The sequence below is a fragment of the Prionailurus viverrinus genome, chromosome B3, assembly GCF_022837055.1.
Source record: "Prionailurus viverrinus isolate Anna chromosome B3, UM_Priviv_1.0, whole genome shotgun sequence".
In the NCBI taxonomy this organism is placed as follows: domain Eukaryota; kingdom Metazoa; phylum Chordata; class Mammalia; order Carnivora; family Felidae; genus Prionailurus; species Prionailurus viverrinus.
This window is the reverse complement of record NC_062566.1, coordinates 7,657,714-7,729,379: the sequence shown is the minus strand read 5'-3', so window position 1 is coordinate 7,729,379 and position 71,666 is coordinate 7,657,714. Positions and strand designations below refer to the sequence as shown.

The following is a 71,666-nucleotide window of genomic DNA, read 5'->3' as shown; positions in this document are numbered from 1 at the left end:
CATGTTGGTCTCCCTCAGTCATCAAAACCTTACTGGACCCCCAGTATCTGCCAGCACCTGAGCTGGGTTGCTGATATTCCAGGGGCTTGTGACTCCATAGATCACGCTAAGAACATCCATTGATCTAAAACCCTGGGTAAGCCCTTAGGTTTGGTCCAAGAGCAAGTCTATCAACAAGCAAAGAGCTACTTCCTTTTGCGTAGGGAATTCAACGCTGCACGCTTTCAGGATGGGCTGAATTCTGAGTGGATATGGAAACATCTGCTCTCTAGGGACACACCCAGCATCACTATCGTGCCGTACTTAAGGTTCCTTTGTCATTCTTTGTCATTCCTATGCCTTTATTTGGCAGCTTTAGTTCGGTCCCTGCAGGATGCCAGGCACTGTGTTAGAGCCTCAGAGTATAAATCATGATGAAAAGGGACACAGGAGGCTTTGATAGAAGAGTCAGGAGGCCAGACAATACAACAAGTGTGGTGGCAGAGAAGCTCCGTAACAGACACTCTACACCTGGCCTGGGAAAATGGGGTCTACACCCTAGAAATGAGTTGCCTCCTGCTATCACATCCGGCAAGCCCACTTATATGAGGTCCAAGCAAACCCAATCGCCAACCTTCCACGAAGCAGGTCTCATCACCCGGAGTTGCTATGCCTCTTGTAGATGCGCTTTTCCATCTGAATGCACATTGACAGCAAGGGATGCGAGGCTGCGTGTGACAGAACTAATTCCAGAGTCACCGTTTTCTCTGTCAGTCTTGAGCCACCCTTGCATCTTGTTCGTAAAACTCTAATTGGAAAGGAAAACAAATGTGTTTCATTGAAAGGCTGTGACTGACTCCATCATTTCTGTCAGTAGACAGGAAACCTAAGTGCAACTTCTGTATATAATTACCCATCATGTCTTGAATACAAAATTACTGCTTTCTCGGGGCAGACACATTCCACATACAAATATTGCAATAACACAAAGGCATAATTGGACAATAGATTCCATAAATGAAACAGACGAGTCATAGGATTTTTCTGCTATTGTATTTTATGCCTTCCGATGATATACACACTCTAAACGTGTAATCGCCTCTAGAGTAGGATTTACAGATCGGATTTCTTTTCCTATGATCACAAACTCTCTCCTGCCTTCCCTGATTCCCCCTCAAGGCTTTTGGGGCACCTGGAGAAAACACCGGACTAGGAGTCAGGAAGAGTGGCTTCTTAGGCACTGTCACAAGCTACCTTTTGCGGGCAAAGTTATTTAATTCTGCTCAGCATTTTCCTCTCCACGTGAACAGTGGCACCTAGCCCACTGAACGCCCAACCTGCTGGAGAAAGGACTGGATTTAGAGGTAAGAGGTTAACGTTGGTGTTTGGTTTTGCTGCGGACCGGCATAGCCCTTTGGGTAAATCACATCACTTCCCTGAGACCCAGTTAATTCACCTGCAGAAGGGGATCAAATTCCACCTGCCTCATAAATTTGTCTTACATAAAGAAAATCCAAAGTGTTTTATAACGACAGCTCCTTCTGGTAGCATAAGGTACTATTAATTAGGATCAAATAAGATCAGGAATAAGATCTTATAACTACAGTGCTCCAAAGAGCACACAGCATGTGTAACACAGAATTTCTTATGCAGCCAAACCATGCTGTCCGCATTTTCCATAATCAACCTTGAAGTGCTAGGATGTGTTAGGACCACCTCCTTGTATCACCAGCGGGGGAAAGACTGGAGGATCTTTCTAGGATCCTCCTAGGAAGATCAGATGACTCTAAGGCTCGGCAACTGAGGAAGGATGATGCTACCCCTGGACTGGGGAAGGAGGGATAGAAGAATGAGTAGCTCCCTTCTGCCCCCGGGAATTCTAAGGTTCAGTGGCAAGGGGGGGGGTTCCTCATGTAATCTTACCCTCACTCTGGTCAAGCCAGTTCGATGCTCAGGCCAAGACTTACTCAAGAAGAGCCAGGTGAGGGGTGCCTGGGTGGTGGCTCAGTTGGTTAAGCAGCTGACTTCAGCTCAGGTCACGATCTCATGGTTCATGGGTTTGAACCCCGTGTTGGGCTCTGTGCTGACAGCTCAGAGCCTGGAGCCTGCTTTGGATTCTGTGTCTCCCTCTCTCTGCCCCTTCTCTACTCTCTCTTTCTCTCTCTCTCCCTCTCTCGCTCTCAAAAATAAATAAACATTTTTTTAAAAATTTTTTAAATAAAAGAACCAGGTGAAATCTTTTTAGGCTAATGACCCATGAGACTGAACTTGAAAGTGGCTTGTGTTGAAGTCTCTGCTTCGAAACCCCAATACATTCACTTCACTGCCTCCCTCAATCTGTCAGACATTCTAGAAGCACTCAGCCTTCTCCAAACTGACCCAAAGATCCACAGCACACTCAGCCAAAAAGAGAGAGAACATGCCGTCCACATATCCCCAAGTGTCCCCAGCATGTGGGACATCTTGACCAGGAGCGGTAGAAATAGCACAGGCACCTCCCAGCTTTGGCCTTGGTTTACAGCTCTGGGTGCTCAGGATCTAGGACGCCCGTGCCAAGCCAGAGCACGAGGACGTGGGCATGAATTGTGCAGCCTAAGTTCCCCAGGGTAACTTTGATAGTTCTGCTATAGTAGTTACTTTTTTAAAGGTCAAGATTTACATGTTTATTTTGACTGGTGTTTCTTGGCCTAATCCAGATGGGGGTTCAAAAAACAAAAAAGAGGAAGAAAAAGAAGAAGAAATTGACACAAATGGATGAAGGGTTTGCAAGTGAAATCGACAGCACATTTTAGGAACTCTCCCAGGAGAGCTTTGCTTTATTTCATTGAAAAGGTCAAGAAAGAGTGACATTTCTGCGCAGCTCAGGGTGCCCAGGGGGGCAAAAGGCAAGTCCCAGAGAAGAACATCTGGTTGGCGAATTCAAAGAACATAGCACCTGCCCACTCCTCCCGTGTTTACTCTGTGACTGGTTGTCCATTATCCACACAGAATAGGTTTCGGGGCTGGAAACAGTCTGTCCGAGCCAAGAAAGTCTGGAATGATAAGGCAGCCTGTTTAGTTTGGAATTCTCCCCATCCCAGCATGGGCGGGCCGCGCTGAGCCAAAACAGCTTTGGAACATTTTTTTGTGCCTCGCGCCTCTTTGCTGAAACCCCAGCAAGTTTGGAGCTGGAGAGCAGAGGAGGGGCGTTGCGGGGAGCGGTGGCGAGAGCGTGGAGAACGACTGGGGCCTCAGGATGCGGTTAGGATATTATTTATTCCTCTGTGATGATTTTCTGGCGGGGCTTTTCATGTCTTAGCCTCTGGAAGGAGTTGCACGTATCAAAAACAACACCAAAACAAACCACTTTAACACCCACACTTACAGGAAACTTTACCCCAGGGGCCTAGAGTGCTTCTAAAGGAACAAGGAAGGCTGCCGTCCGCAGCTCTGTCCTTGGCAGCCACGGCTGACAGCCCCGAGCGTCATTTGTCCTGTCCTTCTTTAAAGCAAGTTTGGTCTAGAAAGAAGCATTCCCTGCCCAGACCCCACTGGAAGCAGCCATTGGTGTCCGTGCGGAAGAGGTGAACCCCCTCACTGCCAGAGGACCCCAAAGCCAGCATCCTGACCTATTCAGGATTTTGATTCAGATTATTTTGATTCAGATTATTTGATTCAGATTATTTTGATTCAGATTATTACTCTGAATCAAAACTGCAGCAGGAATCTTGGGGACCATTTGAAGCCTAGAATGGAGACGTGGGAAACACGTGAAAAAACAGCACAACTCCTATTTATTGGCGTCTCAGCTGAAGACCAGTCGGGACACTTCGCACCTTGCATGCTTCTCATATGTTCTCCTGACAACGCTATTCTCCTTATTTCATCAGCTAGGGAAAGGATGCTTTGGGAGATTAGGCAATTCCCCCAAGGTCATGTTACTCAGCCAAATGGAAACACCTGGGGTTTCGATCCGGGGCTATCTGGATTTTTCTCACCACATCACGTGGCCTGCAAAAGGTTGCCATGCAGGGATATGTTCCTTTTGCCTCCAGATTTATTCCAAAAGACCCAGCGTGGGGCTGGGTTGCTTGCCTGTTTCTAACGGCGGAGCCTGGTCTCCGTTCTTTCCCTCAAACCTTCTCATCCCAATCTGAGAACAAGAAGAAGGTTCTAGAACAGTGGAGGGGGCGCTAGACTAAAAGAGTGAGGAGGGCTCTGTCCTCTCCCTCTCTGCCCAGGCCTGTTTCACACAAGAACCGCAGTGCGTGATGTATGTTTGCCGGATTGTCTAAGGATGTTCAGTTTGACTCTAGAAAATAAGAGAAACAGACCAATGAGGACAGAGGAGATACAGTAGAGACACAAGGACCTGGGGAGACACACTAAACACAGAGGAAGTAAGTGGGGCATGCTGGTGCATACTGGGGGTACATGGGCAGGATGGAATACTTAAAATGGCACTGAGTATATTTGAGGCACTCAAAATTCACCAGGCCTTAAATAGGCCGTTCATGGGGGCGCCTGGGTGGCTCAGTCAGTTAAGCAACTGACTTCAGCTCAGGTCATGATCTCACAGTTTGTGGGTTCTTGCCCCACGTTGGGCTCCACATTGGCAGTTCAGAGCCAGCTTGGGATTCTCTCTCCCTCTCTCTCTGCCTCTCTTCCTCTCTCTCTCTCTCTCTCTCTGTCTCTCTCTCAAAATAAACTTTAAAAAAATTTTTAAAGGAAAAAAAATATGTTGGTGGGTGTTGGGGTTTCGAGAGGAAGAGTGGAGAAGAGAGCCTGGAAGGGAATGGTCTGGAATGAGAGTGTTGGGGATACCTAAAAAGACAGGGAATTGGGGCGCCTGGGTGGCTTAGTCGGTTAAGCGGCCGACTTCGGCTCAGGTCACGATCTCGCCGTGTGTGAGTTCGAGCCCCGCGTCGGGCTCTGTGCTGACAGCTCAGAGCCTGGAGCCTGTTTCAGATTCTGTGTATCCCTCTCTCTGACCCTCCCCCGTTCATACTCTGTCTCTCTCTGTCTCAAAAATAAATAAACGTTAAAAAAATTTTTTTTAAAAAAGACAGGGAAGGGGCGCCTGGGTGGCGCAGTCGGTTGAGCGTCCGACTTCAGCCAGGTCACGATCTCACGGTCCGTGAGTTCGAGCCCCGCGTCGGGCTCTGGGCTGATGGCTCAGAGCCTGGAGCCTGCTTTGGATTCTGTGTCTCCCCCTCTCTCTGCCCCTCGCCCGTTCATGCTCTGTCTCTCTCTGTCCCAAAAATAAATAAACGTTGAAAAAAAAAAAAAAATTTAAAAAAAAAAAGACAGGGAAAAAATGATAATGCCAAGAAATGAACCCCTTGGGATAATGGGGCTTCGTCTGGGGTCGTTATGTATGCATGTGGTACTGTGACTTCAAATAAGAAATATATATTTTGTCTTCATCCCTATTCTTAGCACAGAGCTCCTAAAACCCTCGAAATTTATGTTAACGAGGTGACTTTGGAAAGCTCCCTGATAACCTGAAGATGAGAGCTGGTTACCAGGGTAACCAACCATGTGATGAGAGGGTTGAAACTTTCAGCCCCACCCCCCCCCCAACTTTGGCAGGTGGAGGGCTGGAGATTGGGTTCAATCACCGATGGCCAATGGTTTCATCAAGTGAGCTTTGTAAGGAAGCCATTGTAAAAAGCAAAAGGACAGGCTTCCGAGAACTTTCAGGCTGAGGAATGCCTGGAAGTCCTGGGAGAGTAGCATGCTCAGGAAAGCTCAGGAAGAACATGGAAGTTCCACACCCTTTCCCCATATCCGACCCTCTTCCATCTGGTTGTTCCTGAGTTATACCTTTTATAATAACCTGGTTATCTAGTAAGTAAGATGTTTCTCCGAGTTTTGTGAGCCTCTCTAGCAAATCGGTCAAACCCAAGAGGAGGGTTATGGGACGCTCCTATCTATAGCTGGTTGGTCAGAAACCCAGGTGAAAACTTGAACTTGAGATTGGCATCTGAAGAGAGGGGATAGCCTTGTAGGGACTGAGCCCTTAACCTGTAGGATCTGATGCTATCTCCAGGTAGACTGTATCAGAGTCAAGTTGAATTGTAGGACATCCGGCTTGTGTCAGAGAATTGCTTAGTGGTATGGAAAACACACACACACACACACACACACACACACACCACAATGCATCATCTCATTAAACTTTATCATCACAGATTCCATGAAGTATATGTAATTGTGTCCAAATGACAGGTAAGAACACTGAGGCCCAGAGAGCTAAAGACCTTTCCTTACTGTCCCATGGGGCCCTGAATCACAAAGGGGTGCTGATGGGTGGGGAGGAAAATGGAAAAGCCTATCAGGCAGGGATGTAATGGATCTTCCATAAAACACCAAGTGTTTGCATTAATCTTCATTTGACCAAGACACAAAAATCAAAGATTTAGATAATTAAAACTGAATGCAGTCGCTTGAAAAAGGGAACCCAAAGGTGAATGAAAACATAAAGGGGAGTCACAAATGAGAGGGCCCAAAAGGTACTTTGCAAAGTTTCTAAACTCGCGTCACCCTCCACCTCACTGCAATTATCCCTAAGATCTTGCCCCACAACTGCATGCAGTTTGCACCCAGAAATTGCATCGCACTGGAGGAGTTTGGTTATGAACTCGCAACTGCTTATAGGAAGGGCGCTGGGGTGGGGTGGGGTGGGGAGGGCGGATGTGGAGAAGCGAGCTGGAAAAGAAAAGATAATTTAATCAGGCAAGGCTGAGCCCCTGAGGTATGGTCTTTGAAGAAGATGCCAACCCAAAATGCTGCTGCCCTGGAACTGTGGCATCTGATTGAGGCAGCCGTCAAGTCATGTGCAAAATGGCCTCTTAATCGGGAAGGGGGGGGGGGGGCATTTCCCTGCTTTTGTATCCAGTTCGCGCATACTCCTTGAGCCAGATGAAGCGATCTGCGCCGAAGCTCCTTGTGTTAAGTTGTCAGTGAATGTGGTTAACATCCCATCTGCCACAACTATGGAGTTTCCAGAAACTGTGTAACTTAAAAAAATAATAATAAGGTCGGGTTTATGTTTGGCTGAGCCCTTTGCTCACTGTGTGGCCTTGGGCCAGTCAGGTGACCTGCTTGTGTCCTGATAAGTCAAACCAGCTGGGAAATTGAGTAAGAAACAGGGGCCTCGCTGGGAAACAGATGCTACAGCTGAGCTGAACATTTTTTTTAGTAAATAAATTGGGGGCCAGCCCAAGGAGGGAGGAGGGAGTGGTGAGTTGTTTGAAATACTCAAGGGCAGCTCCGAGCTGAGAAATGGAGAGTAGTTATTAGAACCTCTTTCCAGCAAGGTTACCAGGGGTAGGTCTTGTTTAGCCAACATGGCGGCCCACTCTGGAGACAGAAAGCAGAACTTTCTGGCACCATTAGGGTCCCAAGATTCTCTACAAACACTATTGGATCACAGGTGGCCTCCCCTTAGACAACTTAACCCTTGAAGTGAAGATCTCAGGGATCATATTTGTTAAAATTATCACCTCATTGAAGCTGTTCTGATGCCTCTTGAAATTGCAAGCCCTGGGATGCCTGGGTGGCTCAGTTAGTTAAGTGGGAGACTTCAGCTCAGGTCATGATCTCGCGGTTTGTGGGTCTGAGCCGAACGTCGGGCTCTGTGCTGACAGCTCAGAGCCTGGAGCCTGCTTCAGATTCTGTGTCTCCCTCGCTCTCTGTCCCTTCCCTGCTCATGCTCGGTGTGTCTCTCTCTCTCTCTCAAAAATGAATAAACATGGGAAGAAAGAAAGAAAGAAAGAAAGAAAGAAAGAAAGAAAGAAAGAGGGAGGAAGAAAGAAAGAAGGAAGGAAGGAAGGAAGGAAGGAAGAAGGAAAGAAAGAAATTGTAAGCCCCCTTCATCCTGGGACTTCCTTGCTACCTAGTCTAATGTGGATTACTTATGTTCCTGCACCACCCCAGTAGTATGTAAGCTCTTCCAGGGAAGTGACTTTAGTCCAATTCACTCACTGCTGTGTCCCCATCGCCAGGGATGATCCCCGTGACCAGTCTGTTTTTTTTTTTTTTTAATTTTTTTTTTCAATGTTTATTTATTTTTGGGACAGAGAGAGACAGAGCATGAACGGGGGAGGGGCAGAGAGAGAGGGAGACACAGAATCCGAAACAGGCTCCAGGCTCTGAGCCATCAGCCCAGAGCCCGACGCGGGGCTCGAACTCACGGACCGTGAGATCGTGACCTGGCTGAAGTCGGACGCTTAACCGACTGCGCCACCCAGGCGCCCCGACCAGTCTGTTTTCTGTGGGCTATGAAACCAGAATATTGAGTGTCACAGTTAAGATACACAGGAAAGCCACTAGTATGCTTATTGAACCACTGGTCCGGTCAATCTGGAATTAAGTCGAGTGTGTCCTATCAGAGGTGGTCAAGGTGACAGGGCGAATGCTCCTGACATGACAATAAGAGACTTACCTGAGGTCACATTGCCCACACCTGAATCCATGAATCACTGGGACCTTCACGGCCTTGTTCCTACCCCCCTCCCCCCAGGCTCCCTGAGCTCCAATCTATCTCCAACGTGCTATCAACAGGCTCTCCCTGAAACACGAACCTGACCCTGTGTTCCTCCCGTGTGGCTCATCAACTGTATGGTAAAGTTCCGGTCCACACAAGGCTCCTTCTGGTCTCTGCCCAGTCTACCCTTCCTGCCCTCATTCCTGCCCCTACCTCGCTCATCATATTCTCCCTACCGGCCACCCTGCCCCCACCCCTTCCACTTTGCAGGACATGCCATGTTCTCCAGGTCGTTAAGCATCTTTTTTTCTGCTCTTCTATCCCCAGGCCCCATACAGGTGCCCCTGGCATCTTGGGGGCGGCTCTATGACACTGTACTGCATTGTCTTTTAGCCGCTTGGATTTTCTCTTCCCTGCTAAATGGTTAAGGTCCCGAACTGGGCACATGTACGGGCTCTCTGCAGTGATCAAATGACTGAAAGTTCAAGTCAGCCTCCTTCCTCAGGTTTAAGGGTTCTCTGGCTTCCTTTGCCTTTCTAGATCATTCTGAGATACCAAGTAGGTAGTGGAAAGCTGCTACAATACAGAAAGAAAAAGGAAAAAAAAGAGCTCTTTGGTTGGAGCGTCCATCAGGTGTGACAGTTCTGTTGTTCTCGAATTCCCAGGTAGAAAGTTCAGATCGGGGGTGTTAAAAGAGAAACTGAGACATATTGAAAATGTTTTCCGAAGAGTTTGGTTGAGCAAAAATCGATCACAATCAGGCAGCACCGAACCAGAAGTGGTCAGGGAGCACTCCCCAGACAGGAGCTAGAGGAAAGATTTATAAAGTTCGGAAACAAAGAAAGGAAATTATTTGATTGGCTGTAGCTGAAAGCCTCGTTGGCTGTCCGGGATTGATCGTCATTAGGGTTTGGATTTCAGAACACTGGGGCATTCACTGGCTTAGCTTGTGGTTGGCTTACCTGGGCCACCGTGGCATTAGAGCCACCTCGGTCTGTGAGCCACCTTGTTTAATTTAACAGGAGTCTTGAAGGGCTAAGTCCAACAGATGCTTACAACCACGGTGCCTTGCTAGAAAGCACAAATGTGTGGGTAGCAGAGGAAGGGAAAGGGAGAGGCAGGAAGGAGAGGACTCAGACCAGGTACCTAACAGCCCGGGGGAAATCAAGGCCTGTCTTGGGGTTGGGATTCAGCTCCTCCCAGCTTCATGCCTTCCAGAAGTTCCTGAGCACTGTTGGGCCTCCTGGTGGCCTCGGAAGATTTTCCCAACAACCCCCCAGCGGGGTAAAAGCTCCCTGTGACAGAGCCATAGAAATCTGAGAAATCTGAAACCATAGACATGCTTAGGCCGTACCTGCACTGTGCTCTGTGGGCTCTCCATTGAGACTTGGCCCCTTCTGGCTTTTGTAGAGTATGAGGTAATGCTGGGCCAGGGTTTCCTGAAGCTCACAAGTATCTACAAGATTCTTCAAGACTCCATTTTCATGCCTGAAAGTGTACCTATTGCAACACCTGTTTAAAGGCTCGCCTTTGTTTCTAGATAAAAAGCTGCTTGGCAGAAGAGGGGAAAAAAAACACTTTCAGAAATGAATTTTCTTTAAGGTGGGAGGAAAGAACAATCTAGAAACAAACGGATACATTTTACTTTTCAAATGAAATAGAATAGAATCAGAGAAATCAGAGAAATCAGAGAATCAGAGAAATCAATAGAATCAGAGAAAACTTGCTTCTCCCCCAGTCTCGGGGCTCACGCCTTTCCTTCTCACGCACAGGGAAGACAGCAATGGGGGCACAGACATTGCTATTCCAAGCCCATTCCTCTCTTCCAGAACTCACAATTCCCCTGAAGACGAGGCCAGTTTCCTACAGAGGGAAGCTAACCACGGAAGCTCGTGGATTCGGAAGAGCCTGAGCTGACTCAAGGGCAGGGATTGAGGGCCCTTATCTGACCAGCCCTCCAAACATTCCCCATTTCTTGCCCTCACCATTTTCTCCCCAGCCAGCCATCACTCAAAGTACTAAAACGTTGTCTTTTCTTGCCTCTTGAATCTGAACTCCCCCCCACCTGTGCTGCTCAGGTCCAAGCTTGCTTCGGAAATAATAGATCTAAGTGCCATGTGAGCAGGGGGCTCTACAGTTTTTACTCAGCCACGCGTTGGCCCCCAGATCCAGCCAGCTCTTGCAACAGAACAGGCACCCTGGAAATGTCTGTTGAAGAATAAAAGCTGGGCTGTGTGGATTTTCTTTACGATTCCTGATCCCTTTGCTGCCTCTCTAGCCCATGAAAAGGTAGCCCTAGATATACCCTGATGGGCATTCTTCAAAATGCCTTTGCAGCTGCTATTTCCCAAAGGACGGTGGGAAAAAAAAATAAACTCCAGGAACCAGAAAGAAAGTAAGGGAGAACTTGCCTACATGGCCCCAGGCTCAGCAAACCCACTGGTGCGATTGGAGCAGCACCCAAAATGCCCAACCCAAGAGGAGGGGTTGCTCTCACCTTAGTCATTCTCTTTCTACAAAGTGGTAGTTTGGCTTGGGCTGGTCTTGAGTCATGGATCTGCCCTACAGATCATATCTCGTATTTTAAAAACCATCTGTGTTTTCAAACTTCTTTATTCTACTCACCTCTTTCTTTTTTCTCAAATTTCTTTTAATGCTTATTTATTTTTGAGAGACAGAGAGAGACAGAGCACGAGCAAGGGAGGGGCAGAGAGAGAGGGAGACACAGAAACGGAAGCGGGCTCCAGGCTCCAAGCTGTCAGCACAGAGCCCCTTCCCGTCTGAACATCATCTTCCTTCTATGCATCTCTGTGTCCACATTTCCCATTTACGTAAGGACACCAGTCATTGGCATTAGGACCTCCCCTAAAGACCTTATCTTAGTATGATTACCTGTATAAATAGCTTATCTCCAAATAAGGTCACATTCAGAGATATTAAGGGTGAGGACTCCAACATATTTTGGGAGGATACGATTTAACTTATAACAGTCTTTCTGCACTATTTGAAGCACTTGATTGAGAATTAGACAACATAAAGAAGCTGTTTTTAAAAATCTCCACAATGCTGGAAATTAACTTATCGTACAGATCACCAATTCCTTCATCTCCAACCCCAAACTAAGAGAGAAAGAAAGAAACAAGAAAGAAAGAAAGAAAGAAAGAAAGAAAGAAACTGAAAAGGAGGAAGGAAGGAAGGAAGGAAGGAAGGAAGGAAGGAAGGAAGGAAAAAAGAAAGGAAGGAAGGGGGAAAGGGGGAAAGGAAGAAAGAAAGACTACGTCCCCAGGTGCTTAACTGCCCTTTAAAGCAATCCAAGCTTGCCTGCTGAACTTCTCCATTCCCGATGGATCAATAACCCTTTCTCCTTGCTTCTACATTATTAGAACCCATTTCTCTACATCAGGCCCGTCAGCTTAAAGTAAACCAGTGGGCTTGACTATTATTAGGTAAATCCAACCAAAGAGGAGTGTTTCCCTGACCAAGGTCAGTAATTAGGCATGAATTGCTGAATGCAGCCCCATGAAGCCAGAAAGAAAAAAAGCAGGCCCACCCCCAAGAGTTCACACAGAGAGTAGCCAGCACAGCACATCTGGACTGAGAGGCAAGAGCCAAGCTGAGGGGGTGAGCTAAGTTCAGTGGTCATAGAAAGACAGTAACAATCGATACGCAGCATTCCCAAAGTCAGAGTCGAGTTCAACCTTTGCATGGAGAGAGGTTTGAAGAGTTGCTATGGGGACCTCCAACTCCATCCTGCTAGATGGAGTTCTGCCGTTTGGGGCTATTTTTCTTTTCAATGTTTTATTTATTTTTGAGAGAGAGAGAGACTGTGGGGGGGGGAGGGGCAGAGAGAGAGAAGTCAGAGGATCTGAAGCGGGCTCTGCGCTGACAGCAGTGAGCCTGATGTGGGGCTCCAACTCACAAACTGTGGGATCGTGACCTGAGCAGAAGTAAGACGTTCAACAGACCGAGCCACCCAGGTGCCCCCATCTTGGGCTATTTTAAAAGGCCATTGGGATGTGCCAAATATTTCTCAGATGTCTTTCTGTTTCAGCAGTACTTGGCCATTTAGCCGCTGACCACAAGTAAGTTACACACCTTTGTTAATATCACAGTCCCATGGAGGAAGTGCCAGGGAAACAGTAACAATACTCCTGGATCTCTCTGGCAAACCTATTTTCCTGTCTATTACAATATCAAATAAAAGATAAAAAGCAAGACTGAACCTGCTGGTCTAAATATCTTTGCTGAGCCCTTAAAGATTGCTCGGAAGATACTTGAAGACATCACAAATGGCTATGCTTCCCAAATACTGAAGTTTCTTATAAAATTTTAGGACAGCAGTAGAACACATTTCACAGTGTGTTCCTTAACAGTATGAAGATTAATAACAGACAAAAGAAAACACTGACTATAGTCTAACACTTTTTAAATGTTACCCTTTGCTCTTCAAAATGGCATTTTGAATTGAGCAGGGCTGGTATTATTATTATTATCAAACTGCATTCTCCAAAAGGGCTGTTTCCTGATAAAAATACATTCTATGATAGAAGATGCAGATTTTATATAATATTGAACTGTCTGCAAAAAAGGGGGGGTGGTGCCTGGGTTTCGCAGTAGGTTAAGCCCCAGCTTCAGCTCCAGTCATAAATTCAGGGTTTGTGAATTTGAGCCCCACATCAGAAACCCTGTTCCTCTCTCTCTGCCCCTACCCCACTCATTCACTCTCTCTCTCAAAAATGAATAAACACATAATAAAATAAAATACAATAAAATAAAATAAAATAAAATAAAATAAGATAAAATAGAAATGTCTCCATTATTAAGAAAAATTCTAGATGCTGATTTTTTTTAATTGATTTTTAAAATCTGAATAAAAGGGGCACCTGGGTGGCTTAGTCGGTTAAGTGCCCAACTTCGGCTCAGGTCATGATCTCACAGTTCATGAGTTCGAGTCCCGCATCGGGCCCTGTGCTGACAGCTCAGAGCCTGGAGCCTGCCACGAATTCTAGGCCTCCCTCTCTCCCTGCCTGTCCCCTGCTCATGCTCTGTCTCTCTCTGTCAAAAATAAGCACTAAAAAAATTTTTTAAATAAATAAAATCTGAATGAGAGATTGACAAGGGAATGTGAGCACACAGGTTTTCTTGCAAAGGGGCAATAATAAGAATACTTTGAAATTTTACAAAGTCTTTCCAGAAATTCAAGATTTTGACCTTAGATTGGGCCAATAACCAATGACCACAAGTCTAATCTCAAAGAGAGAGTCTTCTGACCTTTTAGAGAGGTGGAAAATTCTGCACTGTTTCTACATCCCTTGAACAGAGCCATTTTGCTTTGACAAGAGCTGTTTTTCCAGAAGAATTCATTTTAAAACACTGTCTGGCTTTCAAAATCTACATTTCTATTTTGAGACCAGGAAAGGTACCTTTATCAAAATTTTCAAGTGTTTCAATGTGGGTTCAAGTTCAGGTAAAGAATCAGTAAAAGGGACAGAACAGCCTCTGCTTTCTCTCCATTAGAAGGAATTACAGGCAGGCAATGTCTGAGTCTCCTGCAAGATGTGTGTGGGTTTCCTTAGCTGGCAAAAAAGGGTCTCACTGTGTGGGTGTCCTCGACTGGCCTTAAAGGGTCTCTCCCACTCGGCTTATTGGCTTACGTTATGGAAATATCTACAGCTTTGGGCTCTATAGCAGTCTTCTCATTAGAATTATTTACTGCTGGGAAATCAGCACAGATTATGTCACCAGGACCCCAATTCAATCACTGAATACAAATAGGCAGGCATCTGCCCAAGGGCCAGAGCGGAAGCTCTCATCCCCATTTATAGACGTGCAGAGTCACAGACAGTCTGAAGTTTCCATGCTCGGCTTTGATTTATGTCTCGTGATTCAGGGAAATGGACTGACCTAAGAATCCTGGCCTCATTCAGTTGACCACCAATGCCAAATGGATTTGGAAGAAAGGGCGATCTATAATGACCACCCCCCCTGTATTAAAGAAAAAAAAAAAGTTCATCTTTCTCTGCAGGGGTCAACTCAGGCCCATTCCACTATTATTTCCTCATTATTGCCCTACATCTAACAGTAACCTTGTGGCTAAACAAAACCAGCGGGGCAATTACATTTCAAACTTCTCTCGGAATCTAGACTCCATGGTAACCCTACACCTCGTGCTACTGACCTCCTGGGGAGGAAATTGGCGTCCTCTGCTTTTGGAGGAAGTGAATTACACCCCCCTTCCCCCCTCAGAGGCCCCGGGTCACAAGCTGACATTCCATTCTGTTTGTGGGCAAAAGGGTTTCTTTTTTCATTATTTTGCTATTGACACCAGTCAGTAGGCAGTGATTTCGTTGACCTAAGAGTGAAATCACCAGAATTTAAGAGAAATCGACTGTTCGAGATACGTTTAAATTCTGGCCGGTAAAGAGATGCCAGGCATATTGCCGATTGCCTACAACTCCTTTTTTTCAGCCTGTGGCCTAACTTTCTATTAAAAATTTCATCAAGACGTTTGCTAGAATATGCCCCATGTGTCTGAAACGTACAACCTTTCAGAGGTTAAAAAAAAAAAAAATCTTTAACTCCCCAGTACGAGCAAAATGGAAGTAAAGGGCTGATCCTTTTAAACCAAGAACAATGGCATCAGATTCAGAGGGTTGACTTTTGTTCCCGTGTCGGACAACAGATTTTCTGGAATGTTCTGAGGTCACTCACACTCCATATTTGTAATCAGATCACAAAAAGACAGAAAAACTGTTTCAGGTACCCATTAAAAAAAAAGGTATTTGTTACAATTTCTTTTTAAAACAAAGGAATTGGGGCGCCTGGGTGGCGCAGTCGGTTAAGCGTCCGACTTCAGCCAGGTCACGATCTCGCGGTCCGTGAGTTCGAGCCCCGCGTCAGGCTCTGGGCTGATGGCTCAGAGCCTGGAGCCTGTTTCTGATGCTGTGTCTCCCTCTCTCTCTGCCCCTCCCCCGTTCATGCTCTGTCTCTCTCTGTCCCAAAAATAAATAAACGTTGAAAAAAAAAATTTTTTTTTAAATAAAAAATAAAAAAAAAAATAAATAAATAAAACAAAGGAATTAAGTCACACTGCAGATGGGTACTGGGTTTCTTTTTAGGGTAATGAAAATGATCTGTTATTGTGTGTCTACAATTCTGTGCATGTGCTAAAAAAATGAATTGTATGATATGTGAATTGCAACTCAATGGAGCTGTGACATTAACAGAAAGAACTAAAAGTTGCAATGATAGTTTCCTCATCAAACAATTATTTTTAAGAACTAAGCAAACAGCCCTTTTCATAACGACTAGAGTTTGGGAAGGAGATATTTAAAAACTATATTAGCAGCAGTATGACTACCTCAGCAATACATTTTTTAAGATTTTCCACTGAAGGGATCCTGGCTGATTCAGTCTGTAGAGCATGCGACTCTTGATCCTGGGGTTGTAAGTTTTGAGCCCCATGCAGGCTGTAGAGATTACTTAAAAATAAAATCTTTAGGGGCGCCTGGGTGGCGCAGTCGGTTAAGCGTCCGACTTCAGCCAGGTCACGATCTCGCGGTCCGGGAGTTCGAGCCCCGCGTCAGGCTCTGGGCTGATGGCTCGGAGCCTGGAGCCTGTTTCCAATTCTGTGTCTTCCTCTCTCTCTGCCCATCCCCCGTTCATGCTCTGTCTCTCTCTGTCCCAAAAATAAATTTAAAAAACGTTGAAAAAAAATTAAAAAAAAATAAAATAAAATCTTTAAAAACGTAATAACGAAAATAAAATAAATAAATAAAATTTTCCAGTGAAATGAAGAATAAATTTTCTGTCTGTACACGGAGGTAACACTATATTGTTGCATTATGGTTACAATTTTATTTAGCCAAACCTATCTGCTTATTATAAATCTGAGTGTCAGTATCTGCCTATGTGACCCAGGATGAGCAGTCAGGGCTCTTGGAGGGCAAAGGAGTCATTGCGCGAAGTGGATATGTCACTGCAAGATTTGCAACATGATTTTTAACTGCTACCGCAGATCTGTTACATGGCAGGTGGGAGTATAAACTGGCCCAAGCCCTTAAGAAAGGTAAATAGCGGGGCACCCAGGAGGCTCAGTCAGTTAAGCGTCGGACTTCGGCTCAGGTCACGATCTCATGGTTTGTGAGTTCGAGCCCTGCATCGGGCTCTCGGCTCTCCGCTCAGAGCCTGCTTCAGATCCTCTGTCCCCCTCTCTCTCTACCCCTCCCCCCTCATACACACACACACACACACACACACACACACTAACACACACACACTCTCTCTCTCTTTCTTTCTCTCTGTCTCAAAAATAAACATTTTTTTAAACAAAGAAGGGGAAATAGCAAGAAGTATAAAAAGGTTCCTAAAAGACAGCCATGCCTTTGACCCTGTTTTCACACCTGCAGAGATCTATCCCTGTGAAATAATACAAAGAACTAGGACCAAAAATGTGTATCCAGCATCACTTCTGGTAATAGACTTTTGACCTACGACAAGAATGTATGTATGTACATATGTAGAGCTATGTATCGGGGGAAATTATGAAAATCCACTTTATGGTATAGTGTGCAGCTGTGGAACATTTTTTTTTCATTATGTTAAAAGGGAAAAAAAGGGGGCACCTGGGTGACCCAGTTGGTTAAGCGTCGGACACGTGATTTTGGCTCACGTCATGATCTCACGGTTTGTGGGTTGGAGCCCCGCGTCGGGTTCTGTGCTGACAGTGCGGAACCTGCTTGGGATTCTCTGTCTCCCTCTCTCTCTCTCTCTGCCCCTCCCTTGCTCTCTCTTTCTAAATAAATATTTAAAAAGATAAAAGGCAACTGTATATGTACTACAATGGTACATATTTTAAAGATACGGCGTGCTGGTTTCCAAGGGATGCCCACACCTTCTCTGCTACTCCTTACTTTCCAAGAATGGAACGTAATCCTCCTTCCTGGAGCCCGAGTGGAAGTCAGTGACTTGCTTCTCGTGGGCAGAACCCGGGAGAAGTAGAGGAATGTCGACTCTAACACGGACTGCCGTTTCCACGTGGGGGTTCAGTCTCTCCCCGCACTTCCTGCCTCTCCTCCACTCGCTCTGGAGACAACCCTCCCGAAAGGCCATCCTGCCTAATGGACAGGCACCTGCCACGTGTGGACACTGAGGCAGCCCGTGGAAAGCCGACTCGTGCTGAGAGACCGAGGCCCCCTGACAACCACGTGCGTGAGCTCAAAAACGGGTCCTTCCCCAGTCGAGCCTTGAAGCAGCCCTGGCCGACAGCTTGGCTGTGGCATCATGAGAGAGGCCATCAAAGCCCCCCAGGTAAACCGCCCTAGGAGGCTCGACCAGCAGAAACTTTGAAATAACAGTGTTTTTAAGCCACTCGTTTTAGGACCGTCTGTTATGCAGCCATAGACAACGAGTACATATAACAGAGGGAAGAATTATGGGAACATATACCAAAATGCAAACGGGGGTATTTTAGTCAGATGACACGACATTTTCCCTCTTTTTGTCTCTCTTTTCAAAGACCCTATAACGGAAAGTATTCATTGCAGGTTGGTTGACAATTTTTCAGTCCCTTTATTATACAAACAGTAATTGAACTTTTTTTCCCAAGTCCTATGAATCTAAAGGATGTGAACTTCATTACTGTTCAGAGATACACATGGAGCGGGGAGGGGCATGACTGTCCCTTTCAGATGCAGCGGCTCACGACACAGACATTGACGCATTCGCTGCTGTATTCTGTCCCTTTCTTTTTTTTTTTTTAAATTTTTTTTAACTTTTTTTTATTTATTTTTGAGACAGAGAGAGACAGAGCATGAGCGGGGGAGGGGCAGAGAGAGAGGGAGACACAGAATCCAAAGCAGGCTCCAGGCTCTGAGCCATCAGCCCAGAGCCCGACGCGGAGCTCGAACTCACGGACCGCGAGATCGTGACCTGAGCTGAAGTCGGACGCTTAACCGACTGCGCCACCCAGGCGCCCCCTATTCTGACGCTTTCTAAAGACGTGACGGATTCAGCCACGGTAAGGCAGTAGGTGAACCGTTTACCTGCTCCTGTTGGAGTTTATGCTGACGCAGGCACATTCCGTTATCCAGCACTTTTCGGACAAATGCTATGGACTCGTAAGCTGGCCATTTATTAGCTTTGTAATCTTGGGTACTTTAATCTCTCTGTGCCTCAGTTTCCCCATGTGTAAAATGATGATAGCCCTACCTTTCTCACAGAGGGGCCGTGTGAATTAAATGAAAATAAAACACCCCAAGCGTCTCCTACAGGGCCTGACGCAGAGGGGTTTGGCTGTGGCAGTTGTTAGCATTCAGAGCAACAGGGGACCGTGAATAACAGGTTATCCGAGAAGCCTGTCTGATGGCGGAGGCCGAGGGCTAAGAAATCTGCCGTGGCACGTGCTACTGAGCCAGGCTCACTGCGTTTGTGGATAACCCGGACCCTTATCCCCATGCCTTCTGGAGGAAAAATTATTCTGCTGACCTGTGCCTAGAGCTAATTGGTCTCTGCTGGGAAATGATTACATGAACTCAAAACCTGTGTCCCTTTCCATCTGCCTCGATATGATTTTATTTTTTAAAACATCCTCAAATTATGGATGTTTATTTTGATCCTATCTAAAATCGATCCCTCCCGTCAGGAGAATGTGATTCCAGCTCTTGCAAAGCCAAGAAGTCATTAGGTGAGGGTGCCCGCTAGCTTGCGAGCCACCTCGGCTAATTATTCTTAAGCACCAATCTGCATTTAATCACAGCGTGGAAATGTTTCACTCCAGAGGTGATTGTGTTCATAAAAGGGCCCTTAGCCCAGTTTGTCCTTCAGGGCAAAGGACCTTTTCAGGGTTTAATCAAAGACATGGAGAAAAGGTGGAAGGGTGTGAACCTGGCTAAAACAGCGAGTATTTTCAAGGAATCCGAAAGTGCCACTTTCACTTAGGAAATCACATGTACATTTTGGTGACACGGAGTGGAAAAATCATCATCACCGTGGCGTCACCAGGGAGATGGGCGGCCGTGTGCCCTAGGGCCCAACCAAGAAAGACAACCAAGGTACAAAGTAGGGACATCATCTCACCAGCTGCTTTTTTGGAGAACTATGCCCCCTAACCCCCAGAAAAACTGATCATCTGAGCCCAGGGAGTGCTCAATTCTGGCCCTCCCTTCCTCCAGTAAGGGAAAATGGAAATCAATCCAAACTTCCCAACAAAGTCAACATTAACTTTGGAATTAGAAGCAAATGAGCTGCTCATCAAGACGGACCATACTGCTGGCACCGGAGTTAATCAATTCAATTCACTGACTAGATAGACTTGGCACTAAGCCAAACAGAAGACAAGAGAACAGACTGGAAAGAAAACCTGCTTCGAGATTCAGGTAACCCAGGTTCTAGTCCTGTTTCTAACATTTACTAACTGTATGACGTTAGTCGATTCTCTTACTTACCAACTCTGCTGGAAAATGGTCACGTGAGCCCAAACCTTATGACCATTACCGTTTGCATCGATGGGATTTTATCATTTTAAAAATCCTCGGGGCGCCTGGGTGGCTCAGTCGGTTAAGCGTCTGACTTCGGCTCAGGTCACGATCTCACGGTTCTTGAGTTCAAGCCCCACGTCGAGCTCCGTGCAGACAGCGCAGAGCCTGGAGCCTGCTTCGGATTCTGTGTCTTCCTCTCTCTCTGCCCTTCCCCTGCTCTCACTCTGTCTCTCTATCTCAAAAATAAATAAATGTTAAAAATTTTTTTTTCAAAAATCCTCAAGCTGTCAATGTTGTTTTTGTCCCTAACTGGAATCGACCTCTGAATTTGGAAGGGTATGATTCCAGCTCTTAGCTCCCTTCTGTCCGAAATGTAGGAGGTGCACTAGCCCAGCAGTGCTTAATTGAATCTCCTGAAAATACCAACTTCTCAAGCCAAATGTTATTCGGGACACCTTGAATCTGCCACTTCTGGGGCTGGGGACTTGGCATGTGTTTCTTGAAAACTCTCCAAGTGGTTCTGATACATGTTAAGAACCAAAAACAGGATGAACTCTGGAGGCCATCCAGTCCCATCATCCCGTGCGTCTATCCCTCCTTGCCCATAAAATTTCTCAACGGCTCACTCCGCTTCTTCCAAGAACATTGTGGGAGCCATTTATTTTCATCCACAACACAACGCCCTGGGCGGTCCCTACTTATCATGCAAGGAAAGCGACAAAGAACGATTATGCCACTTAACCAAGGTAAAGGGCTCCTGCTCTGAAAACAAAGAACACAGACATGAAATGGTGAACCGCGGCTCTCCTTGGGAACACTGAACGTGTGCATACAGAAAGAAGGGTGCAGCAGACAGAAGCCTGGGACTGTCACACCTTAGTTCTTCACACATCAATCTTACCTGTTCGCTTTTGAATGAATATTGGTCAAGCACCCATCCACGGCAAAGGGACCCACGCCTTCCCAGTAACCAAACTTGGACAGGCTCTTACATTTGAGAACAAAGAGACTCCCGGTGTTCAGGAACACAAGGAGGCACGTGACCTTGAAATGCTCTAGAGGGGTCGTGACTGCAGCAAACTCCACGACTGAGTGACACGTTCAGTCACTCAGGGGCTGCACTCGAAGGCTCTGCGGTTGGCTTGAGGCTCCGCTATCGCTGTCTTGAAACCGTTAACCCTCTTTTAACATGGGGCCATATTTTCTTTTGCACTGGCCCCCACAAATTACATCGCTGGTCCCAGCCATGGCAGTTGTTCAGAGGAATAGAACACTAAGGATATTTTCCACGACGTGAGTTCTCAGCTCTTAGAGCATATATAGCATCAGCTGGGTTGCCTGTGGAGAGGCCGATCTCATCATTAGCAGTTTGTAGGACGAAGATGTGGTCTCCAGGCTGGCCGCACCGAAAGCCTGTGACCCCGAGGCGGAGAGGTAACGTGACTTCCTGGGACACAGAAGGACAAGCCACCCAGACTTAAGGTCTTGAGCTCCAATCTGGTGCAAATGGGGTCTGTCACGGCAGCAAGCACAGGTCTTAGAAAATGACTCTGGCTGTCACACAGACCACAATCACTGTCTTCTTGGCCAGACTAACTCCCGTTCACGGCATTGGCCAGCATGGCTCTCTCCCTAAAGCCCCACAGCCCTGGAGGGCTAACCACAGGAACACCTGTGAGTGCCAAGGCGGTTTGCATGAGGGGGTAGAGAGCGGGACGGGAATGCAGAGGCCCAGGTTTGGAGCGGAGGCGAAGGGGACCAAGCCAGCGCTGACTCTGTCCCTCCTTCTCCCCTTAGGAAAGGTCTGAATATGAAACACAGACCTGGAGCCAAATCTGTGAGGTCGAGCCTGGGGAGAGGGACAAGAAGAATGCCCGGTGAACGTGAGAACCAGGCTGCAAGAGGGAGACAGGCGGAAGGTGCAACCCAGCACACGAGAGCAGGAATGAGATGGTCACGTGCTCCGGGGGAAGGAGGGTTGACATAGCACCCTGATGGGGCGGTCTCAGAAGGAAAGCTGCGGGATACACAGCTCCTAGAAGGCGTCCCCCCGGCCCTCACAGTCAGCCACGTGGGAGGGCTCCCTCTCAGTCAGGGCCTGGCCCCGGAGCTGCCCGCCCAGAAGAAGCAAGACAGACTGCCCCAGCGAGAGAGGCTCATCAGTGCAAAGACACTGGGGCTAGAACAAGCTTAATATGTCCCAAGAAGAATGAAGACCAGCGGCGGGGGGAGGGAGAGAGGGGGGCATTTTGGATGCGGGCAGAGGCCAGATGAAACGGAGGCTTGGGTCCCCAGGACATCAGAAACACGTGTCCTCCTACATCTGAAAGACCCGCTCCCAGAGAACCCTTCACCTACCCCATTCACCGGACCACAGAAGCAACAACTGTAAGGGGGCTGTGCACGTTGCCTCGTGGGAGAGGCAAGGGCGAGGCCGCCTCAAGTCATCTGACTCACCCCGAGAAGCTGTGACCCTCACACCAGAGCCTGCGTCCGCCAGGCCCTCGCCTCGTCGCCCAATTCCCTCAGCCGTCTAGAGATCGGCGCTGCGTTCCCATTCTGCAGATAAGAGCACTGAGCCTCGAAGAGGCCAAGCTCTAGAGCAAAGCCACCCTGTCTGCCAAGTAGCAGAGTCAGAGCTACAGTCCAAGCGAGTCTGCAGCTACCGAGCTTGCACTCTTGTCTGCCAGGCTACACTGTGACCCTTCCGGCCAGCCTCCGACTTTGAGCCCACACCCGACAGATCCCACTGTCCCCGTCCACTGCTACGGTCCACGCCGCCTCCCCGCGCTGCCGCTGGCCATCGCTCCCTTCCCCACCCCCGTGCCTTTTCAGACCCGAGAACCTTAAAGCAATGGAAGCGTTGTTGGAGTCAGAACAGTGGTTTTCAAGCGGCTTTGAAGCTTACTTTCCTTAGCCCTTTCGCTACCCAAGGTGGGGCGTTAACTCAATACCATTAATGGTGTGGTTTTAGCCTTTACCACCGACCAAACGCACCGTTTATACGTGAACCGATTTGCCTCGGTGAGGGATCTTATCGTTCTCACCAGTGAGGTCCCAACCCGACTATGCTTCCTGGAGGCTCATGGAAGAAACACTCCCGTCCTCCATACAAGCTGCTATCTGACCAGGTGCCAAGAATCTGGATTAAAGTAGGCACCCGGTGCTGATCCCCACATGTCATGGGTAGGAATGCAGAAACCCCATCCTAAGATCTAATTCCTTGTTCTCAGCACAATAGGCCAGTTTGCTTGGTGCTTTTGTGTCCGAAAGTTTGGCCGCCACAGGCTGAGAGAAAGAGCATAGTTCTTTTTTTTTTTTTTTTATTTTTTAGAAAATTTTCTGGGTTTGTTTTTAATTTTTTTTTTTTTAAATTTTTTTTTTCAACGTCTATCTATTTTTGGGACAGAGAGAGACAGAGCATGAACGGGGGAGGGGCAGAGAGAGAGGGAGACACAGAATCCGAAACAGGCTCCAGGATCTGAGCCATCAGCCCTGAGCCTGACGCGGGGCTCGAACTCACGGACCGCGAGATCGTGACCTGGCTGAAGTCGGACGCTTAACCGACTGCGCCACCCAGGCGCCCCATGTTTTTAATTTTTTTTAATGTCTATTTATTTTTAAGAGAGACAGAGACAGAATGCAAGTGGGTTAGGGGCAGAGAGAGAGGGAGACACAGAAGCCGAAGCAGGCTCCAGGCTCCGAGAGGTCAGCACAGAGCCCGACGCGGGGCTCGAACTCACGAGCTGTGAGATCATGACGGGAGCCGAAGTCGGACGCTCAACCGACCGAGCCACCCAGGCGTCCCTGGATTTGTTTTTAAATGCTTATTTATTTTGGAGAGACAGAGAGAGAACACAAGCAGGGGACCGGCAGAGACAGAGGGGAACAGAGGATCCGAGGCAGGCTCCACACTTAGAGCAGAGAGCCCAACGCGGGGCTCGAACCCACAAACCGTGACATCACGACCTGAGCCAAAATCGGACACTTAACCGACTGAGCCAGCCAGGCGCCCCAAGAGCATAGTTCTTGAGTCCCTGCTCTGCCACTCCCTGGCCAGGAGACAACACCCAAGTCTCTTCCAGGCACTGAACCTTACTTCTCACTGGCAAATAAGAATTCCAGCTTCCGTCCCTGGACCAGTGGTCTGAGCGACGTCGTGAACTAGGCTCCATATGCCTTGGGTCTGAAACTTCTAAAAACTCTCAAAGGTGTTAACGTTATTTTGTCCCCATTTTAAAGATTAACAAACTGAGTCTCCAAGAGATGATGTAGCTTGCCGAGGGTCACACAGGTAACAGGTAAGTGAGCCAAGTTCTGAGTCAGGGTCGGTTGGCCAACAAAGTCCGACCCCTTCTTACACTCGTGACCTCCCTTACAGAGCCCCTGCAGATGCCTGTTCCTGGAGAAGCAGAAGCACACACAAGGAGGAGGGAGAAGAGTCACAGTAAAGGAGCCTGGGTCCGGACCCTGCTTATGTGCGGCCCACCTTCCACAGACGGGCCTGCGCTGGCAGTGTTCGTGCCACGAACACGCAGACGCCCAGGCCTTTAGGGGGCATTCGTCTGCGAGATAGGCCAACAGCCTTCCCCAAACGTGGTCAGGCTCACAGACGGTCCCAGGACTCCGTGCAAGCGAGACGGCAGTCGGAACTTCTGGAGTGCCTGCGTGTGCGGCAGGAGCCCTGCCCGACCGAGAAAACACTCTCCCTCCAGTTGCTCTTAATTTAGAATTCATTATGTCTCTCTTTCCGTGAAAGATAAACCAATAGCTGCCCTTGACAGCTGTTTTCTCCGGGGTCATTCCTTCTATCCGCCCAGCTACTCTTTCTTTGGGGATTTGAGCGATGTAATGTTAGGACTATCAATTTCATTCAGTCCCTCCATGGTAGTCTACAGGGACTGGGGAGGCAGCCAGGCCGAATGCCCTTAACCATTTGTGCACTGCGCAAGCCAGAGAGGGAGGGAACGAAGGACACAGAGAGCAAGGTTCCAAGATAGAACACAAACAAACAGACAAACAAACTTCTAATCCTGAATGTGTGGAAAGTAGACAAGGAAGACTGGGGATGGGAGGCAAACCAACTCAGAGCAAACCCTGTCCGTTACCAGGGCCCGCGGCCAGCTCGCAGTGCCTGCCTCCAAAGAGACGCCGAGCCGTGGAAGCACACAGAGCAGGCACACCCAGCAAATTATCGAGGGAGTGCACTCCCTTGCCCTTTTTAGGTGGCTCACTTCGGCCATTTCATTGTAGAGACACCTCGGAGGAGATCCAGCCTGTGGATGCACGGTGGAAGGGGTTCCTACACCATGGGACGTTGGGTTGGAGGTGGGGAAGACAGACTCAGGTTTTCTGGGAATTGAGTGAAGGGGTCGGTCAGCATTCGACCAGCGTTAACTCGCGGTGACCGTGAAGGGCAGACGCGGTGATCGCCAGTGTCCAAGCGGGTAACCTGGGGTTCTTGGAGTTTGGGTAACTCGCCAAAGACCATGCAACTGAGAAATAACATGGCGAAGCGTAGAATAAAGAGGAAACTAGTGGTTCTCACGCGGGGGTGACTTTGTCCTCCGGGGAACTGCGGCAAAGTCTGGAGATATTTTGGGTTGTCACGGCAGGGTGCCGCTATTCGTGTCTGGCGTGTAGATGCCAGGGACGCAGCTGAACATCCTATAATCCACAAGACAGCCCCTGCAACAAAAATTTATCCAGCCCCACATGCCAATAGCGTCGTAGCTGAGAAACCTGGGTCAGCTGACTCGGAGTCCGTTGAGCCATGAGCGTCGGGGAGACCCGCGAAGGACCGACACAAATCATTCAAAGCAACTCAAAACTGCCCATGGCGTTTCATAATTTTCATTTTTAATCAGGGCCTTGCTGCCTCCCCAACTGAATGGGGCACATGGAGAAGGGACCTCCCCAGGCTCTACAGATGCTTTCCGTGCATGATTATGATGGCTTGTCTCGTAGAAACCATGCGGACAAATCCTCAGGCAAAGTCTTGACATTTCCTCTCCAAGTTCTTCCCTTGCCTGAACTAAATTCCCTCAACATGTTGCATTTTTTTGGATGGTGCGGGGGGTGGGGGACCAACCACCAAACCCTTCCTGCATGGAAAATGAAACATGGTCCGGTGTGGCAAGGAGACCCCATGCAAAGCTCTTCGGAGGCATCTGTGTGCTTCAGCAGCCCCTGGGGCTGGAGTCAGCCTGACAGTGGCCCGGCCCGGGCTCTTGTTCCCCAGCAGAGCACGCGCCCCGATGCAGGCCTGGAACTCCCAGGGGAATTCCTTCCAGCCTGGGAGGAACATAGCCCATGTAGAGACCAGGGAGAAAAAAAACACCTGCAAACAGAGTAGGGGTGGAGGGAGGGTGCTCACACCAGGTCTGGAAATAGAAGGGCCCGTACAGTGAGGTAAGCTGCAAACATTCATTAAAGCCCAACCCCGCCCCCCCCCAGCCCCGAGGAGGGGGGGCCCTTCCTGATTTGGCTCTGTGCAGCCCACCCCAGGTCCCCCCATAATGACCACCCTCCAACCCCCTGCAGGGCCCCTGGCCATGCTGGGCCTCTCTGGAAGCTTCCTTGTAGCTGCCCTGACTCATCGGCCTGGGCAGTCAGCCTTCTTTCATCCGTGTTCCTACAGCACTGGGGTCCCCTTCGGTGGGAGCACTGGGTTCAGCACCCCTCCAGAACCCCACATCCTCAGGCACAGAGCCTTCCTCTTGCACATCTCCGTCCCCAGCACTGGCGGATAGTGTAGCTACTTCAGCAAGATGAGCGGATGAAGAAAAGGGGGTGGGGGGGGGGGGGTTGTCGCAAGTCACAAGTGGCGACAGATACCAGATACTCACTCAGTGACACTTTTGGGTCAAAAGGCTTGGGAGTCAGAAAGCTTAGGTTATCTCGCACCTCAGCTATGTCACTACCTTGGGCATGTGACTTAACCTCTCTAGACCTCAGTTTCCTTATCTGCACAGTGGAGGATGGAAAGCTATGCCCATCAGGGTAGGATTATTTCGAGGACCCATGAGATAATGCATGGGAAGCATTTAATTAGCGCTAGGCCTAGAGAAAACACTCCGTTCCAAAAAGAAAGAAAAGGAAAAGAAAAGAAAAGAAAAGAAAAGAAAAGAGAAAAGAAAGAAAAGAGAAAAGAAAGGAAGGAAGGAAAGAAAGAAGGAAGAAAGAAGAAAGAAAGAAAGAAAAGAAAGAAAGGAGAAAGAAGAAAAAGAGGAAGGAAGGAAGGAAGGAAGGAAGGAAGAAATGTCTCCTTTTGGGGGGAAACATGACACTGCACAGCAAGAGGCATCTGACTTTAGTTCCACATCAACGAACAGAGAATTAAATGGACTCATCCAGAATCCAGGGTCCCGGTCTCCCTTGCCACCAGGCTGGAGAGGGGTTTGCAATAGGGTTTGGCCAGAGCGTGGCTGTCACATGCCCTCAGTAACCAGTGGCTGATCGAAGGGAAGAGAAGGCCCCGCAACTGCCCAGCAAGGGCAGGGCCAAATGCAAGCCACAACTGGCGTAGCTGAGAAAGGCTCCATGCCTTCTCTGTCCTGGAAGAAACAGAACATCGTGTCCTGAAAAGAAATGGCCCTTTTCTCAGGCACTTCGAAGAGAAGGAAGCCATCTCCATCACTGGGGAAGGGAATGAGTTGAGGCAAAACTACAAAATGCTTTTTCTGGGGGCGCCTGGGTGGCGCAGTCGGTTAAGCGTCCGACTTCAGCTCAGGTCACGATCTCGCGGTCTGTGAGTTCGAGCCCCGCGTCGGGCTCTGGGCTGATGGCTCAGAGCCTGGAGCCTGTTTCGGATTCTGTGTCTCCCTCTCTCTCTGCCCCTCCCCCGTTCATGCTCTGGCTCTCTCTGTCCCAAAAATAAATAAACGTTGAAAAAAAAAAAATCAAAATGCTTTTTCTGGAATCCTACGCCCCCCTCCCTTCCTCCCCCTGCCCTGTGTCCCAGCACCCCACCCCACCCCCGCCGCCCGCTCGTGGGGACCACCTTCTCTGGTGTCCACTTCGGGCTTCTCATTAGCGCTCTGGGGAGGCAGAGAGGTGTAACCAGACCAGGGCGGGCGATGCTATCAGCTGCCCCCGGTGACGGGCACTTTGACTAAAAGCCTCCTCCCTCCTCCTGCAACTGTGATTGAGTTTCCCCCTCCTGGTCCCCACCCGCCCCTCTCCTTAGAGGCAGTGTCACTGCCAAAGGGCCGGGAGCTCGCCACCCCCGCCCTCCCCCACCAGCCTCGCACCTGCGAACGGGAACCAGCCAGCTCATCTGAATTGGGAAATCTCCCCTGGTTGGGCAGGCGGCCCTGTTAGCCCTGGGCAGGCTTGGGAGCGGGACAGAGGGACCCTGGGTGCCTGGGATTCCAGGGTTCAAATGCCGGGAGGAGGGACAGGCGGTAACAGGGACCTCTCCGCTGCTGGATATCTGAAGGCAGTCCCGAGTGCTGGAATCGGAAAGAAGCAGGAGGCCGAGCGGACACAGAGCCGTTTTCCTGCCCCAGCAAAACGGTGACGAGGGTGGGGACCCCAGTGCTCTCAGAGGAATTGGGCCCCTGAGAGGCGTAGCCAAGAGCCCCCTACTGCTGATAATCGACAGGCAAAGCCACCTCCAGGGAGAGAGAGGGTTCCTCTGGGCAGAACCAAAACCTCTGCTTGCAACCTTCACACAAAACACGAATGACCCTGTGCCATCAGATGCCACGTTTCCTTCTTACCATCCCCCCCTCCACCCAGTCTCTTATGATAATCCACTTGTCAGTCCCCCAGAAGGCCACTTAAAAAAAAAAAAAAGGCTTAGCAGAGCTAAATCTGCTGAGAACAACTTCAGCAAGAAAGGCCCAGCTTCATCAGCCAAAGGCAGCGCAGCAGTAATCCGACCAAAGTTCAGCTGCAAACTTAGCCATGCCGTAACCCCGATGTCTTCATTTAATTTCCCAATAATAAATTTAGAACTTACCCGTCCCAGGAGACAATGAGCTAACATTTATGGGGATCCTACTGTGTGTTGGCGGGGCTCAAACATCGCCTCATAGAATCCACACACTGCCTGGGGGACTGGGGTGCGGCGGGGTGGGGGAGTAGTTTCTCTCTCCCCATTTCCTCGAAATCTCATGAAAACCTGGGAACTGCCTAGCAGTCTCCCCTCTCTGCTGCTGTCAGCAGGCACCAAGCGCTATCAGTTTTCCGTCCCCAACGGTTTCTGATTGTGTTCCACCCGCCCATCGAACCTCTGCCAGGTCTCCAAAAACCGCGTAATTCCCACCTCCTCCAGGTGGCCCACAAAGAGCTGGATTCCCCTCTGTGCTCTCTGCCCCCAGCTTTTGATCGCATTTCCTTTTTATTCTTTCAGTCACATCCTGTAGGGTTTTTTTAGTATCTGTCTTTCCCTAACAGGCCGTCAGCAGCTTGCAGACGTCAGCCTTCGGCGCCCAGCACAGGTGGGATGAGGGAGGAAACCAGGATCCTCACCAGGGCTGACTGCTGCAGAGCCTCAGCTCTGCTGACAGCCAGCCCTGCAATTCAGCAGCCTTATGGGCTAGGAAAGCTTTCACAGGCTATCCTACAAAGGTCATCAACCTTGTTTCTGAATTCCGAGTGATTAATTCATAGCATTTTTGATCCCAAAATGTGCTCAGTGCTGGAGAGACACTAGCTTGACTGACCTTCCTAAGGATCCTTTGAAGTGGTGAATATTATTTAATCACTCCTACTTTAGGGGGGAGGAAAGTGAAGCAAAGACTAAGGGATTTGTCCAAACAATTTCGCTCCAAAGGTCCCTTAACCCCTATGCCGAACTTCACCTTACTTAGATGTCAATATACGTTATTCAGAAGAAGCCTAGAAAATATTATCTGGAAAAGACCCAAGAGAAAATCTAATATAATTGCCATTAAATTTGGTTAAGAAAAAGAATGCCTTCCTTCATAGCCTGTTTACTCTTAGTTTACACGTAATTCTAACAAGTTGCCTTGCTTCCTGATCAAAATACACAAAATGCAGCAAACTACAGAGGCAAGAAAGCTGTTATGTATTAGCTAACAGCCTAATCTACAGGGAAAAAAGCGTGTAACGGCAGGCTGAAATGCACAGCAATGGGGATATTTGTAGGAGGGCAAAAGCCTTACAATGACCGTGCTTCAGCACAAGACCCGACTCATGTCCATCATGATGACCTCACCTTAGCAAGAAAATGGTAAGTTATGTCACCATCTATTTAAGAAGGAAGGCGAGCACACAACACATTTAACAAAGATTTCCATCAACAAAGTTAAGACACTAAGGAATTTTTTATTGTAAGGGAGTGAATTGGTGGATTCTAATCCTCTAATTGAATATATGCCCTATAGTAGATGTTGAATAGAATTAAATGAAAATAAAACTTACGTGGACGATCATTTTCTAGACAAAAAAAAATTATTTAGGGAAAATTACCTAAAGTCCTCAACTGGCCCAACTCTTGATGAAGATTGGTAAGCCAAAAAGAAAGCTCTATTCCATAGAAATGATATACATGCTCAATGAATCTCTTAGTACCTGTAAAAGTGCATAAGGAAGGGAAAAGAACAGTGTGATCAGGTAAGGGATTTCACAAAGCTTGTGAAGCGGAATGTCAGAGCGTGTACGCGGAGGGGATTCCCACCCCGTACTGGACGATTCTGGTCCTGGCGGTCAATGATGTTTTAGTATGTTCATTTTTATGTATTAAATTGTATTGAAATTTTTAAATAGAAATTATGGGGGCGCCTGGGTGGCGCAGTCGGTTAAGCGTCCGACTTCAGCCAGGTCACGATCTCGCGGTCCGGGAGTTCGAGCCCCGCGTCGGGCTCTGGGCTGATGGCTCGGAGCCTGGAGCCTGTTTCCGATTCTGTGTCTCCCTCTCTCTCTGCCCCTCCCCCGTTCATGCTCTGTCTCTCTCTGTCCCAAAAATAAATAAACGTTGAAAAAAAAAATTAAAAGAAATTATGCTAAAATACCTGGCAAACGTGCGCGAGGGAAGCTATGGAAAAGGGGCGGGGGAGGGTGAACCAGAGGGAAAGGGTTAACAGCTAGAATCACTTTCCCAGCTTTTGTGGGACAGTTTGATCCTTACCCGTGTTTTTGCAGTCTCACTCACCCTTGCAGACAGATGAGGGTTTTTCAGGACCGTGTACTCATTTCTGGTCCAAGAATGTTCTGAGCTCAGTGTTCTTGGCTTTCAGGATGGTCCATTGTATCACTTGTATTTTAGACTTTAGCTCCTTTCAAGGTTGGAAACTAGCCACCTATGCTCACAGGGGTTTTATGCCCAAATAGCATTTCATCTGAGAGGCCCCTCCCTACCAACTTCCCAGCATCCCTCTTTCCTTCCGCCCCATCCTGGTGGCTTCTCCCGTACGGATGTGGCCTGTACTCACATGATCTTTGCATCAATCTTAAACCAAAGCACACCAATCTGGTAATTGGGGGCGTTGGAAACCACATGGAAGGGTCCAGATTCGCTGGTGCTTTTAAGTTAGAAACTGATTGGCAAAACAGAATAGATAGATAGATAGATAGATAGAGATAGAGATGATAGAGATGATAGAGATAGAGATAGAGATAGAGATAGAGATAGAGATAGAGATAGAGATAGAGATAGAGATAATACACATAAGATACAAAGAGTCCTAAACTAATAAGCACCCACGGACTCCCCTCCAGGTTAGGAAAATGAACAATAAAATGGTCTCTGAAATCCCTTGCAGTCCTTTTGAGATACCGTCCGTTCATTCCGTCCTCACCAAATGTAGCCACTCTGCTGACTTTTGCCGTTCTGTGTAATCTTACCACATTGTTTGCATGCATGCACCCAGTTTCCTTCTGCATGTTTTTAAATTTTAATGATGTCAAAGACGCAGTATATATTCCTCTCTCGCTTGCTTTGATTTTCTTTAACTCCATTTTATTTTCTTGGAGTTCAACCAGGTTGCTGCACAAAGCTATAATTCATGCTGTAAAATATGCCATTGTATGACTATACATACTTATCCGTCCTGTTATTGATGACGTTAGAGTTATTTTCAGCTGTTGTTATCATCCATAGTGCTGTCATGAACAGTCTTGTTTATTCCTCCTGGCTCACACATGCAAGAACTTCTCACAAAATGCCTCCTCTCCCGTGACTGTCTAGTGTTTTAGTTTGCTCCTTTTGAGTCCCACGGAGTATTATTCTTTTCTTACATAGTCGAAGATTGCTTATGTTAAGCCACAGATTTTAATACCCTTAATTTGCTCCTATCTCTCAAATCTCCCATCTGGCATCGTTTTCTATCTGCTTGTGTTAGGTTCTTGACACTTGTCTAATTTAGGAAAAGCGTATTAGGAAAAAAAAAACAGTTTGTGTTTATGTTTGGGTGACACGGCTTTCATTTGCCCCCATTTATAAAAGATATTTTTGCTGAGTATATAATTCTAGTTTCTCAATTGCTTTCCCATAGCCCACAAACTTACATATTTTATTGTTGCTATTCAGTAGTATTATATAGTTTGACCGTCATTTAAGATACTCAGTACATTCTCACAGGCTTTTTTAAGATCCCCCTGTCTTGGGTAATACCCAGTTTTTCTGAGACGTTTCTAGATGTGGGTTTGTTTTCTTATGCTCAGAATGCATTTGGCTTCTCATGTCTGTGCATTGATGTCTTTCAAAGTTCTTGAAAATTGTTAACCATTTCCAATATTGCTGCTCTCCTGATTTTTTTCCCTGTTCTCCTTCTGAAATGGAAATGAAGGAGACATACTGGAATATCTCAGTTCATCCTGTATGTGTGTATGATTAACTGTATATGTATATATACACATACATAGATGTATGTGTATATAACTGTATATGTATATGATAGCATTAGTGAGGCACAATTTACACACAAGATACACCAAGGGTATGTGTGTATTTCAGTGAGCTTTGGAAAATGTACTCAGTTGTGTGACCACAATCATGAGAATTGTAGAATACATGCATCACCACCAAAAAGCTCCATTGTGGCTCTTTCAGTGAATTCCCTGCCCCTTGAGGCTTAGAAATCACTGATCTGCTTTCCATCACCATCCTTCTTCCTTGGATAGAATTTCATTCACATACAGGGAACATTTCGAACACAATACATATTCTTTTGCATCCGTATTCTTTTACTGATCGTAATGCTTTTAAAATTCATCTTTGTCGCGTATCCGTGGTTCCTCCTTCCTTTTTATTCCCTTTTATTGCTATACTACAATATGTTTATCCGCTCACTTGTTGACGAAGATTTGGGGTGTTGGCAATTTTCAGCTATTGTGAACACAACTGCTCCAAACTTTCGAGTACAAATTTTTGCGTGAATACATGCTTCCATTTCCAGTGAGGAAGTAAACTGTTTTTCCAATGTTTCTGTTCCATTTGATATTCCAGCCAGTCATATAGGAGAACCCCTGTTGCTACATGTGCTTACCAACACTTGCCATGGTCAGTCATTTTAATTGCAGCCATCCTAATGAATTTGTAGTGGTACCCATTTCATTATGGCTATTTTTCTAAGACTTTATTTTTAAGTAATCTCTACAGACAACGCAGGGCTCGAACTTACAAACACGAGGTCCAGAATCGCATGCTCTACTGACTGAGCCAGCCAGGCAACCCGTTTCATTATGGTTTGATTTTGCATTTCCCTAATGCTAATGATGTTCAGCATCTTTTCGGGTGGTTATTTGCCAATTGCACATCTTGGTGAAGTGTGTGTTTAAACTTCTGTCCATTTTTTACTTGGGTTGTTATTTCTTATTATTGAGTTGTAAATGTTCTTAATTTATTCTGGGTTCTGTTTTACATGTGTTTTCCTTCATTTTATTGATTGCCTTTTCATTTTCTTAACAGTGTCTACTTAGGAAAAAAGTTTTTACTTTTGATGAAGTGTGATTTATCATTGTTTTCTTTGATGGTTTTATGTCCAAACTATGAAATCTTTGACTACTCCAAACTCACAATAAAAAATCTTCTGCTATATTTTCTTCTAGACATTTTGTCACTTTACCTCTTAGATCTAGATTTGTTTTCCACTTTGAGTTAATTTAGTGCACGATGTGAGATAAGAGCCAGGGTTCACTTTTATAAATATGGATATCCGATGGTTCAAGTAAGAGTTGTTGAAAAATTGGTCCTTTCCTCATTAAATCACCTTGGCATCTTTGTAAGAAATTAATTAACCAAATGGATCTATTTCTAAGTTCTCTATTAGGTTTTATTGTTCTATATCTTTATCCTTAGGCCGATAGCACACCGTCCTGACTACTATAAATTTATAGTCGGTCTTTAAATCAGATTGTGCAATTTTTCCCGATTTGTTCTTTCTCAAAATTGTTTTTGTCTGTTCGAGGGACTTTGCATTTCCAAATTACAAAATATTTCCAAAATAGAAGTCCATTGCTGAACTTCTATTTTTAAAAAAGCTTGCAGGGACTTTGAGGTTTCCATGGACATAGAGATAGGTCCAATTTTGGAAAATCGATAGCCTGATAATAGTAAGTTTTTCAATCTATGATCATTGCTTTTATGTAGCTTTCCTTTCATTGCTCTTGGTAATATTTCATCATTTTTAATGCATAGGCATTGCGTATGTTTTTTAAGTGATCTCTCAATGCTTTAGGTGTTGATAATATTTTCAATGATATTTTTTTAATGATATTTTTAAAATTTCCATTTCTGAGTGTCTTGCTAGTATGTAGAAGCACAACGGATTCTTTTGGTTCCGAGACCTTTTGCCAAATTCACCTATTAATGTTAGTCATAGCTCTGTAAGTTCCCTAGGATTTTCTACATAAACAGTTATGCTCTCTGTGAATAAAGACAGTCTCATTCCTTTATTTTCCATCTGTCTACCTTTTATCTCCTTGCTTTGCCTGGACTGCACTGACTAGGACCTCCAGAATAATACTGAATACAAGGGACAATGGAAAAGAATAGCCTTACCTAGTTACCGGTCTTAGAAAAAGAAGCATTCACTCTTTCACCATTAAGTATGATGTGAGCTGTAGGGATTTTATTATACATGTCCCTTATCATGTCGAGGAAGTTCTCTTCTATTCCTAGTTTCCTAAGAATTGTTATGATGAATATATATTAAACTGTATCAATTTTTTTCAGGATCTATCAAGATGATTTTTTTTTTTTGCTCTGTTAATATGGTAAACTACAATGTTTTGTGAATGTTAAACCAATCATGTATTCTTGGCATGAACTCCACTTGGTAATGATCTCTCATTCTGTTTATATGTTGTTAAATTTGATTTGCTAAAATTTGCTAATTTGTTAATTAACTTTGCCTCCTTGTCCGCGAGGTGAATCAGTCTGTAGCTTGCTTTTCTTGAAATGGATTTGTGTTGTTTTGGTCTCAAGGTCAGGCTGAACTTATAAAGTGAGTGAGGGGATGTACCCTCCTATTTGCTGGGAAGAGGTTGTGTAGAATTGTTTGCTAAAGTAAACTGAGAAGCCCCTTTCTGTAGGAAGGTTTTTCACCATAAATTAGAATTACTTAGTAGATAGAAAGCTCTTCGGGTTATTTATTTCTTCAGTGAGCTCTGGTAGTCTGTGTCTTTCTAAGAATGTGTCCGTTTCATCTAACTTGTTGCAAATACCGGCATAATGTTGTTCACGGTATTCTTATCATCCTTGTTCTCTTAGGATCACTGTCAGTGCTTTATCAACCCAGACATTCACTTGAGTTTTTAATTTTGCCTCTTGATCACCCTGGCTCATGTCCTATCAGTTTTATTACTGCTTTCAGAGAACCAGCTTTTGGGTTAACTGACTTAGATTTATCAGTTTTATTTCCCTTTTCAAAGAACCAGATTTGGGGGTTATTGATTTTTCTCTCCTGTTTTTCTATTTTATAGATTCCTGCTTCACTTTTATTCCATTTTCTTTGTTTTAACTGTTTTTAAATGTTTATTTATTTTTGAGAGAGAGCGAGAGAGAGAGAGAGAGAGAGAGAGAGAGATTGAGCACAGGTGAAAGAGGTACAGAGAGAGAGGGAGACAGAGTATCTGATGGGCTCTGCACTGACAACAAAACATCTGATGTGGGGCTCGAACTTACGAACCTGAGATCATGACCTGAGCTGAAGTCGGAAGCTTGACCAACTGAGCCACCCCTCTATATAGGTCCATTTTCATAAGGTGGATCTGTAGATTTTTGACTTGGGAACTTAAATTCTTTTCTAATAAGTACATGAATTTGCAAGGGCCACCACAACAAGGCACCAGAGAGTAAGTAGCATAAGCAACTGAAATTTATTTTCTCACAATTCTGGAGGCTGGAAGATCAAGATCAAGGTATCAGCAGGGTCGGTTCCATCTGAGGCCTCTCTCCTTGGCTTGCAACTGGCCATCTTCTCCCCATGTGTCTTCCTTCTGTGTGTGTCTGTGTCCTATCTCCTCTTCTTATAGGGACGCCAATCCTATTGGGTTGGAGCCCAGTCTAATGGCCTCCTTTTAACTTATTTACCTCTTTAAAGACACTCTCCAACTTCAAATTCTGAGGTACAGGAGATTAGGATTTCAACATAGGAACGAGAGGGGGACGAGGGGAAGAGACACAGTTCAGTTCGTAACAGTAACTATGCAATGCCACACGTCTCTCTCTAACCATTGTTTCAGCTGCAAACCCCAAATTTTGATATGGTATCTTTTTTTCTCTTCATTCCCTTCAAAACGAGTTCAAATTTTCCTTGTGACTTTGTCCCTGACCCATGGTTTATTTAGAATGATTTTGTTTGCTTTCCAAACAGTGGGGAATTTTCTTCAGACCTGTCTCTGTTTCTTCTTTGTGGGTTCATGTTTTGTAGGCAGAAAACGCACTTTGTGCGACTTCGATACCTTACATTTATCAAGACGTGTTTTGTTCAGTGTTATGGTCCATGTTGGTGAATGTGCCTCGTACACTTGAAATGAATGTGTGTCTTTCCAGTTTGGGCGATTTATAAATATCAATTGGAGCACATTGGTTGTTGGGGTTGTTCAAGTCTTCCATACCCTTACTGATGTCCTGGCAACTTGTTCATTCAATTCCTGAAATATTAGTGCTGAAATCACCGACAGGAATCATGGATTTGTCTATTTCTCCTTTCAGTTCTAATAGTTTTTGGGTAGCATATTTTGAAGCTCTGTTCTCATGAGCATGCACGTTTGGGGCTGTTGTGTCATCCTGATCATTATGAAAATGGCCCTTTTTATCACTGGTGACATTCCTTGTTCTGAATTTTACTTTGGCTGATATTAACATGCCAATGGTAGTAGTTTGATTAGTGTTTGCACAGGATGTATGTTTTCATCCTTTTGCTTGTAAACTATCTGTATCATTATGTTAAGGTGTGTTTCTCACAGGCGGCAGATAATCAAGCGTTCTTTTTGTTCATCCGTAACTATCTGTCTTTTGATTGCACTGTTTATATCATTTACAGCTCATGTAATTATTAATATAGCTGGGCTTAAATCTGTCATTTTGTCATTCGTTTTCTACTCATTCTGTCTTCTTTTTGTTTCTTTTTTAAATTTTTTCCCTGCCTTCTTTTGCATTCTTTTTTTAACTGTTCATATATTTTCGAGAGGGGTTGGGGGGACGGAGAGAGAGAAAGAGAGAGAGTATCTCAAGCAGGCTCTACACTATCAGTGCAGAGCCCAACTGAGGACTCGAACTCACGAATCATGCATGAGATCATGACCCGAGCCAAAATCAAGAGTCGGACGCTCAACCGACTAAGCCACCCAGGAGCCCCTAGTGTAGTATTAATTTAGATCCATTATTAAGGTGATACCCTTTTGAGGATTATTCTGACATCTCATATATTATGAGGGCTTTCCACTCTGCTTAATGGGAACCAAATTATTCTAATCCTTGTTGAGTGCTGAGAGGTCCTTGTCTGCCTGCTGCCCAATGTCTAAAAACTCGTGTTTCTTATGTTTGGCCTCCTTTTCTAGTTGTTTAAAGCAAAAGTATAAAAATCTGGTACCTGTCACTCAATTCTGACTGCACGCAAAAATATCTAACCCTTGAGTTTCAAATTTCAGTTATTTTTAATTTCTGGAATATCTGATTCTTTTACAAATCTCTTTGTCCTGTATTCAGTTTCAGGTTGTTCTTTTGCATTTTGAAACTTATTTAACAGATGTGTTTTTCTGCATCCGATAACTTCCATATCTGAAATCTTCAAGAATCTGATGTTTCTGTGTCTGCTGGCTTTCACTCAAGGTAGTTTGTTTCTGCGTGTGTCTTGTAATTTTTTTTTATTGTGAGCTGCTGATTTTCTTCCAGAATTTAATTGAGAGGGAGGATAAATTCTTCCAGATGGAATCACTGTTTGCTTCTGCCAGACATGTATGGAAATTTCCAGTCCAGAATCACTTAAGCTAACTTCTCAAACTGAGACTCTATAGACCTGTCAGGTGGCAGGCGTTGGGGGCAGCAAACAGGCAAACGGTGAAGTTTGTTACAATTTCTCAGGGAAAGTCCCAGCTCCTCAATTCGATTCCAAGTGTTATGTCCAACGTCCAATGGTTATTTTTGCAGTCCCCTGCAGATGTGGGAGGTGGGTGTTTCTGGTTTGCCCTTAAAAGGATAATTTCTTTAGAATCACAATTGCATGGAGGGCATCTCCTATTCAAACCTGCAACCTGCATGGATGTTGGGAATTGAGTCCTACCCATGACTTTGGAAACCATGCAAGCAATGGCCTAAGCCAACACCTGACTTAGGATCTTAACTCTTCAAAGACACTACATTCATTGTATTTTTGCCTTCATGTTCTTTATATTGTGTGTCATCATGGACGCATCTGGGGATTTTAAAAAATACATTTGCTCCAATATTTCTAGCTGTTTTCAGCGACGGAGCCGTTCCAAATGCCTCGTTCATCATCCTGGCAGGAACCCAAATATCACCAGATTCTTAATTTTGACTCTAGCGTGTTTGGCAAAGATATCTCTTTTTTTTAAGTTTTTATTTATTTACTTTGAGGGAGGGAGAGAGAGAGAGTAGGGGAAGGACAGAGATAGAGGGAGAGAGAGAATCCCAAGCAGGCTCTGCACTGTCAACGCTGAGCCCAACGCAGGGCTAGGTCTCACGAACCATGAGATCGGGAGTCAAAATCAAGAGTCAGAGGCTTAACCGACTGAGCCCCCCAGGCACCCTGACAAAGAGAATTCAATGAAGTGCATTTTAACATCCTTTTCCTTTGTATCTACTATCATTGTTTCATATTAAGTGATCCAAAACAAAATAATAATTCTCCGGGGTTTTTTTTGTCCCATATACTTTATAGCTTCATTATCTATATTTACCTATTTAATCATTTGATTTTCTGAAAGATCCAAATTTATGTTTTTCAAAATAGGCAACCATTTGTCTTGGCACTTAACGGTGAGCAATTTGTTTCCGGTTTGTGCCGTGATCTGTAGATCCTCAACTGTCACATAGACGGTTATCTGTCCTGAACTGTCCGTGTTGGTTCACCAGCCCATCCCTGGGTCTTTGCAGTAAGCCCGTGAGTTCCTGTAAATATCGGGATTTGATTCACCCTCTGGCAAGGTAAGCTGCGCCTGTTTTTATTCTGTCCTGCACTGTTTCTTTCTTCCTCGGTGAACTTTGCCACGGTCTTCCCAAGCTCACGGTGAGCCAGATTTGGACTTAGAATGTCATCGACGTGTGTAGGCTCATTTGGCAAGATCTGAAATCGGACTCGATTACAGATGAACTGTACTCAGTTCTCATACTAACGCTTCCATCAAGGGTCTTTTTACACCGTTCCACCAAGAAAAGCCAGCCTTCCCATGACTTTTGTGGTCACTCTTAAGAAACACGGAGTCCTGTGGTCACTTTGTCATAGAACCTTCTCAGTCCAGAAGTTAAAATGTCATGTCATAGCATACTTTACGGTTCAGTCTTCTTCCATATTGACCCCTGTCCCCCAGGACCCCCAGCCAGGGCCTGCAGGGAGGCAGAGACCCGTGGACCGGACAATGGTGTGAGCTCTGCTCCTCCCCTCTTCCCCGTTCACCTCTCCCTCTGCAAATACACGCAGTGCTGACCCCTCCAGGGTTGGCTGGATGAAACAGAGGGAGAAATAAGGAAAGTTCTTACTGCCCCCCGGCACTGTGGTGTTCTGAACGTGGCTGCTATTTCTACCTGATGGGACACTTTCACCATCCTTTAGAACCCACCTCCGGACCATCAGAAACCATGGCTTTCTTTTATGTGCTCAGACGCTTGGCTTCTTCAGATGACCCCTTACTCCTGTGGTCCCTCGGAAGCCAGCACCCCCTTCAGCCTCTCCCCCACGGAGTTCCAGTTGCCTTCACGGTGAGTCCTTCCAAACGGGTCCTTAGATAACCTCACATCTGGTTTCACACAGGGCCCACCACTGGTGCACAAAAACAACCTTCTTTGCCCCAACGCACTCTGGAAACGCTATGCAGGCAAAACAGCCACCTTCACCCACACCTGCCTGGCTCGTTTCCTGTCTTTTACTCAAAATAGGAGTCAGGCACCAGCCACTGTGGTTCTTACTGAAAGTGACATGTGTAACTTTTTTTACACGTTTTTGTTGACCTGAAGTGATCAACACCACACACACATACACACACACACGCGCGCGCGCGTGCGCTTCTTGCTCTGTATGAGTAAGTAAAGTGTCCTCAGCAAAGTTCTTTTCAAGAAAAATTCTCAAAAAAATTGCCTTCAAAGTCTGGTATGGTTTTTTTTTTTTGGCTATTAGATACATTTACTGCTATGCTTGTCCGCTTTTCCTTATTGATTTTGATGTGATGTGCTCCCCATTTGAAAATGGGCTCTTGAAGTCTTCGAATATTAGCAGGCAATGATTTCTCTTTCAATTCAGTTGATATTTACTCTTACATTTGGAGGACTTTTTTTTTTCCTAAAGGTTACTTATTTGTTTGTTTTTAAGTAATCTCTCCACCCAACACGGAGCTCGATCTCACGAGCCTGAGATCAAGAGTCACAGGGGCGCCTGGGTGGCGCAGTCGGTTAAGCGTCCGACTTCAGCTCGGGTCACGATCTCGCCGTCCAGGAGTTCGAGCCCCGCGTCGGGCTCTGGGCTGATGGCTCAGAGCCTGGAGCCTGCTTCCGGTTCTGTGTCTCCCTCTCTCTCTGCCCCTCCCCCGTTCATGCTCTGTCTCTCTCTGTCCCAAAAATAAATAAACGTTGAAAAAAAAATTTAAAAAAAAAAAGAGTCATAAATGCTCCTCTGACTTAGCCAACCAGGTGCCCACCCCCGCTTTGGGGGGTAACTTTCATGCGTGTTTTCAAATGTTTTACATACGTATATGTATTTTTGGTAATTTACCCTTACCGATACCTTATACCCTTCTTTGTCTATTGTAAGAGTTTTTGACTTCGAGTCAATTTTTTTCAATTATTATAGACCTCACATCTCTCTTCTATTTCACTCCTCACCTAGAACATCTTTTCTCGTACTTCCATTTTCACCTTTTTTCAACGTTACATGTAAAGCAAATTATATGTAGACAAGATAAAATTGGATCTTGGTGTTTCCCTTCCATTCCATCACTCACTGAATTTTGGAAAGTTTAAGACATTGCCCGTAATTACTAAAGAGGACTTCTGCCATTTTTCTCTTTGATTTTTTTTTTTTAATGTTTAGTTATTTTTGAGAGAGAGAATGAGCAAGCCAGCGGGGGAGGGGCAGAGAGAGGGGGACAGAAGATCCAAAGCAGGCTCCATGCTGACAGCACAGAGCCCAGTGCAGGACTCAAACTCGCAAACCGTGAGATCACGACCTGACCTAAAGTCAGACCGCTCAACCGACTGAGCTACCCGGGCGCCCCTCTCTTTGATTTCTGTATGCCTTATATTTGTCTACTCCAATACTGTGTCCTTTTGAGTTTCATTGATTTTATTGCTGTGAGCTGTTTTCTCTTTATTTCCTATACGTTTTTGAATACGTACCTATATGTTTTAGATATTTAGTTATTTCTTAAATATTGCACAGATCACAATTGATCTCCTAAATGTATAGCAGTCAGTTTGAATTGATATTTTAGCTTCAACACACACACACACACGCACACACACAGCCTATTGCCTTCATGCCTCAACCAGAAATAGAGAGGGTCCCTGTGAAAGTTGTGCCAGGAAGTGACGTGAAGGGAGGACATGTTATATCGTTGCTTTGAGAATGATGTGTTTGATGCTCAGACTGAGGGCTCAGCTCACTATACATTGTAACTGTCCCCCCTCCAAGAAGTCCTAGGCCCTTAATGGTCCCCAGCATCCCCCCCCACAGATGCTTCTTGACCACAGAGCCTACTGTGCTTCTATGCTCCCCCAGTTATGTCCTTCCTATGGCCCCCACCACCTCTAGTTCCCACATTCACACAGTTTCCCCCTTACCCTCATATTTATAAGACTGTCAGGTAACCTCGCCTCTGGAATTGCCACATGCCTCATGAAAGAGGTACAGAAGCATCTTATAAGCCGTTACTGACTGGAAGTGGATGCCCAGCTTCCTCACCACATGAGCTTTTCAGCGGCACTCTGCTCCCACATCGCCAGGTAAGCACCTTCTTCCACAGAGAACACTCATGACTGCATCCCATCAAATGTCAAAGTTGTCTGAATGGCTGCCTGGGTTCCTAGGGACCTCGCCCGTCACAGAACACAGTTCCACGGACCCCGAGAGGAGCAGAAATGTGGCCACGGCACAGACTCTGCCTCCAGGCCCAGGTAGGAGAATTCACCACAGAGAAAATAAGAACTCTGGTTTATTTATAACTTTTATCCAGTTCATATGTTTAAAAAAAATAGGATAGTTTTTAAAGACCCAGAGTTCTGATCCTAGCCCCACATATCCCTGGCCATCGAGGAAGGAAACTATTGTCCTTTGCAATAATTTCTGACACTTTATCGGCAGGCCAGTGTTGATCACACACAAGCGTGTCATGGGGGTAAATAGGCCTTAGATCAGTCTATGAAAAATAGGATATTGGGTGGAATGTCTTCTCTGGTCCCTCCCCAACCTAAAGACCCAACATTCTGATCACAGATAGCTTAATTTTCCTTTTGTTTCTTCAGTTGGGCCATGAATGAGCATTGGCATGGAGTTGAAAGGGAAAGACAGGTGGGCCTTTAAAGGCAGTGAGTTCTAGACTCTCCAGAATCTTCTGGGGTCTCCAGTTCCATACCATGTCATGCATCTATCTCCACTCAAATCCGAGGACTTGATGAAATTCTGAACAGATATCTTGTCTTCGGGTTTCCTTTCACTGAGGGGCCTCTGTGCTGGGAGCAAGTGAGCAAAATCACGGGACAGCAGCACTGGGAAATCTTCTCCCCAGCTGTGCTTATCAGAGGCCTCTTCCCTTCCATAAACAGCACCAGATGGAGTTTAATTAGGATCTTAGAAAGTAAATAACGCAAAACCCAAGTTGGTGTTTTTCCTGTCACCCAATGGACAAGAGGCTGTGAGAGAAAAATACAAGACATTAAACAAGATTACTTCCCCGGAGACTGAGAGACAAGCTGAAAGTGTCCTGGCTGGGCAGAAGTGAAGCTCTTCAGTTAAGGCTTACTTCACGCTGAAGGCCATCTGAGGTCCTGGAACACAGTGGCCTCCACTGGCTACCAAAGTCTCCTTTCTTCAGAGCTCACATTTGTAAACATATTTTTTTCTAGAGAAAAAAAAAAATGAATAGCCTGAGTTTCTTTCATACCCTGTGGGCAGAGACCCAAGGCAGCTGGGGTCATTTTCCCAGTGTATTCATACCCAGTGTAACTCAAGCATCCACCTAAAGGTAGAGGTAAGTTCTGCCAGCCCAGTTGGCTTATCCCAAATCATGCCACGTCCAGCTTCTAAGCAAATAGACCCCTGTATGTAAAACCTTCACCTTAAAGCCAACAACAACGGGACATTATAGACATAGAAACAGCATCCCTGAAGGGTACCGATGTCAGCCATGTTCCAGGGAAAGGCCCTCCGTTAAAGGCATTGACTCACTGGACTGGGGTTGTACCACCCTCTGTGAGCAAACTGAGGGGTAATGTTCTCAGGTGCTATCTTATCTGTTGCCTGCAGAGCCGTGGCGAGACATAAAGTCCCTCTTAGCCTTACCCCTTCCAGCTTCTCCCCAGCAGAGGCACTAACGGAAATTACGGTTCAAGAAAATGATTTGACCAGGCACCCAGAACTTCCGTTCCCCTGTTGTCCTGCTACATTCTCAAACAGGTAAAGCTGAACATGGAGACATATATGCACTATGACTGAGAGGCAATCTTTAGGTAAACGGAGCGGAATTTAGAAACTTCTGCCAACTTAGGTTAGTTTAAATGAAAACAACAAAAGCCGCTGTATTTTTCAACCATATGAAATAATGCTGCTTTATTGTCTTTAAAAAAAAAAAAAAGGAAAACATTTAGCCCACCCCCTGCAAGTCTACCCATTCAGAGAGTTGGGATCCATCCAAACAGAACGGTAGGTGGCTGTCTCTCTTCTGCACAATGGATGCCCTTGAGGCAGGCATCACGATACTCTTACCCACAACCTCTGTTCATCTGGTTGCTCCAGTGTGGCACTGAAACTCCCAGGAAACAGGAGCCCAGGGAAGCCAGCAAAGACAGGACAGGGTAAGCAGCTGCAAGATGTGACATAGAAATAAGATCCCTCAAGGGGCGTCTGGGTGGCTCAGTTGGCTGAGCATCCAACTTCGGCTCAGGTCATGAGCTCACGGTTTGTGGGTTCAAGCCCCACGTCGGGTTCTGTGCTGACAGCTCAGAACCTGGAGTCTGTCTCAGATTCTGTGTCTCCTTCTCTCTCTGCCCCTCCCCCACTTCCCCACTTACGCTCTGTCTCTCTCTCGAAAATAAACAAAGAAAAAAATAATAATAAAATTTAAAAAAAAAGACAATAAACAAAGAAGAAGAAGAAGAAAAGAAAAGGAAAGGGAAGGGAAGGGAAGGGAAGGGAAGGGAAGGAAAGGAAAAGAAAAGAAAAGAAGGAAAGAGGCTCCCTCACAGTAAATTCTGTGGGAGAGTCCGAAACACAAAAAAAGAGGCTCCCTCACAGTAAATTCTGTGGGAGAGTCCAAAACACAAAAACCTCAGGGAGCTAAGCTTGATGAACATAAATTTTTCATTCTTCCCATCAGAGCCGTAGAAATACAGGTCCAAAGAACCTTCCACAAGCTAGGAAGTGCCCTGGGAGCTACTGGACTTAACCTAACTTCAGCCACAGACGTGATTAAGGAAAATCTGCACACTTTAGATTGGCAAATGCTGGGACTGGGCACATACTGGGGAGTTGGGGAGCAGGCAGGAGGTCACACACGCTCACAGACTCACACATGCACACACACACGTACACACAAAGGCAAATAAATATTAGGTCTACATAACCATGGATTCATCGACAGCATTTCGCAGTCTCGCTGATAATGATTCAGAATCATTGGAGCTTGCTTAGGGCACAGTTGGGCTCTCCAGTCCCCGGCCCTACGTTTCTCTGAGTTTGAGCTTTAAACAATAGACCCAAAAGACACAACCATAGCACAATGATTACAGAGTCAAAGAATCAGAATCGGACTTTCTTCATTCTGTCATTCCATCTGACCCCTTGGAGTTCTTTGTGTTTAGTTTCAGAGGTGAACATGGCATGATTCTTTAAGATGTAGGGGTTGTTTTTCTTGGGGGGGTTTGGGGGGTGAAGGGCAAATATACATAATTACGGTCATTATGCAATATTTTTCTGAAATTGAATATTATCTTGAAAATGAAATGTAACCTCTTCAAATTGTTTTAAAACCAAAGAGGGCATCAAGACGACAATTTCTAATTATTGCACGATTAATGACGCTAATTACTGGACAGAGGGAGAGGTATAAAAACTGACCCACTTCGGGCAGCCAATCCACCTGTTGTTCCTTTTCATTTGCGACACCCACTTCCCGGAATGTTGTCACCCAGATAGCAACATGGCATGCACCTGCATGTCCTCCGGCGTCTTCCCAAGTGCCCCCAGTTCACCCAAGAAGTCTTCCTTGACCATAGCCAGCAGCTTCTGTCTCCGCAGCCAGATTCACCTTCTGGGGTGGTTCCTAGTTCACTGTGCCTCTCCTTCCCTAAAAACTGGCCGCTCCCTGGGACAGCAAAGACTTCATTTGTTTTGTTCACGTGCTGGTTTGCAACACCCACAACAATGCCCAGCTTGCCCCCGAGCAGGCACTCAGTAATTACTCACCGAAAAATAATTATAATAAAAATAATCATAATGTAATTTCTGGGCCAATGATTGTATGACGTACACTTACTCGCTGACTTGGAATGCCACGTTCATTCAGTGAAATCACCAACTCAATATACTGAAGGATACGGGCCTTCGTTTATAATCTACAGGGTGGCCAGGTTGGTGGGGGGCGGGGGTAGAGAGAGCGCAGATGAATTTCAGAAAACAGGAAAACCATTTTCAGAAGCTGCGAGTGAATGTGGAGACACGGCATTCGCTTGCCCCGGCTCTGTAGGATGTTAGAGGCCTCACGCTGCCCTCCTTCGCCTTTGTCTTCACACCTTTAAAGAAAACCAAGAACACCAACTAGTCGGCAAACACAGAACTCACAGGTCTCAGGGTTCCAGCTATAAAAAGTAGTAAAGACCAAAAGGAAGGTTGCTAAGCCGCTGAACACAACGTGACATGATGTGAAACAATGGCGCTCTTGGCTGGCGGTGCCCTCACCCTGGTCTTTGTGCCACAATGGCAATGAACAAGGGGCACTTACCTTGCTTTGCTCCAAACAGCGATGCATCTATTGTACTCAAAGTCCTAAATGGAAATGACAGATAAGGCAAAAATAAACCCATATCTGGGCTTTGTATTCTTTATCGTTGGCCTCTTTGGCCACTAGCTTCTTACCGTTCAAAAGATTTCAAATTTAAAGTGTGTTTCAGAATCGAACAATGCAAGCTTTTACTTGCTAATCTTAGAGTGTGTGTGTGCGCACGCACACGGGAGTTTTTGTTTCTCCAAAATGAAGTCTTCCAAATACATATTAGAAATACCATTCCAAGTGCACAAAGCTCTCACTGCAATTTTCATCAGAATTGGGTCAAAGGCAGAGATCCATTCGGGGAGGACTGACAACCTGGCAATGTGAGGTCTTCCTTCCATGAGATGCATTGAGTTCCTTCCATTCTTGTGGAGTCGGGAGTCTGCCCACGCACTGCTGACAGGTGGCTGTTAGTGCAAAAAGAGACAAGTGAAAGACAGGAAATGGTTAGACCCTTCATGTCCGGCCCCCTGTCCCTGCACAATGCTCCCCTACAAGCCCAAGCAACTCTGAGCTGGCCTCCCAGTTTCTCCTCCTGATTTCCTTTGCCATTCTGTTATTTCCACTAATACTGAATAAGTTTGGTTTCCTTCCCTTGACCCAGCTCCCCTTCTTGTTCAGAGCCCTTAGTTTCTTTTGGCCCCTACTATACTTTTCTCTTCCAGATGCCTTTCTTAGTCCCTCCTCTTTACCTACACAAGGCCATTCATAAAAGTTAATATTTTCAGTTCCAAAAGTCAAAGTTGCTTTTAGCTTGAGGGGTTTTCCATGGACCTTTGTGGAAGTGCCCTTGAACATGGGGCCCAGACTCTGCAAGGAATAGCCACAAACAGAACCCTATGGTGTCACAAAAGTCACTCCCTTCTCCTTCTGACCTTCCCTTCCTGGAAGAAAAAGACCCCCCCCCCCCACCATTTCCTTCCCTTCCAGAGGGTTCCCCTCTCAACTGAAGGGCATCTGAGAGCCCCTCCACTAGAATGTTTGTTTTGGCACTTTTGTCTTTTGAAAGAGTAGCTGAGAAAATGTCTTTATCGGGACATGATCTTGCCAAGTCCTGTTTAGGCAACATCTTCAACCGGTTGATGTTTATTTCGCCTTAAATTTTCTCAAAATCACCAATACAATAACAATCAGAAAACTCCACCTGGAAACTGTAGACACAGGCTGGGTGGTCGCCAATGCCCAGCAGTGACACTATGATATAATGAGCAGCACAGCCTCTTCCATGGGTTTCATATTAAAAGAGGAACCATGGCAATGTCTGATGCCCCACCGTCCAGCCCAGGGGTATACCTCCTCCCCAGTATGGCAGTTCCTGGATTCACTCATCTGTAGCACTTGTCCTGTGGTTCACTGTGAGTGTGGAATAAGATGGTTTTTTGCAAACCCACAGATAGTTTTCATCCCCATCTCCCAGACTCCTTTATAGCCCAGAAATTGCAAGGTAACCTGGCAGGGCTCCCCCTGGGTGCCTCCCATCTTGGAGTGTCCTTCAATGCATCAAACATTTGATCATTACCTACTGGATGGAAGTCACAGCTCTGAGTACCCCGGGAAAAGCATGTCTGCCTATTTCCAGAACTTCATGGCGAAGCTTGGCAAAGATTAAATAACGTTGACTATGCCCTTCCCTGAGGATGGGTCCCAGAAGGGTTTGTGTCTACTGAACACTGAAATATGTACCAACTACCCCACACGAAAATTTCTCCAGCTTTTAAGCTTTACAAAAAACTGGAGTCTCCCCCACTCGTCTCCTACAGCTCAGCTCAGCCATCTTCTCTCCAGAGAATCACCTTTGTGTCCCTTCCACACCCCTCTCGCCTTGCACTGCTCTTCATGACGCCAAGGTCACGTATTCTCAACATGGTCTTTAGCCACTGCCCCTCCTGGACAGACCTCGTGTACTACAGTCGTGTTAGACACAGAAACCAAATTGAATGGATAGAAAAAGTGAAAGGAAATGATCAGTGAGTTCTTCCCTCCTAGATTCTTTGTGCATCTGTCTGTGCTTAACAAAATTCTTTCACATCATTTCATTGAATCCTCACCTCAGCTCTGTTGTGGTCGGTTGGATAGGTAGGCTTATCTTCATTTTACAAATGTAGAAATTGGTGCTCGCAGGGTTGCCTAAGATTGGGAAAGGAAATCATTTTCTAACCCAGAATACCCCCCCACCTCCCAGACACCTCCATAACCACTTTTGAGTGACCAAAAGTTAGCTTCATGTCAACTTATCAGAGAAGATCTTCATGACCTAAAGTTAGATGCCTTCTCTGTTATTCTTCCCCTTGGGGATTTTCCCCTTGGTGGCACTAATCCTAATTTGTACCTTTTTTAAAACTTTTGTCTCCCCAACTGAGTCATCAGCTCTGTTAATGCAAGTACCATTTCTATCACAGTGGCCATTGAAGTCTAGCATATGGAAGATGCTAGAACAAATATCTGTGGTCTTCTGACACCTGACTCTGTATTCTTTCCACTCTAATAAGCATTCGTGGAAAATTTCTTCAAAATGATCCCAATATGTAATTCTGGAATTGAATCTCCTCATTACTATTAAATCATTAAACTGGAATGCCTACTTTTCGAGCAGTGTAGAGTCACATCGGTAGGAAATGTGGTATGTGCCCACAAAGTCCAAGAATTTCATGTAAATGGACAATGTCTCATGAAATCGTGATAGTATTTACTATCATTTGTGATGTGTCTGGCTGTTCTCAGTATTCTATATAAAAATTAACTCGTAAAATCCTCAACATTTCTCTCAGGTAGACTCTTCCATTACCCCCCATTCTACAAGTGGGGAAATTGAGGGCTGGAAGTGCAAGCATTGCCTCCCCCCTGCCCCCCATCCTTGGGAGAACCACTCCAAAATTGTCCCTTCAGGGTCATGGTGGCCATCTCTGGTACCCACACTGAGTCTCCTGTTTCTCCCTGAAAACATATTTCTTTGTCCCAATGTATGTCTTGCCTTGGAAGTCATGAGGAAGCCACACTCCAAAGGGGGTCTGAAAGTACTCTTTCTTCCCCGTCCATGGACTTAAGCCTGTACTTTGGCAGGACTGCTCTTTCTGTGGTAAGGCTTTACTGTGAGGGACTCCAGTTGGGGGCTGTCTGAAATAGCCAGACACGAGATGGCAGCCAGACCCAGTGCTTTGGCGAGGGGTGAAGGAGCCTGCCCGTGCTAGCTGTGGTATGCTGGCCCAGAGAGCGGTGGAGAGGATCTGATGGTTGCCTCTATCTGCTGAAGTCGTCTTAACCTGTGGCCCACACTGACCCTCCCTGCTTCTTTCAGCCTGCCTCTCCACTGCTCCTTTTCTCTGGGCCCTAGGCATGCCCCATATGCTTTGAGCAGCTCTAAAAAAGGCTAGAGGGGCTTTAGAAATTTTCTCGGTGCCTGAATAAATTTGGAACAACAGTCCTGGAGTACTGGCCTGTTGCCTTTCAGATCCTCACTGGTTTCCCTTATGTGATCTTCTCCTCCCCTCTGTTCTCTTACCTTGACAAACTCTTACTCCTTGCTTCTCCAAGAAATATGCCCATATGACAAGGGGCGGGAAATAGCTTCTATCTCAAGACCCAACAGGCCATGGAAGCTGGCCTTCTTGGAAGCCAGTGGTCAGAACTGGCCTTGCTCTTCCCTCTCACTACCTCTCCCAAATCGAGCTTGTTAGTCCCCACAACCTCCAAAGAGACCCCGCATCTCCTGTCCCTTGGTCTCCTTGTTCTCTTTCTTTATAATGTCCCTGAACTCACAGTCCATGGACCTGTAGACAAAGAAAATTCTCCCACCCAGCCTTGAACTGCCACAAGCTTCTCCATGCCTGTCCCCAACTCTCTGATGTGCCTGCCGTTGCCACCTAATCTCATGGAGTTTGCCAGAATCCTCCTTGGCCCTCCTGCCCAGGCTGAGGGCATGCCCTTTCCAGAGGGCATTAGCACCAGACTAGTTTGCCCCCTGCTCCCTACATCTAACATGCAGGATGAAGGAGATGTGTTTGTGATTAAGGCAAACAGTCATGGAGAAACACAGAGATACTCCTTCAAGGCTATTGTGACCCTACCACTCCCTGGCATCCCTCCTACTTCTCTGGCCATTCCTCCTCAACCTCCTTGGACAGATGCACCTCCCTGACCCCAAGGCACCCTCGCTTTTCTAGTCTGTCTCCCTGGCAAGTTCCACCATTCCTATGGAGTAACTACATATGGCAGATAATTCACCAATGGCTATCTATAGGCCACACCTCTCCCATGAGCTCTTGACCTGAATATCGCCTCCTTTCAAAGGCACCTCAACTCAATACGCTCCGCGCCTGGCAGCTGTGTCCCTGCTCCAGTGTCTGCCTCCAGTGTTGGTCAACTGCCTCTGCAATCTACACCCACGGTCTGCCATCCTCCTCCACGTGGGTTACGTCCTCAACCCCTTCTCCCCAAGCCCCTCCAATCCTAGACACTGGCATTGCCTGATGGGTTCCCTGACTGATCCCCACTCCCCTCCCCCTTCTAACTGGTGTTAGAAGCTGGGGTCTTTTCCCAAAAACCCAAATGTGACCATTTCTCTCCGCTGCTTAAAATCTTTCCATGGTTCCCTGAGGCTTCTAGGACAAAACATGAAAATTTCAAACCCCATCTACAAGTTCTCACAGCCTCTTGACTTTTATCCCCAGCTTGCATGGCTCACTCACATACCTCCCCACATCCAAGAGCCCCCTTCGTTAGACAAGGTGTTCTCTAACGATCAGCACCCGTTTCTATTTGCCTGACACTTTTGGTGTCCCCAGGACCTAGCCAGTGCCTGGCACATAGGAGTTCAACAGATATCAAATGAATGAATGGATGAATGAATGCATGAATGAGAGAGGAGCACACTATGCCCTGTCCCAGGAGCACCAAGAGTGGCCAGACTAAGACCCAGGGCCCAAAGCCAACTCGGATCAGATGGGCCTTCAGCCCAGGGTTTTATTAAAGACACGATCAAATAAGAGAGGAAGCCCCAACTTGCACAGCTGAGATAGAACCTCAGAAGAAAGACGGCCAAGCCTGAAGGATTTAAGGGGTAGGGAAGACAAGCTCGTATTTCTTAAAGATAAACACGTTTGTGACCAAGGGGAAGCCACTCTAAATGACACCTTTGCACTGTCTCTATGAGCCATGAACATGGCCTTCCCTCCTCCTCAAGGTGTGGTCCCAGCCCTGGGATAGAGAGGCCGATGTGGTTCCAGTCTTAGGAGTAGACGCTGCTTTGGGACAGTTGCAACCAAGGGCTGCTGCAGCCTGGGGTCAGAGTTGCCTTGCAGGGGCTGGACCACGTGAGGCGACAGGAAGTGCTTTGGCCCCCAATTTCCCTCAGCTGGGTCTGCCAAAGTTCCCACGAGAGGGTTCTTTTCAGCTAAGGCAGGGAGAGTCCAGTGAGGTTGTGAAACCACGCCAGAGGGCTCAGGCAGGCAGCCATGACTGCCTTGAAAAAGTTGAGTAAGAATTTGGTTAGAAAATCGAATCGCCATGCATGGCTGTGTGGTTACTGAAGGCTGAGCCAACCGTCAAGGTGAAAGCCTGGACTTTGGGCTCAAAGCCTTGGAGTCCACCTAGCTGCAGAGGGCAGGCACCAACCCCTGAGAATTTTAAGGATAGAACATTCTGACGGCAGTTGAAGGCAACCGTTGGAGCCAAGACCCAGAGCAAGGCAGAATTCACAGTCCAGGGAAGGACACAGACACCTTAAAGAGGAGCTCAGAGAGCATAAGGTCCCCTGAGGCCCCACAGCCAGGGATGGAAAAGGTTTCTGGAGACAGAACAGAACAGAAATGCAGGCATAGGAGGCCGCCAAGATATGGAAGAAGATCTGAGGGTCCGGGGCACATTGTAGGGGTGGGAACCCAAAGACGCCAATGGGCCAGAAGGCAAACTGGCCACTCCGTATGGCTCTGCTGGGGGCCTGTCCTGGAAAAGACAAGGCTCAGAGTCTTTTCTGCAGCCAATGGCTAACAGACTCTTTGCTCCACAAGCAGGGACCATGGCTGCTTCTGACTCTAGAGCTTTCCAAAGGATGTTCATTCAGAATCGGGACAACCTCAAGTCCAGAGGCATCCTCTCTAGAGGCACAAACACAAGTTCCAAATACTAAACCCACCCATTCATTCATTCATTCACTCATTCGGTCATTCAACAAATACTTATCGGGTACCTATCATGTGCTGGACTTGAGGAGTATAATAGTGAACAGAAGGACAGCCCCTGCCTCATGGAGATTACAAGTAACTCTAATACCTCTCCGTGTTACGTATCTTAAAGGCACAGTTCATGGCACTTGGAGAGCTTTAAGCCCCAATGTAATATAGGTATAGGGCTTCTCTAAGAACAATGGAGGTGGAATCTGAAAGATGAGTAGGAATTACCTAGTTGAAAAGGGTGTGAGGAGAGGGAGGGCAATGGTGCTCTAGGCAGAAGGAACTTCAGGAGAAATGTCTAAGTGCAGAGAAGAAATGTGGCAGATCTAAAATGCCCACAGTGGGGCAGGGGGCAGGAGCTCAGAGAGGCCTGGGAGAAATGAGGCTGGAGAGGCAGGCATGGGCCAAACCACGAACGCTCATTAAGGGCAGGTAGAATTTTTATGTTGGGAGTTCATGTTGAATGGTTCTGGTCTTGATGCCGAAGGCAAAAACACAGGCAGCCATTGGCAAGACCTTTGCAGGAGGCAAATACACAAGGTCCAATAATGCACATCCTAGGAAAAGATGAGTGTATGTATATTCATAAGCAAGGGGGTCGGGCTCCATAATCCATCAGTAGTAGGGAATCCCTATGCTTATTCCCTGGGCATCAATTATGGAAGAGAAAACACACACACACACACACACACACACACACACACACATACCAGGCATCTCAGGCACAGAAACTTTGTTGTGGACGTGGGTCTATGTGCATAATTCTCCCACCCAAGTCTATGTATCCAGGTAAAGGACACGGATTGCCATCCTATTTGCAAATAAGGAACTAAGTCTTACAGTCGTTAAGTGGCTTGCCAAAAGTCATAAAGGGACAGAATGAAGACTAGAAACTACCTTCTAGCCCATGTCACAACACGCTTGCTCTAAATACATCGGCCCCAGAAGAGAGTAAACTAAGATTTATTTCCGCAAAAATAATTGCATTCTTATATGCTTAATGAAACAGTCGGATAATATAGTGACTGAGTTCCACCCCTACGTTTGTAACGAAAGATAATAAACAGTGGATGATTTACCCATCCTCAAAGTGATTCGCTTAAAGCAAAAAAGGCCTCAAAATTATCAAAGGGAAAAAAGAGAAGCAGGAAAAATTGGAGAGCTATTGCAGTCACTTGTAATGAGGTAAAGGCGTCCAAATGTCACGTGGGTCGGCGATACTAAATACTCAGCGGTGTCCATTGTAAGACTTGGAAACTTCATGCCGAAATTCATCTGGAAGATAAAGTTGTCACATCTATCAGAGAACGAATGCCTTGGCCACTCCACATTGACTGTAGGCAACATGAACATTACAACCACCATCCCGACCCTTCTCAAATGGGCTGATGAGGGAGGGAGAGTGGATTAGCAGTGGTTTGAAAAAGAGAATCTGACAAATACAGGCGTGATAGCCTGTGGAGGAAAAACACAGGTGCTAGACACAGCCTTCTGGAAACTCCCGGCCCTGGGCCCTCCTACTCGCTGCTACTTACCAGTCAGCTCTGACATCCCCAAAACTATGCACCACGACCCCCTACACCCCCCCCCCCCGCCACCGTCACCTGCCAGAGCCTCTTAGGACAAGCTCTCCGGTGGCTCTCTGGTCCCCAGTCCCACGCAGCCCAGGCCCATACACATCACTCTGAGATTCTGTCCATCGGGACAGAATTTGGGAGTCCCCCAAATCCAACAAGTCCTCAGCTCACTTTCTCCAGCTGACACATACCAGCAGCTTCACAGAAGCTCCATGGATGGTGTGTCCATTAGCAGCGAAGTCCTAAGGTCCCCTAAAGCAACCAGGGCCCTTTCCAAACCAGGCGTCCTGCCTGGTTCCTGGCTGGCCTTTGGTCCCTAAAAGTGTGAGAACAAGAGAACCTTCAGAACCGAAATGGTTTAGCTGTTCCAGAAGGAGACACAGAGGCGCTCTGTTCCTTGGTCCTGACCCTTCCCACACGGGCACTGGCCCCACTCTGTGTTAACTCCAGAATGAACTGGACGCAGTTGTGAGGCTCAAGGAAATGCAGTTGTGAGGCTCAAGGAAATGCAGCACGGCCACAGCCTTCTTTGAAGGAATATAGAATTGATCCGAGGGGCCCTCCTCCCCCTTCCCCGTCCCCCAGGGGAGGCTGCAAGGTGGCTGCTGCTGTGCCCGCATAGGGAGCTGGACGCCCAGCAAAGTCAGGGAGGCCAAGCCGGGCGTGGGAGGACCCGGCCTGCATCCCTCTCCATGGCTGTCTTCCCTGAACCTCTGCACCCCTCTCTCCATGACGTTTATGAGTTGTTGAGGTGAATGGCCGCTGAGCCCCGGCGGGAGGGGAAGGGGCAGGGAGAGGTGGGCACAAGGCAGAGAAAGAGAAGGCGCCACCTTATCGCCGGGATGACGCTGGTCGGCACCACATCCTGGGCACCGGCCTTTGCCCCCCTGCCTTCCTCCCGCCGGGCAGAGGAGCCCCATCTTTCAGATCCCAACCCCTTTTCTCCACCCAGAAAACCCCTTCCAAGTCACAGGCCTTCCCCGACCCGGAGAATCCAGAGAAGGGCGGGTTGTCACCCCCACCCCGCGATGGCTGGGGTTTTGTCTCTCCCTGCATCTGTTGGATGAGTCCCTTCCCCTTCCTTCTCCTCCCCTCCCTTTTCCTCTGCTTTCATGAGATGCTGCGAACCAAAAAAGAATGATAGTGATGCCTGCTCATCACTCTCATTTTCCTTGGCATACATCCACACCCCACCCAGGCCTCCCTGCCCCAAGAAATATTCAGCCTTGGGCATCATGACGTCTCGTGCCAGGGCAGAGCCGGGCCCAACCGCTTCTTCTAGAAGGCTCTGGGTCCTTGCTTTTGACATTCCTTCCTTCTCAATCTTCTTTCAAAACCCATTTATGTGTTGGCCGCCCAGGGCACAACGAGAATTTCAGCAAGCCGATGGAGGCTGTCATGTAATTTCTCTTATTATATCTAAATGTTGCATGCTTCTCTCTGTCAAGTTGAAATGAACCTCCCCAGAGCCTCCAAAAAAAATCTTCAGTGCCTCGCACTACCCTCCACAAACATTGACGAAGCACCACGCCTTGTTGTGAGAATCCACGGAGGGGCCTCTGGGGAGACTCAAACGTGCTCCCCACAGCGGCAGACAAACCAGCTTATTCTAAGGAGCGAGGCGGGGGCCGGATTCACATTTTAAGTCTACCCGCTGGAGCTAAAAACCTGAGTGGGGCTTAGTTTAGCAAATCAAACACTTGCTTTCTGAGCACGTGCCATGGACTAAGTACCATTTTTTATTTTGAAAAGTGTGCGGCCGGGGCGCCTGGGTGGCGCAGTCAGTTAAGCGTCCGACTTCAGCCGGGTCACGATCTCGCGGTCCGTGATTTCGAGCCTCACGTGGGCTCTGGGCTGATGGCTCAGAGCCTGGAGCCTGCTTCCGATTCTGTGTCTCCCTCTCTCTCTGCCCCTCCCCCGTTCATGCTCTGTCTCTCTGTCCCAAAAAATAAATAAAAACGTTGAAAAAAAAAATTTAAAAAAAAAAAAGTGTGTGGCCTTTAACGTGGGAATACGCATGCACGCGGACAGAGTCAGAATTGTAAACTCACGTAAATATTTTCACCTCCTGAGCAGAAATACCCTGGCGGCGGGGGGGGGGGGGGGGGGGGGGGGGGGCGGAGGAGGGTAGAGTGGGTGCTCCTCTCAATCTGTTGGAGTGTTTTTATCCCATGGTTTGGTAGTGCTCCCCTTTGCCTGAAGCGGGATGGGAATGAAGAGAAAGGGCACAATCCTGAAGTGTTTGAAGCCTGTGAACAAAGGCTCAGCCACATCTCCCGGAGCCGACAGGGGAAGGTAGCATAGAATGAAGTGACCTGGAAGGAGGTGCTCCTGGATGAGTCCCAACTCTGCAGGGAGGCACGCCGGCCCCACCTCCTCTGTTCATGAGCTGCTCTTTCCAAGGCAAAATATCTTGGGGGTGGGTTCTTTTGTGTCTTTTCCGATAAACTTGACTTTGATTGTGCGTTGGTCCTCTTATCAAGCCCGGCTTCAGTGGGCCAATGCTGGATATATCACCTCCAGCATCTCGTCATAAAACACTCAATAGCTAGAGCCTTCCTCCTGCCCCCTTGGAGGGAAGGTTCTCTAGAAGTATGTCCAAGCACATGAAGAGGAAGCCCCAGAGCAAGTAGCAGAAGCCGCTACTGGCTGCGAGCAGACAATCTGAGCTCAGCTCGAGGTGTCCCTGCTGAGCCCTGGGGGAGGAGGTCTAGCCTTCGGATTCTTGCTCCCCCAGAGTCAGGCACCTGCGGAGGCCTTTCCAGAAGAGAACCCAGGCTGCTTTCCTCCAAGCACTCCACATACACGTCTCTCAGGATTGTTTTTCTCTCCTGATGGGCTGGACACCACGCCGTGTCTCTTATCACCCTCTGAATGAAGGAAGGGTGCTGGAAGCCGAGCCACCCAGCCTGAGTGGCAGGGCCCAGACTGTGGACGGATTGGTGACTGCAGGCGGCTCGCCGACAGTGAAGCTTCTTGTCATCCCGCTTTTAGGCAATTTGGCCTTAAAAGTACCTGGGGTATCGTCTGTTGGGGAATTGCGCTCGGCAGGCCCCCTGGGAAAAGAACCATTAGGGAAGAAAATAAGGCTCCGCAAGAAATTGTGCAGCCTTACGTTTAGCCCTTGCCATCCCCTATGGAGACTCCTCTACTTACAGGAAGGAGGGCCTCACGCATTTGCCAGCAGAGAGGGCCCGTAAAGGAGAGACCTATGGATTTGAAAGCCCCACTCTGGCAACTAAGGAGTGTATCTCTGGGCACAGGTGACTTCAACCCCTAGGCCCACCTGGCCCCCCGGAGGCATTCCAGATGATGACTGAACCTAGTCGGTTAAGCTACAGAATGGTTCATTGGTTCCTAGGTGCATGGTCTCTCTCAGAATGTATGAGGCATGGGTTTCTAAGGCTTTTTCAGCCCCTTTCGGGCACCTCGGGCCGAGGCAAACACATTGTTCTTCTGGCCTCATGTGGTTAGGAGGTCATGTCCCTGTAACTGTTCCACTTGAGGTGTTGAGAAATGGAGGGCCTTTCACGAGAACGGCAAAGCAAATGCTTTGTAGATTATAGATAAACGCAGACGCATAATGGAATAATGCAAGAAATTAATCTATAATCAAAGGGTACGCGGGAAAGTTAGGGGAAAATCACCATGTTATTTCTTAAAGGTCGCTCATACATAGGAACATTTTCAAAATTAGGTAATGTTAGGAAAACATCGTTGACGGATGCTACAAGGAAACCACTAGCATGTATAATGCCATGTTCACTGCGATAAATCGGCCAGTTCAACACACTGCTGTTGTCTGTCTCCATTTTTATTGTAGTTTTAGTTTTTTATTTTCTAGTTTTTTTATTCTAGTTTTATTTTATTTTCACCGACACCGTTCTTCCTTTGGGAACCCTTGGACCTGCTGGAGCTGGACTCCGGCAGAAGGGGATGAGACCAAGGGTGTACGCGGAGAGTCTGAGAAGGAAGGAGCTCACCAGACTGGCTCTTCCTTCGCACCGTACGTAGAGATTAGGGTGCAAATACTCCAGGCTGTATTGGAAGTGGCATTCTTGTCTGAGTCTCTGAGAAAAACAAACAAACAAACAAACAAACAAACGTGAAAATCCTAGAAACCGTAGGTCCCTTGTCCTGTAATGGAAGTTAGAGACTTAGGCATCTTGATGGTCTCCAGGCTCCCTTTGCACCTAACGCTCAGACTGAGAAGGCTTCCCTGTGGGGACTCAGCGGGCCCCCCTTCCTCCACGCGGGGATTCTCGGAGACACCTCTGGGGGGCAGAACACGTCAACACCGTATGTCAAGGTCCGGGTCTAGTGCTGCCCTTCATAATCACACTTTAGGGTTAAAAATGCGCGTGCTCTGAGGCAAAAAGCCAGAGCCTCAAAGCCAACACTTGTGGAATTTTGCAAAGCATTTTCCTCCCACCAACATTTACTGCATACTCATTATGGGCCATGGGCAAGGACGGGTAGTGGGTTAAAAAGCAGTCCCTGCCCCCGAGGGGTTCACAGTCTAATTGTGAGGAAGTGGGAGTGGGGTGGGGGGGTCGGTCTATAGAAAATGGATGCCCCTGGAGGGACTGACCCAAGCCAGGGAGCAATGCCCCACCTTCAAATTAGCAGGTGACAGAGAGAAGGTGCCAGGCTGGAGGAGGTTTTAGGAATGACCATTCCCTTCGTAAGTGTCTCCGCGACATTTGCTATGAGCTACGTAAGGGTGTATCCTCAACTCCATTCTCTTTTGCTTTTCCTAGAGTACAAAACACTGTCCAATCAGCAATTGTCCTTGTGCACCAAAGATTGGACAAAATGAAGCTTGAATGGCATGGGTTTTATTGGAACCAGCTCACTGTAGCCCTGTTACTACCCAACGTTACTGGAACAGAGACAAGGCTGTTATCTGGAAACTTATAAGGAATTTATCCCTGGCTCTGAAAACAGGGTTTAAGGAAGTAAAATCATATGAAGGGCAAGACTGGTGTCCTGAGAAGGCGAAGGCTTTCATTGCTTTATTCAGATTGAAAGCTAAGGGGGCCAGCCACACGCGATTCCAAGAGTAGCGATCGTTTCTTCCCCACATTCAAGAATGCCTATCAGAGCAGGAATCACGGGCCTGTAGAGTTATAAATGTTTTTGCTGGGTTTTATTATTATTATTATTGTCGTTCAGATCCATCCAATGAAGGCGTTAAGTCGGACTTGGGTGTATTTCAGAATCCTGAAAATAGAACTAGAAAGGTCACGGACCTGTCCCCGCCCCCCACACCGCACACACTCCCTCTCGTGGTCTCCAGCTTTCCACTTCTGCCTGAGGGTTTGCCTCTCATGTGCCCCATCAGAGCCTCCAAGAAGCTTTAGGGTTCTGCCCTCCTCAATGGGGCACTGATACTGGTTTTGAATCCTTCCCGGGGATGTCTTCCACTCAGAACTTCTTCCCGATTCACTGCCTTTGGGGCCTTGATCATCTTTCCCGGGGTTGTCCCCCTGCGCCCCTCTCCTCGGTCTGATTTCCTGACGCCCAGAGACCTCGTGTGTCCCCAGGACCAGTTCGGTTTCTCATGTCTGCCCTTCGCCCAGCCTGGGTTCCAGGGGCCTTTCCCCATACACCCTCCTCCACACAAGAGTGCATCATCCCGTAGCGTGGGGCAGCCCCTCAAGACCGGGTCTTACAAACAATGTAAAGCACCTGCTTCTGGAAGCTGACTCCCTACCCATCTCCATTGCCAAACGACCTAAACAGGTCCCTCTTCCCCCAGCCTCCTGGCTCTGCAGCGAGGCTCTGTTCTGACTGCCCGCTCTGCTTGGCCAAGCCCCCAAGCCGGGCCTCAGCGACAAACTTTGGCAAAGCCTCTGTCCAGCCATCCAGATGGAAGCCCTTCTGATGGCCCCCGTGACAGGAGTCTCGCACGTGTGCCTCATCTTTCTAGACGAAGGGGAAGAAGAAGGGGAAGGAGATGGTCTGAGACACCATCACCCGCTCTTGGCAACAAGTAGTGGTCGGGCCAAGTGACCGTTGGCTGGCGATGCTTCCCTGATGAAACCGGGTCTCCGGAGGCAGAGGAGCTCTCTCACAGGGAGGCCCCAGCAGCCACCAGTCAAAAGCCCCACTGAGGACCCGCAAATCCCTTAGGACCGTGAATGAGCAAAAACTCCAGGGGCGCCGGGCCGGCTCAGCTAGTTGAGCGTCTGACTTCGTCTCAGGTCACGATCTCGAGGTCCGTGGGTTCGAGCCCCGCGTCGGGCGCTGTGCTGACCGCTCGGAGCCTGGAGCCTGCTTCGGATTCTGCATCTCCCTCCCTCTCTCTCTCTCTCTCTGCCCCTCTCCCGCGCATGCCCTGTGTCTGTCACACAAAAAAAATAGCCCACATGGAGCCAGAGGAAGGGTTTTAGTGCAATGATAGAACAGGAAAACAGAAAGCCAGCCAGACCGGCACTTGCAAAAGAGGGATCCCAGTTGAGCAGAAAGGAGACTTATCACAGAACAGAGAACGGAAACCGGAAGAGCTGTCTCAGCGTCTCCATCTCTGTCTCACGCGATGCTTGTAGGTCTTCCCAGGGTCCCTGGGGCCAGAGGAGCCTGCCTGTTTCCACACGGGCCGCCCTGGGGAGGTCCGCAGGCCGCCGCACACAGCCCTGCCCCAGGACAGTCTCTGTTTCTCAAATTCTCCAGTGGGAGGCCCTGAGAACCAGCAGTCACCAACAGAATCATTAGCCAACCCCCCCCCCACCCCCAGGGACTGTCCCAGTCAATCCCTTGGGGACAGGCCCAGCAGGAATGTGGCAGCAAGGGAGGTGGGGGACAGGAGCTCACCTCCGTATGGGGAGGTGAAAGTAACATGAGAAAAGGGGTGGGGAGGCAGGAGAAATCGCCGCCAGGAAACTGGGGAGCCTGATCCCCCAGAAAAGGCGTCAGGGACTCGGCCCAAAGAAAGTTTCACTGGTGTTTGGCTGTCCCAGGCAGCGATAGCAGAGGGAAGAAGAAACAAGTTGACCCGGGCAGAAACCACGCGAAGACAGGAAGGAAGGGCTGAACTGAGGGGCTGAGTTGAGAACTTTCTGGAGAAAGAGAGGATTGAAAGGAAGAGCGGAGGTGCGGGAGGCCGGGCCTTCGGTGGCCCCTCTGTCCCGGAGGGCAAAGCGTCCACCAGAGGAGGGATGCACTTTAGGCTTGAACCTCAGTTCTGGAACTAATTCTAGAGCTCTGCTCTGTGCCTCAGTTTCCTCTTCTGTAAAGCAAAAACGGTCCATATTGCACAAGGATGGTATGTGAGGTCATTTACGTCCCTTGCTTGGCCCACCCTGGGTTCATGGGAAGGGTTCCATAAATGGAGCCTATTAATAGTCCAGAAGCTTCCCCCATGTGAGGAGAAACGATGCCCTCCTCTGGGTGCCGCGCTGAGAGAACATCAGCCGCGCTGATTTTCTCTCAGACCTTAGCATACGCCACCCCGGGCTCTCCCAGCTCCCTATCTAGCTGGACTGGGCAGGAGGGCCCCATCCTGCCTGCCAGGCCGGCCTACCCTCAGCCAGTGCTATAGGGCCTGGTGCCCAGCAGATGCATAGGGCCCTCTGTAACCTGCCCGTCCCTAAAAAGTAATGTAGATGGAGAACTGACGGGGACTCCTTCTGAGCCCCAGCTTTGTCCAGTCACTGGCCACATGCAAACAAAGGATGATGTCAGTGGGCCTGTGTCCTTGTCTATAAAATGGGAGGCTCGGCCTTTGAGTCCTCTGGAGGCCTCTCTTTAGGAAGCTGATTTTATTTTTTAAAGGAGACAGATTTATCTTCTGGATTTAATACACTGAGAAACATAGGAAAGTTACACTCACAGAAACGTCCTGTTTCAAAGATGTCATTAGATTTCAGGAAGTGGTAAAGTTGACCCCAAGCAGCACCCTCAGGGTTCAGAGTAGCGTTAGAGTTTAAAACAAAACAAAACAAAACAAAAACAAACAAACAAAACACACAAAAAACAAAACAAACCAACAAACAAAAACGACTGTAAAAAAGATGTATGTCAAGAAGGAAAAAATTCAGAAGTGAAGCTGCATTTCCTTAGTGAGCCGAATCACAATGTCCTGCTGTCCCCTGTCACATAAACCTCTGCACGAGAGGGTGTCCTTCCAACCTCACGGAGCCTAGGCCAATGCTGCGAATGCGGGCTTTACAGACTTCCAACCGGGCCTTATACCTGCTAGGAGTCTCCCGGCCCACGTGCAGCACAGCCGGACAGAACAAATGTTTGCCCTCCTCGCCTCCCCTCCCCCAGCCGGGTTCGGATCCACCGCACATGTCCTGCTGCTGTGTCCCCACGGGCTGGCATGTCTGCTTCCCCCGCTAGACTGTGAGCTCCTTGAGGGCAGGAACACTGTCTTCCTCTCCCTCCCTAGCGAGCACTCACATTTTCAGACAGCTGACCTCTGTAGATGACTGACAAATATTTGAGACGTGTTTTCATTAGATAACCGGCTTTGAGAAATAGAAACGGAACTCAAACATAGACAGAAGAGACAGTGTTGAGTGGGGGGCAGAGCAGGAGTCGATTTAGGGGCACTGAGATCGGTGTGTCAACCAAAAAGTTCCAGCAAAGTGAAAGCATCTGCACGTACAAGACTAGTACTCCGGGGAGCAGCCGGGAATATGGGGGAACTGATGTGTGGGCTAAACGCCATGGGCACGTATAAGATAAGCCTGGGAGAGAAGGGTGGCCCGGGCACTGAGGCCGTGATTCTGGAGAATTCCCGTCTCTTAAAGGACAGGGAGGTTGGCTTCAAAGAGCAGAGAAGCAGAAAGATCATGGAAGAAAAGAGAGGAGGGAGTTTCAAGAAGAAAAGGCTGAAAATTGAGTCAGGGAGACATGTCTCGGTCAAGGGCAGAATCAAGGCCAAGGAAGGGGCAGCACCAGTGGTAAAATTCTGCCCAGCAACTCAAGAGTGAGGGGATAAACTGAGGCATGGCAATAATACCATGAGGAAAAGGGGATGTCCCAAAGATTTCTTATAAACAACAACAAAAAAAAGCAACCACAGGAGCCTTAGCAAGCCCTCTGTTTTATTTTTCTTTTTACAACAAAAATAAGATTTTCTGCACTCTAATAACCAAGTTTTAACCAGGGAGGCAAGGAGTCGAGGTTTCCCAAGACTTCTTCAAACTCCTCGTTGGTCAGCCCCCATCTCACGGGAGAATGTCAAGTGTGAGAAACCCCATTATGGAAAGTCTCCCCAAAAGGAGAGAAATCAGAACCCCAATATCCCCTTGGGCTCCATGTCTGACTGCCCAGGGAGGGCACGGAAGCGTGAGATCCTCCAGAAGCTGAAATAGAAAACTTGCCTTCCCCACATCACAGGCATAAACTACACGTACAGACCCAAAGGTAGCCTCCTACCTCCTACGCTCTCCAGGGATCTCTCGGAGGAAAGCAAGGAGTGATGGAGGAAATAGTGACAGCCTCAAATAGCTGCCCTCCAAAACGTGGACCTCGGGTGGTCTCTGTAACTCCATGCCAAAGCGCCAAGGTTCTCTTAAGTTTGGGCATCCCCACACCTGAGTTTGGGGACACTGGACCCACCAAACTACTAGCTTGAGTCAGAAACATTAACTCCCTGGGCCTGTGTCTTTGCCCATGAAGCAAGAGGAATTTCTCACTGTTGTGTGTGTGAGTGCTGGAGTCATGTGTTCAGAGCGCTTGGGACGGCGGCTGGCACACACACTCAACAATTGCTTATCACTATGATGTCACGCGGGGATGGAGGGCAAGGTGGGCGGGAAAAATGGAAGGGGCTTCTGGGAGGAAGTGGCAATTAAAATTAGCCTTTGAAAATAAAGAAGAGGGGCGCCTGGGTGGCTCAGTCTGTTGAGCAACCGACTTCGGCTCAGGTCATGATCTCCCGGTTTGTGAGTTCGAGCCCCGAGTCGGGCTCTGTACTAACAGCTAAGAGCCAGGAGCCTGCTTCAGATTCTGTGTCTCCCTCTCTCTGCCCCTCCCCCACTCACGCTCTGTCTCTCTCTCTCTCTCAAAAATAAACATTAAAAAAATCAAAAAAAATAAAAATAGCCTTTAAAGATACACAGGGCTTTATAACGTAAACAAAGTGCTGCTTGTCAAGTTTTGTCCATCCATCCATCCATCCGTACATCCATGCCTTTGTTCATTCATTCATTCAACAAACATTTTTGGAGTGCCTACAATGTACCAGGTACATGAGGAGCATTAGGAATGCTCACAATGAGTCTTGAATTTCATCTTCATTGTGCAGACATTAACACTGAGGCTCGGGCACTTAGTCCAGGTGATAGTTAAGTGATCATGGTCTTCCAACGAAATATCAGGAAATTAGCCAAATCTCCAGCCAGGTAATTCCTATTTTTCTCTTCCTTCCACATACCGGAAATGCCATAGAGAAATGATCTGTGGCCTGGATCTCCAAAGCCAATGCTCCTTTTTCTTAGTGGAATTTTTTTTTTTTTTTCCTTTTCTTGTCAGCAGCGCTGGCCTTTTGCTGAGAGTCGGGGGTCCACGTTGTAGAAGTTCTGCTGGAAACAAAACCTCTTTCCTTCCCGTGTAGAGTGGCTTTCTAAAGCACTTCGCGAGAGGTTCTTGTGTTGCTCTTTGCTAGAGAACCACTCTTCACTCCCCACAGGGAGCTGATTCTTCACAGCAGAAGCAAGAGCACAGATGAACGTGAAAACGGGGATGACTGGGGGAGGGGGAGGGTAGAGATTTGGGGGGCCTTTTTGAGGCCAGAACCTCACTTTTGCACACAAAATTCCAAGTACTTACAAAGTGTGACTGATGCGTTCTTTGTTACCCAGTGCCATATGCCCGTTTTTCCAGGTTCTCCGCAAAATTCAAGGCCCTGCGTTTGCACTGCGTTGCCCCCTCTTCTAACGCAAAGCCAAGCAGGTAGCCTCTCCCAACCCCAACAGCGCCCGTAGCTAAAATTCCTGCAAAGAAAAAGGGTAGAAGCTGCTGGAGGTTGTCCCGGATCTTTTGAGCCCGAACCCTGGGGTTTGAAAGGATCCTCAACGGTCTACCTAGCTGTTTGCACACGGAAAATCCCATGTCCTGCTCAGAAAGAAAAGGCCAGGTGTCCCGTCTTCCAACTTGATGGAGATCTGGAAGATCCGCAGTGATAACTTTTGTCCACTATGAAGTTATTTTTCCCGGTGGCTGAATCATATGGCCCATCCCTGTGGGTGGGTTGGATTCTCCCTCCAGAATAAAGCCACGCTCACCCTCTGCAGGTATCTGGTGAGAAAGAGAGCTTAGGTAGCAAGTAAATGTCTTTAGAAAACTTTCTAGTGGGCAAAGCACACGAAAAGTAATAATTGAGATACACTTCAAGCCTTTCTTATGGGTCCTAACAATGGCTACTTAATTATGGCAGGTGCTGTTCTTGGTGTTTATTACATGTACGGACTCGCATAATCTTCAAAACAACCATTAAGAGCCACTGAGCCACTCAGCCTGTGGTCTGTGAACCAGCATCATTAACACCATCTGGGAGCTAATTAAAGATGCAAAATCTCGGGCTCTGCTACAGGCCAAGTACATCAGGATCTGCACTGTAAGAAGCCGATGTGTGTTCATAGTCCAATACGAGAAACTCTCCTCTAGTTGCTCCTATGGTCCCCATTTTATAGACAACAAAACCAAGGCACAGAGAGACTAGGTAACATGCACAAGAATATGCAAACAGTAAGTGGCAGAGCCGGGATTCAAACCCAAGAAGTCGGGGGTCAGAGCCCGTGCTCCCCACACCGCAAACCACTGACGTTTAATCACAAGCAAACTACCTTCCCAGAGCAGTTTCTCGTTCCCAGCCCCTGCCATGAGCCAGAGAGCCCCCTCCCCTTCGTTACCAGAGTCTATCCAAAATATTGCTCTCATCGTACTTCCCCGGAGAGCATGTCCAGTGTTACCGCCCCCCGCCAAAGACTTGCCAGGCCAGGTCTAAATCCTATCTCATACGGTAAGACCTCTGACAATATGGCCCCAAAGCAAAGCCTTACCAACTTCATCTTTCAGCTCTTCCTGCCTCCCCACTCCTGTCACCCAAACTCGGGGTACTTTGTATCTTCCCACAGACTGCGTATGGGTATGCCCTCTAGAATTTCCTCCTTCTCCACCTGGCAAAAGCCAGATCCCCCCACAAATCAAGGCCAAGCGTCCTTGCAACATGGAAGCATTTCCCAGCTGCCTAGGCCAACGATTATTACCTCAGGCCCTCTGTTCTCACCCAGTTCGTACCACGCTGGGAAATCTTACATGTGTTGAAGGATGTACATCTTTCCTCCAAACCCAAGGTGTGATGTCCATGTTCAGAGACCATACTGTATATGTTTTGGGGCCCACTGTGTCCACTGCAGTGCCCTGCCCGTGGCAGTGAGGGCTTCTACTGGGAGTCGGAGCCATGCGTGGGCTGCCTGGCTCTATGGATAAATGGAGGAAAAAGAGCGTCTTACTCAATGAACCCTTTGCTTGGTGGAAAAATGTGCCACCTTCCATATTGTGTCTTCACCCTAATGAGCCCTGGAAGAAAAGCCCAGACTATTCAACGCACAGCTCACCTTAAAAAGCACCAAGCTGTGGAGCAGAGGTTGGAGAGTGTGGTGTTGCTACCATAGCCTTTCTCTCTGCACCGGATACCGGAAGGAATTCTCTGTGTCCCTTCCGACTGCAATGTTCTGTGAGCCAAAAACGACATTGTGTACGAAGCCTACACCCAGGCTGTTTGGCGTGGTGCAACCAGGGCCTTCAGGCTGGGAGAGGGAATGATTTCAGTTGTTCATAATTTGGGGCCACTGGTTACTCTGGGGCACATTTCCTTTTGCTAAATTTCAATCTCTTATGCCAAATCAACTTGCCCTCTGCAATAGGTTTTGGGGAAGTCCGGGCCCTTTCAGAAGCTGTCCTGAACACAAAACCCAATTCCTTGGCCGTATCCACTTGCATGGCAGTATTTGGTTTTTTGTTTGTTTGTTTGTTTGTTTTTTTGAAAACTCTCAGATGCCAACACTTCCTCCAAATTATTCAAAGAAAAAGCCAAAGAGTAGGCCAAAGGCTGTATCAGAAGAGGGAACCCTAAACAGCTTCACTATTTTTTTCTTTATCACTAGAGAACATGCCTATGTGGAGAGAAATCTCCATCCATATTGTAACTGGCAATTTCATTACCCCCTGAATTTTGAAGCCTTTTTAATATTCACACGTGGCCTCAGGAAAAAAAAAAGTGATCCTAGGGGGCGCCTAGGTGGCTCAGTCAGTGAAGTGTCCAACTTCGGCTCAGGTCATGATCTCGCAATTAGTGAGTTCGAGCCCCACATCGGGCTCTGTGCTGACAGCTCAGAGCCCAGAGCCTGCTTCCGATTCTGTGTCTCCCTCTCTCCCTGCCCCTCCCCTGCTCACGCTCTGTCTCTCTCTCTTTCAAAAATAAGCATGAAATATTTTTTTTAAGAAGTGATCCGAGGATGTACAAGACCCTTGTCTACTTCTCACCTCCTATTGTGTGGAGACTGTAGGAGTGGTCTGTGCATGTCTGCCATGGAACATTCCCTTGCCCAGTGCCACTTCGGGCCCTCCTTGCTGTCAGCCGTCCTCTTCCCAGCTCTCAACCTCTGTGAAAACAAACCGGACAAGCAACTCCAGGTCTTTAACCGTGCTCCCCTAGGTACCTGTGGTGCTGCCTCACACCTGCCTATTTGTCACTATTCTAAATCCAACCAGTCCGTCAACACCTAGGTGTGTAGCTAAGCATGGCGTAGGACATCTGGAGATCTGGGCCGTGAAGGGATACTCCCACCATGCTCTCTTCTAAGCTCTCCCTATCGCCTCCCTCCCTGGTGAAGAACTTTTGAAACTCCGTGGTAATTGACATTTAACATATCTGACCCCATGTTTCCACCATATTGATGGCAGGAGCCCAATTACACTCCAATTTGTTTCTTCCCACAGTGCCTGGCACCTTAGCAAGTACTCAATAAATATTTGTTGGATTCATTGGACGCATAAAGTTCCCTTCATTTACAGAAATACTCCTCTGTGATTATAGAAAGACATACGTCTACATACTTAATAGCCTTTCCTAAGTGCAAATGGAAATATTGCTGTATTAAAATGAGGCCAATTCAAAGGGGTAAGAATATTCAGAAGAGGCTGACTCATTAAACGTTTTTCTTTTATTTTAGGAAAGTGCTAGTAGTATCCAGTAAAATGGTGCTCAAGCCCCCCCATGTAGTGGGTAGGGAGCAGTAAGGCAGAAAGCCCAGGTGAGCCAGAATCTCGCTGCACAAAGGCAGCTTTTAACCTCAATCGCTACTGCTGACATGGGCAGGGGATGGGAGGGATTTGTAAGGATATTGGAAAATGCCATCGAGGAAAAGGTTTTGATTAGAGTGAACAAATCTTTTCTGGACAACCCTCAGACAGAGGCTTTTTGTCCTTTTTTCTTCCTGAAAAACCATCACAAAGCCTTTCTCAGTACCACAAGAAGCACTACGGTTGAAAGACACCTTCCTGGGGGCATCGAAGTCCCAACTGTGGGAGACTTTAAAAGGCACCTCCACTGTGAAAATTTGCATCGTCGCCATCAGAAATAGAAACAGCTATGAAAATAAAAATTAAGATCCTGCGTTCTGGGTATCTAAACCCCAGTGCTCCTGATCTCATCAACGGTTGGAAATTCAACTTGAAAAACTGCAGCAGAGATCCCTTATGGCCTCCCCGCCTTGCATCGAGAAGCATGCGTAGTGGTTAAGAGCTTGGAGGCAGGCTGCCTGGGCTGGGATCTAGATCCTCCGTGGACGAGCTGCTCTTTTTAGCAAGCAACCTCCTAGCCTCACTAGGTCTCGGTTTCTTCCTCTGTGAAATGAAGATAATACCTGATAAGGTTGCTTTGAGAACGAGATAGGTTAATATTGAGGAATCAGTGAGTTAATACTGTCAAGCGCTTGGAACGTGTTTGGCACGTTGAAGCACCGTTGTTAAAGAACAACGTGCAACACACAAGTGACAAGTGTGAATTGGAGAAGGGTACAAAGCCAAAGATACGGTTTTCATACTGGCTTCTTTTGTGAAGTGTCTGTTCAAGTATTTTGCCCACTGTCATTGGACGCTTTGTCTTTTTATTACTGATTTCTAAGGGTTCTTTACATATTCTTTTGTCAGCCCTGTGTATTCGAAACGCATTTAAAGATGCTCAATATCACGAGTCATTACAGAAATGCAAATTAGAACCACAATGACGACACTTGCCCACTAGACTACCTAACATTAAAAAGACAGGTGCCGCCAAGTGTTGGTGAGGATGACGAGCCATCAGCACGCCTAAGTGCACTGCTGGAGGGAGTATAAAGTGATGGGACCGTTTTGGAAAACAGTCTGGCACTTTGTCACAGAATTAAACATCTACCTACCGTATGACTTGGGTATCTGCCCAAGAGAAATGAACACATGGGTTTACACATAGGCTTGTACCAGAATGTTCACAGCTGCTTTGTTCATAATAGCCAAGCACTGGAAACAACCCAAATGTCCATCAGCAGGGGAAACGGATGACATTCCTTGGTATATTGATACAACGAGATTGATACAATGACCCAGATGAATCTCACGGACAGTATGTTGAGATCAAGATGCCAGACACAAAAGAGTGCATACTGTGTGCTTTCATTTATGTAAAGTTCAAGGACAGCAAGACTCATCTATAGAGCTAGAAATCAGAAAGGTGTTACCTCTGGGAGGGAGGGGGGATTGATTGGAAAGGGCCAGGAAGGAATATTCTATGGCAGTGGTTCTAACCTGGGGGAGGGGGGGGACGGGGGGGGGGGGGTGGTGTTGATTTTGCCTCCCAGGGGACATTTAGCAATGTCTGGAGACATTTTGATCTTCGCGCTTCTGGCACTTAGAGCACAGATGCTGTTAAGTACCCCACAATAAACAGGACAGCCCCCAACATAGATCCACCCCCACATGTCAATAGTGCAAGAAATCCTGCTCTAGGGTAATGGCAACGCCCTACATCTTGATTGGCTACATGGGTGTCAAACGTATTGGTCAAAACCCCCCAAGCTATTTTGCTTTAAGTAATTATACCCCAATTTAGAAAGACACTGAACAAAAGCAAATCTTTTTGGGCGGCCCTACAAATCCTGCGCTAACCACAATGCCCTCTGGGGTTGAGAAGAGATCTTAACCGGGAAGAGCCCATCAATACCCTGGTGATGAGAAACCCGACGCACAATGAATGGGTAACCAATATATGGGACACTTTCCCCAAGAAGTTTAGAACATACTGATAGAGTTTTTAGTAATTTTAAAACATTCCAGAAATAGGTCTATGGAAGAGCATACAATGCTAGGAAGAGAGAACTTTTTAAGAAAACATCAGGGCACCAACAGACCTTGCCACAGACCACGCCTTCGTGCAACAGTCAGGGAAGTGTTCATAAAGGGTAACAATCCCATTAGACTGTGTATAGCTGGAGCATTTATTCCACAAGTGTCTTCATAGATCATAAATTAATAAGTTAATTGTCACAGCAACTCTCCAAGATACAGAAGGTGTTAATCTTGCCATGAATAAGCTGCATCTTAAGAGTTTAGATGCTGTGCTGAAGTCACCCACTCCTGGGGGTGGTCATGGATGGAGGAAACACAGAGCAGGGACTGAATGGGGCCAGGGCCACATGCAGCCCGCAGCCTGAGCCTCCCGTTCCACACCTGGACCTCACTCTGGGTACCTGAGAACCCAAGTTCTTTGTCCAGTGACCCCCAAGTCCACTTCTGTGGCCAGCGTGAGTCTCTTCCTTGGGTCTCTTGTCCTGCAAATAGACCACCCCACCAGTGTGAACATGCCGTGTTCACAGGGCAAGAGAGGAAGGTACAGTGAAAGCTTGGGTTTGTGGCTGGGTCATTCACATGCAAAGTTGTCCCTGTGCCTTTGTTCTCAGTAAGCACAAGCTTCTACCTAAATAGTCCCTCACGGAGTAAAGAGCCGCTGTCTCAGCAAGTTGGGTAGATGTGTGCTGGCCAAAGGCGCAATTACCCCTTCACGCTTCCTCAATGGGAATTTTTTCTTCTGTGGTCACCATGTCACGGCCCTGACCCATTGCAGTTCAGGTTAGATTTATGCGGCCAAATCCAT

The 71,666-nt window shown here is 47.3% G+C and overlaps 1 long non-coding RNA gene across 8 annotated transcripts; it reads right to left on the bottom strand.

Annotated features, from left to right (window-relative positions):
- Positions 1–42,762: 42,762 nt before the first annotated feature.
- On the bottom strand, positions 42,763–52,347 carry LOC125169101 (uncharacterized). Of its 8 annotated transcripts, none has more exons than XR_007153445.1 (7): positions 49,688–51,894; positions 48,822–48,900; positions 47,089–47,180; positions 46,726–46,769; positions 46,255–46,516; positions 43,531–43,629; positions 42,763–43,420 (listed from the first exon to the last, which is right to left on the bottom strand). It is a non-coding gene; the product is annotated as an uncharacterized LOC125169101 (long non-coding RNA). The 8 variants fall into 8 exon arrangements; XR_007153443.1 differs by having other exon boundaries at positions 46,261–46,516; XR_007153444.1 differs by lacking the exons at positions 42,763–43,420; positions 43,531–43,629; positions 49,688–51,894 and adding an exon at positions 51,903–52,347 and having other exon boundaries at positions 44,937–46,516.
- Positions 52,348–71,666: the final 19,319 nt, after the last annotated feature.